Below are 72,089 nucleotides of genomic sequence, written 5' to 3' on the forward strand. Positions count from 1 at the left end.
TGTACTTCCACTTTGACATACTTAATAATAATTTTTTGTCAATGTTAATGAATCACCTATTTGTTTTAATCTTTTTAATCACTATTACATGCTCAAGTTATTTTGGTTCTGATTAAAAACAAATAAAACTTCTAGTAGGCATCTAATTGTTGAACTAGTCTGTTTTGCTGTTCGCTGTTTATGCTCTCAATATATTATTTTACTTCCTCTCAGAGTGTTTTGTAAAGGTAAAATAATTTCTTTTAATCATTTAACATGTTTAATCTTGTTCAGATTTGTCTTGCGCTCAAAAAGAGTAATTGTCCCAAAATTGCAAGAGTCCCAAACCTGCATTCATTAGTAGGCAAAATTACTCAGCCACTTTAATGTGAATTTTTTCCTTGGTATGGACTGCTGGCTGGGCCAGAGGGCATCTTATCTTCTGGTTTCCTGGTGGTCCAAATGCTTTGATTTTCCTTCACGCTTAAGTCATTTGTATATTTATATGCTCACTGGATTGGGCTAAGTGCATTTTGGAGACCTGTTCATGCTTCTGGGAACGATTTGATTGTCGGCTATGAAAGACAAAATACCAAGACACATGGGCCATAATTTTCCTGTTCGTTAAACATTTATGCTCCTTTGTAGTTTTAACGGAACACTATTATCTAATTGAAACAACCATGTTGCTGACTTTTTAATTATACTTTTGGCAATAAATCCTGAGCAGTCTAAACTTTTTTTTTTAACTAAATAAATCAAAACTTGCAGTGAGTCACCCATGTGGTGGGGGTTTTTGGGGGGTTTTTTTGTTTGTTTGTTTGTTTTTTAATTTGATGTCTAGGGAAACCAGTATGCTAAGGGTAGTAAATTTGGGCTAACCTTAGAATCTTTAAAACAAATGGTTTCAAGCACTAGGGCTAGCTTTGATTTATACTTCTTTGTATAATGAGCACAGACAAGAATTTATGATCTGGAATGTAAAGTTGGTTAACTTACCCAGCTTCTGTGGGATCTGTCCTTAACAGCCTTTTAAATGGTCATAGTAGTTCAGTTTGTGCCTGTGAATTGATATGTATGTACATTAGTTGTAAGACAAACTGTATGCATATCTGTTCTAAATCTGTTTTATAGTAGCCTTATAGCGGAACTGAGACTTGTGTGAGTGTAAACTAAATTTAGAAAGGGCTTTAGAGCTGCTTGAATGCTTGTAAATGATCACACTCTGCCCTCCTTAGCTATGTCAAAACTGAAGTGGAAGCTTCAGCTCTTTTTCCAGCTCTTGGATGTGGCTGGAGCGTGCTCCTATACATTTTGTCATACCAAATGAAATGCGGGTGTTCCTAAAGTTCCATGCTTCCTACTTTGCACGGGAGGAAAGACTAAGGAGGCAGGTGTTCTTCCCATAGCACACTGAGTCACAGCATACTTCAGCCAGGTCTCTGATCTGGACAATTAAAGGATCAGAAACCTGGGATGCAATGTGGTGTGTGGTGCATGTCTGCATGCAACATAAAAATTAGTCCCTTTGGCTAGCATCTTGTTTTAGGGTTTATATTTCTCTCAGGGTTTCCCAGTTGCAGACAGTTGCCCTGTGCACTTTCTTATCATCCAACACAAAAGGAGCTTATGATAAATATCCTATGGCCTTGAGACATGCTGGGCTGGGAGCCAGGATAACATGAGTCTGTCTTGCCTTTTCCAGTCATTTGGTGCTAAAATTTCTGTGTGCTTTGTAACAGCTGTATGGACCAAAGCCTCCTATCTCCTCTCCTGAAGGGACAGTTTGCAGAGGATGCTGCGCAGATGTGCTTGGCGCTCCTGTCTCACAGGCGTAAGAACAGGCAGGCTCAGGCCTGAGCTGCAGCCTGGGAACGGGGATTCCTCCCATTCTCCTGCTGCCTCACACACATTGCTTACTGTGTTCCCACCTGGCACCTAGCCTTTGCAGGGAGGCGGAAGTCCTAAGGCATTATCAGGGGGCAGAGAAGTCTGCGAGGATATGCATGGAACACCTCGATTCTTACAATTTATTTGGGTTTTTTTTAAAGTTTGTCGAAAGAACAAATATAATGTCCAAAAAAAGCAATTAAAAAATCCTCAGGATATACTTGGGCTGGGTGCCCACCTCAGTGTTTTTAACAGTCTGCTTTGTGTTTCAGGGGTGAATTTCCTGGGCAAAGCAGAAGTTGGGGGACCAGTAGGACAAGACTTCCTTCCCCACTAGCACCAACCAGATCAGGACATAATGCTTGAGCATATGATGCATAAGATGCAGCTGTACTTGATGCAGCATGACTGCATTGGTCTGCTTTATGTTCAATGGCAAATTTAGCAAAGAGGTTGAGGACTGCATGAAATTTGCAAATTCAACAGAAAGCTCTTGAGCATTGAAATTGGCTGAGAGAGACAGTCAGACGGGACATCTTGTTTCTGAATAAAAAGCAAGCTCTGATCACAAAGCTGCAGCCTTTCACCGTTGTTCGTGAATGTATTAATGGGCATTTCTGATTATGTGTAAGCTAATTCACAAATTGCATCAAGTTGGGTGAGAATTTGCCTGTAGTAGGATTTTATAGCCCTGAGTGCTGGCTATTGGAAGTTCATTATCTCTAATCTGAAGAAGAGCTTGAAAGGCCAGACCTTTCTATTCAGCTAATTTGTTGACATTAAGTACAATGTACCTCTCCAACTTATGTTGCTGTAGTGCAGTAACTGAAATAAACAAAGCAAGCAGTTTTGGACATCTCTATTTATATGCTACACTTGTATAGGGTTTTAAAAAATTCCATAATCTTAATCTTAAAAAAAGTTCAAAAATATTAGTTTACCAAATGCAGAAATCACCATAACTGGTATAAATCAGGAAAACTTACATATCTCTTTTCTTACAAGAAAAACACACAAATCATTTAAGATGGTACAAGCGAGAAAATGTCTACTAAACAGTTTGGAAAAAAAAATATTTTGCAAAATAAAGGCCATCTGAAGTTTAGTCTTGACATAAACACTCAAGTGTCAGGGCAATCCAGCTCCTAAGCCAGGCCATTCCTCAGAAAATACCTTTCATCCTCACACACCAATAAATTAAGATACATAACTACCTACTCCTCTTTAACATAAAAAAACTTAAACATTTTGCATTCATTAGAAGATCAACTGATAGCTTGAAAGGAAATGTGTACTTTTTTTAAGCACAAAGTATCCTCAATTGTTAAGCTGTATCTCCATGGTAAAATAATGTTGTGCTTTCAGCTTGTACAGGCATGTCCCTCCTAGCTGTGTTCTGGTTAGCACACATCCTGACTACCACGTAGAGGGGCGGTGGGCTAGCCTGAGTGAGGAATGGGCACAGTCAGGGTTGGGCTTGTTCTCTGCTCCTTGGCAGGCTATTTTAGAAGATGTGCCTGGGGCTACAGCGGATATTTGCTGATACTGCTGGCCAGGTTGAATGGGAGTCTTCCACTTGCAATCTTGGCCCATCTTCCTTCCTTAAGTGAGTGGTTCTCTGTGAATATGGTCACTGATGGATTTGCAGCTTTTGATAAGATTCATAGATGTGTTGCTAATTGCAGGCTCCAACTGAGGCTTTTCTCACAGGTGGGGTGTTCAGAGGAGCAGCTCTTCCCAGTGGGAACACTCTTATATTTCTCATAGGTGTCACCCTTTGACTTCGCCATGGTCCAGGTGCCACCAGAGTCACTCTCCTCCAAGTGGCTGCCTGCTGTCATCAGTTACACAGCTGGAACAGCTGGGGGTGCCCCAGGGTGGAAGGGTACCTGACAGGACCAGGGGAGCTTACCTGTGCAGAGCCTCGCTCAGGAGGTTGGGTCTTCTTGGTATATATTAGAATATAAAGTATTTATCTCCTCTGGTTATGGGGGACATTTCTACTCCTCTGTCACATTTGGCTGAAATTGTCCTGGAGTTTCAGCAGTCATGGAAAAGGAAAGGGAATGTGTGTGCACACGCAAGTCTCATTTCTGAAGAGAAACCCTCCCTCCCATCCAAATGACCTTAACTAATAGAGAAGTTTTCTTAAAGGGAGCGCAGTTGTTTTGGCTGACTGCTTTGGATATAATCTTTGAAATGAGTGACTATGTTAAATCATGATAATTAGGTCTGACCATTAACCTCCCACAGAGCTGATTACAGGGATGGGGGTGATGAGGAAGTTTTTTATTTTTCTTAGTGCTATTGTTTCAGTCTGTTTGCAGAGTAAACACAATGAGTGTGTCAGTTGATTATGCCGCAGACCATCTCTCAAGCCAGAGGAGACGGATATTTAGTTTTTACATGTGAAAACTTGGGTTTTAGAGAAAATGGGCTCTGAGGAGATGTTGGGGAGGCTCTAGGTCTATGCACCTGTGTCTTTCCAGCCATCCTGACTGTTTACTTACTGAGTGGCTGTTCCTAGAGCATTTATCCCCTTTACTTTAGCTTCTCCACAACACAATCGCATACAACACCTCTGAGGGACAGCACACTCTTCATTGCTTTAAGATTGTCTTGACTAAGTTAGAGCAGCAGAGATTGACTCCTCCCTTCCAGCATTTCTGCAGACAAGCACAGCCCAACTCTTCAAAGGTGTGTTTTTAAAGGGCATCTCGCAGTCTGGCTGTAGTGCTCATAAACCAGTTATGACTATCGCATGGCTATGAGCGCGTCGAGTAACAAAAGGCAGTTATTGATTGTAAGGGAAGATTGCTACAGGAAGGAGAGCGAGTGGTATTTTGTGCATTGCAATGGGCAGCCGCCCATGCGGTGAAACAGCCCAGGTTTAGCTGAAGGGGAGCTTTGTTAAGGAAAGGAGAATCCTTGCCTGGAATAATTGCCTCTGAGCCAGGGAGAATTGGCTACTCCAGAGTGGGAACAGGCCCTCAGCTACCTCTGGCACAAACAGCGGGGCTGTTGCAAATCTGATTTGAGTTGCTAACAATAAGGTATTGAAAAGGCAAGCAGACCTCGCAGTTCTCTCTGTCTTTCCTTGGGCTCCTAATTTATGCTTCAGCTTTGCTTGCTGAAGCAAACCTGTAACGACACAAATGTGTATGTGCTAACAAGAAGGACAAAGATCTTTGGAAGAGACAGCAAAAGGCCAGGCAGAAAGAAAGGTCCTTGAAAAAGAAAGGAAGCTTCTAAAAATCCAGATATTTTACATGAAAGGAAAATATAACCTGAACTGTAATTGTTGGCTGTATGTTGTGATAGAAAGCTACGAAATACTCTCTTCCCCCACAGAGCTCATAAAACCGTGCTCTGTGTACCAGACAGATTATTTTGTTTTTCATTAAATAAAGTAAGTTGTAAACGGTGCTCTGTACCATAGAGATGATAATCTCCACCATCCCCCTCGTCTTCCTTAAACATGGGAGCAGGCACTATGCAGGCTGTGCTCGGGCAGCGTGGAGCCCTGGGCGAAGCCCCAGCCTGCCGGTCACCGCGGTTTGGGGGCTGCAGGCAAGACACACTCCCCGCGTCCGAGAGCGTTTACCGCGTGGGTTCAGCTGTGCTTTTATCAAATCCTATTTCTGAAATCAAATAAAAGGCTCGGTTGCACAGTGTTTGAATGCTGCTCTGTGCAACAGCAGCAGTTGGTTGGGTTAGGTCTGTGGAGCTGGCACCGCTGCAGGTAGGGGAGAGCAAAAAGAGGAGACTGAATAATGAATAGTTTTTATGTAGAAGATAGCAAGAAATGTTTTATGAAGGTCACTGGGAATAACTGCTAGTTTTAAGTCAGTATATTCAGTTATTCTGCCATCTTTGCAGCTTTCAAATTTGTGAGGTGTAATGTGTTAAAAGTTTCATCGTGATCCTTGTAACTTGAGCCACAATTCTTGACAGTGCTCTTGCAACATGGAATAAGCAGCACACCCCTCGCTCCACTATTTCCTTGCCTAATGTGTTTGCCTACTATCTTGTGTAATCGGAATGCTACTTTTTTTTTTCCTAGCTCTTTTATCCATGAGTTTATTGAACATTTTACAAAAGCAGGTACTATCGTCTTCATATATGTTTCCATTATACTGGAAATTTCAGCCATAGCCATGGTGCAGCAGCCTCTCCTGTGATATACACAGGCACTGGCCAGTTTGTACCACTTTCAGGCTGGAGGAAACTGCTCTGCTGCAAATCCCACTTACTAATGGTCTTGTGTGTATTGCCATGGGTCTGAAACTAGATGTGGTGAGTGATAAAGTGGGATTTGAGGCAAAATATGTTGACTTCTGCTCCATCCACTGGACCCATTGCTCATGTCCTGTTACAGAAGACCTCTCTGAAATTACAGACAAATTGCATTCCAAAAGCAGAGAATAGCTCAATTATAAGGTGTACCCTTATTAAATACTGAACTATACTCAGTTTAGGTGAACACTAGATTAGTATTAAATACTTCTTCTTTTTTTTTTTTCATTCATGTCTTATTATTATAACTGATTTCAGTGAAATGTATTTTTCCCTAATCAAAGGTACATCTAACAAAAATACTGGGGCAAAATGTTCTTATATTGTTACTTGCTTTTTTTCAAAGTAGTTTTAAAATATTTTGATAGCTCTATCTGTATACTAGTAAAAATACATTTGAATTATTATCAACAGATCTGCACACATTTAATTTACCTAATACTGATAAATATTTATGTCACCAAATTTAATAGAGAGATGCTTGCTTGATGTAATCATATCACTTTCATTGAACTATGTGATGTTCTCTAACATGCCTTGTGAATAAAGTAATCCCTTCTGGATCACCATTTTATTCTTCCTGTCTATGCAGTAACAAGCGACTTGTGGCCTTAGTGCCAAATGACACTTCATTCAACACCAGACGAGCCTACACCAGCGAAGATGAAGCCTGGAAGTCGTATTTGGAGAATCCCCTAACAGCAGCTACCAAGGCTATGATGAGCATAAATGGTGATGAGGACAGTGCTGCTGCTCTTGGCCTATTGTATGACTATTATAAAGTAGGTAACTCCATCATTATTCCTCCCCGCTGCACTAGCAGGGGACTGCTCTAAGAGGCATCAAAAGAGCCAGTTTTCAAAGACAGAAGTCGCTGCATCTTGTTTTCTCTCTGTTACTTGCATCAAGCACCCTTTCCGTTTTAGGGGAAGCCTGTCTGAGGCTGTTTTGATGTGTTTAGTTCTGGAGAGAAAAAACAAAATCAGTATTCCCATATTAAATTTGCAACCATGATTTCCTTGTGAGCATAGCTTTCTTCGTCTTCCTTTGCAAGAGCATTGGATGAATAAGCCCCCTTTTTATTTGTGGTTGCATAGTTGCAGTATTCTTTAAAAAGTGGAAAAGAGGAGGCCTTGTCCATCTATAGGTTTGTCTGCTTTTCTGTTTCATTTCACACATGTTTTAGTTTGTTCTTTAACTGGAGTATCTCTCATCTGACAGTTTCCCATGTTATTTTTATTTGTATAATGATTGCAGTAGGCTGTATACAAACATACAGTGAGGTGTAGCCCTGGAATGGTGGAGGACAGAAACAGAGCTGGACACAGAGACAGAGATCTAAGTCAATTGATAGGGGAAGTACTGACACACAGTTTCAGTTTATGTCAGGTTCTAAGCCCAGGGCTTTACCTACCATTTTGATACCAGCTTTCTTTTTCGTGTATTTCATAGTGTTTAAGCAGAACAATGTTTGAGATTTCTGCTGAAATCAGAGGAGAGTCCTACAGGGTGCATCTCTGTCATGCAGAAATTTCACTCTGAAACCCAGGCTACCCCTTTGTACTCTGCAAATGGAGTCAGTGTTGCCTACCAAGCACTGAAATATAAAATTGTTCGTTTCACTTAAACTATCTCAGTACTGCTGAAACCACCTATGCCTGCATTGGACAGATATCTTCTGTGAAAGCCAGCAGAACAATGCCAGCTCCCCTCGTAATTCATGAAGAAGTAGCAGGAATGGAAATTTAAAATTAAAAATCTTTGCTTTTAGTATTTATTAGTATAAATGCTTTTAGAGAACGGGCTGTTCTTTTTAGTCTCTACTACGATCATTAAATGAGTGTTCAGGAGAAGGGGTTGTAGGCAAGTTGCCATGTACTAACCTTATGGTTAAATATTGTTTTAATTTCTTTGCTGATTATATTTCAAGATGTTCCTTCTTTTTGGGTGGTGTTGTCAGTAGAGAAAAACTTTTCCCAGTGAGAATGAAGGTCCTTTTCTCTACTTGACAGATTTACAACAGTGCCAGAGTCTGTGAAGTTAATGCAGATTTGTGAAATTCAGGGTGTGTATGAGCATCTGGAACATTGGCTTCTGTCTTAGTAATACCTTTGTATGTAGCAGTTCATTAATCTGCTGGATTTTTCAGATAAAACCAGAGAACAGTCCTTTTCCTTCTCAAAACTTACGTTCTAAGAGACATGGCTGCCCAGGCAGTTGACTTGGGGTTCAGATGGAATAAGCTGTGTTAATCTCAAAGCCACTTCCAGCATTCAATAATAATTATTTCTGTCTTAAACTGGGAGAAAAGGATAACTCTTCTTGATGCTCTCAAACAGGAACTTAAAACCTAACTTAAACATCTGTGCTGTAATGTGGAAGTATAGAGGAGGACTTCCAGTGCACAAGACTCTCTCGAATTGCCCTTATTTATCATCTGGCTCATTTGTTCTGACATGCTGGGTAATTTTTTTGAAGTACTTTTTCCAGTCAATAGGAATTATTTGAACTTAACTGTTTTGATTTTTTTTCCTTTTCCTTTTTCTTGTAGTGATGTTTACCTAAACATAAACCCTCCTTCAGCGATAAATCTATGATCTTAACAGGGGAATCAACATGTGCAACCCGTGGCTTGGATCCCACTTCTAAAATGTATGAAAGGGTTTTTTAACCAACAGGATGCTTAATAGGGAGAGAGGATGTCCCTAAGAGAAGGAAAGGCTCTGGCTAGCGCGCTCTGACTCTGCTGCTGTCTTGCAGATACAGCTGACGTTAACCTTGGCTACTGTAATGCACTGTAGTATTGTTTTTCTTCTAAATTCAGATATTTTCCTGATATTTCTTTAAAGTATTTAAAGATAAAAAGCACAGCTTTAGCCCATTTTTAGGTCCATTCTTGCTCTTTAATCCTGAGTTAACTGCTGTGATGGAGTAGATACACTTTCTTTTGTAAAAGATAGATTAGAAGTTTTAGCTCCCAAATTGCTGGTTCAGCAAGGAAAAAAAAATACGGTCATGGCAGCAACGTTGCCCTTGGTGATTTCTTATCTATGCTGGTGCCAGGAAACCGGTATGTGGGAAGACAAATGTTTTAAGTCACTTTTGGTGTCAATTTTGAGTCTTATTGAGGGGCCAGATTTGACTGGATTTTTACTTCTGATGGCTGCTGATGCACTCAGCAAAGCAGAAGTTGGTGTTCTCTGATGACATGCTAGCATGCCCTGACCTGTCCCCATGCTAGGAAAGGGAAGGATCCACAAACTTCCCCTGGGTACGAGTCCTACACCCTCCAGACTGCTCTGTAACAGGAGGACTTAGCTGGTGCTTGTGGTTTAATTGAAACCCCTTTTTTCTCTCAGCTAAAAGGGTCTCCATGCAGTCCTCATCAAAGCATCATGCCTTCCTTCTCATCTTTTATTATTCAGTGAAAAGTGTGTGTGTGTGCATGTTTGGGAATATAAGCTTTGATTTTGAGATAGCTTGACCTAACTTGATATTCCAAAGATAAGGACATATAAAAGAGTGCTTTGCTCAGATTTGTGTGCACAAGAACTAGAAAAGAAAACAATCCCTACGTTTTTTCCCTTTGGAAATTATCTTTCTGTTCACAATCAGTCTCCCAAAGAAAAACAGCTCCTGGCACCTGTGAACTAGACAACACTGATACGGTTACATTTTTCTAGTTGTTGCAGTAGAGCAGTCTGAAGCTGCAAATACCTGACAGTTGCATTTACCTGACCCCATGCCTGGTGTTGTTCTCAGGTTCCCAGAGATAAAAGGCTGTTGTCTGTTAACAAAGTGAGTGATAATCAAGAAGACCAAGATAAAAGGTACAGTATTATTCAAAATCATACACCCAGCTACTAACAGTGTGATCAGTTTGTGAACTGAAGGAACTATGATAGCCTGAGGGTTTATGGTTTTCTTCCAAAAGATAAAAGAATGAAGACTGTTTTGGGAAGCAAACTTTACTCCTTTTTACTTTTAATTTATTAAAAAAATTGAACAGTATTATTAAACATGCAATTTGCAAAGTAGCAGAATGTTTCATGAATTGTTTGTGTTTCGTTTTGGTTTTTTTCTGCTGCTGAGATTAGTAAAATCAGATTATATTCACGGTTGGCTATTGGCTGCTTTTCTTTCAATTTTCTTCTTCTAGAACAAAAAGTGAGTAGTTTGGCCTCAGTAACCTGATTTATACAGTTTTATTTAACATAACTTAGGGTCTGCCCAGAAGCAAATAAAGTAACTCTTAAAATAATTCGCTCACAATGTTTTTCTCACTCCTCTCAGATTTCAGCCCTCCTCTGTAGGCTAAAAGTGACTTGAAGAGTCAGAGAAAGCTGACTTCTGCCTTTATTAAGGCTTGTGGACAAGAAAGAGTGTATATTTAGGTAGAAAGAACTAAGTTTTTACACACAGGAAGGTACCTTCATGGAAAATTCTAGTGGAGAAGCTACACAAGGTTTATTTCAATGCAGCTAATTCGGGACAGCCTTAGATCATGTCCACTGGCTGTGTAAGGTGAAAGTTTCAATAGTTACTAGTATAAATTCACTGTTTCAAAACAGAATATGAAACTTTTTTGAGTGTAATTTTTTTTTCTGTGAATGCCAGAGAAATTCCTAAGTTGAATGTGATTGACAAAACTGGCCTTCAGTGGAAAGCAAAGAGAGAGGAACTGTAATGTCAGAACATATCTCCTGCTTGAAAACAAAGCAGTGTGTTACACCTACTAAAAGTTTTACGAGTTAACAATTTTATGTCAGTGCAACTATCAGCAATCAGATTGCTTTCAAGCAACCGTGGGTAGACGTGGGAATGCTCCTGGAGGTTACCTTTGCAGCCGCTATAGTTACTGATCTACCCTTGATACAATGGGCTTGCTCTTTCAGAAGAGCATTGGTACCAGAGTTACACAAACAGTAGTGGCCTGTCAATAGCCTGAAAGAGCATGCATCAGCGTATGGATTTTGCTGTTGATATTCTGCCTATTTCATATGCAAATTATGTACTGAGAATAATCCATACCTCACCTTAATCTTTATGCTTGTTTTGTGCCTAAAGGCTGTTGCACTGGTGGATTGATTTTGCATCCAATTTATAAGCCAAGGCAAAAGCAACCCCAGATACCCAGAATTTATTGTAACAAGTCATACCAATTATAGGTCAAATCAAATGTATTATCTTTCCCTAGCTGTTAAAGAGCTCTGGACCTCTCTGCTTGCCTCATGATGTCTTTTGCCTAGTATTTGTTAATGTGCTACTTCTTATGGCAATGGCTTATCAGAGTTGAAAGATCTCCTTCCCTGCCATCTAAGAACATTAAGCTATTTAAGGAGGAGATTTACTCTATCAGGACAGTTCATAACATTTTTGGTTTTGTCTCACAGAAATTGTCTTAATGCCACGGAAGCTCAGAGTAATTTAAGTGGGGGAGAGAACCGTGTGCAAGTCCTGAAGACAGTGCCGGTTAACCTTTCCTTGAACCAAGATCCTCTGGAGTCATCCAAAAGGGAATACAACACAAGCATGTCTGGGAGCTCGACGCCCATCACAGGGACTGGAGTGACTGTAGTTAAAGCAGAGGAGTTCACCCCTGTTTTTATGACCCCACAAGCACACTATGCAAGAGGAGAAAATGAGGAGCACCGAGGGGTTATCTTTGAACCATATGAAGTGTCCAACATTGCTCCCCATACAAATTATCTCAAAGATGACCAGCGCAGTACTCCTGACAGTACATATAGCGACACCTTCAAAGATGGAGGAACAGAAGTAAGTTTTTCACCTCAAATTAGCATCTAAGAACTCAATAAAAAGCTGTAAACAAGATAAGGAGATTTGAGCTTGTAAACAAGATAAGGAGGTTTGAGCTGTCCATAAGAGCCATTAGAAGAACAGTGATAGGTGTTTCAAGAAATTAATCTCTGCTCCTTGCTGTGTTCCTGTCAGTCAGCGCTCTGATTATAGGGGAGCATCATGAGGAGTTTCAGAAGACAGTTTTAAAGTTGTTTATTGGAACCTCTGAGAATAATAGATACTGATCTTTTGTTTTCTGGGATATTGTGTCAAGTAGAGGATAGTTGCCATTCTGAAAGAAGATCTGTTTTCCATTAACAAGATCTGCCTTCAGACCATAACAGTAAGAAATAGCAGCCACTTTGTAACTGGGAAATTGTTAATGCTCTTCTGAAAGTGCAAATGAGCAGTGTCAGCCTCTGCTGCTAGAAAAAACCGAGTAATTTATTCAGAAGCTGTCTGTTGCACTAAGCTCTACTCTCTAACATGGGCAAGTGAGAAAAAGTAGTAGAATTAGGTGACTAGAGGGGAATGGAGAAGTTAACAGGCAGGGAAGGACTCAGGTGCAAGCATATGTAGGGGACTGAGGAGGAGAAGAGAGACAAGGAGCTACCTTGTAAGTATTTTACAGTTATGCTGAGGCAAAGTAATTATACAGTCAGCTTAAATATGGTGAGTACCCTCTGGCTGCTTTTGCCTGCTGCAGAATAACGCAAACAAGCCAGAAATGTAGAAAGGTAAAAATTACTTAAAGCTGACAGTACCTCTGCAAATAGTTAAAGATATTAGGTGGTAAAACTCTCCTCGGATTTTTCTCCTCCAAATCTATGAAATTGTAAATGTAACAAAAGTACAAGCCAAGCTACATTAAGGCTGAGTTACTCTGACTAAATATATAAGAAATTTACTGTGTGTTTGTGTATGTGTATTATAGAAAAGTAAATTGTCTCCACACAAGCATCATAGATCAGGATGTCTGGAGGTGGAATCCATTTTCAGAGGTAGAACACATTTAGGTCAGCTAAATGAATAATTAATGAAGAAATCTAGCTTGCCATTGAAAAATCAGTAAGATCAAACCTTGGATTAGAAACACTGCTCTGCATTATCAAATCACATCATTTCAGCTACTTTTCATTGTTACTGGTAAATGGCTCTTCATGCGAGTCCAGTGGTACCGTACCCGTTACTTTCTCCAGAGTGCTGTAGCTGAGCGATTCCATTACGTTGGTTTGTTCTGGGACGCACTGCTGAGGGCTACCCAAACAGCCAGTTTGCGCTGTGCAAAGTGCTATCATAGAATCATAGAATCATTTAGGTTGGCAAAGACCTTTAAGATCATCCAGTCCAACCATTAACCTAACATTACCGAGTCCACACTAAACCAATTAAGGGCAGACTAGACTAAACCATGTCCCGAAGTGCCACGTCTACCCATTTTTTGAACACTTCCAGGGATGGGGACTCCACCACCTCTCTGGGCAGCCTGCTCCAATGCTTGACTACCCCTTCTGTGAAGAAATTTTTCCTAATATCCAACCTAAACCTCCCCTGATGCAACTTGAGCCCATTTTGTCTCGTCCTATAGCTAACTACTTGGGAGAAGAGACCAACACCCACCTCACCACACCCTCCCTTCAGGTAGTTGTAGAGAGCGATAAGGTCTCCCCTCAGCCTCCTCTTCTCCAGACTAGACAACCCCAGTTCCCTCAGCCGCTCCTCATAAGGCCTGTGCTCCAGACCCTTCACCAGCTTCGTTGCCCTTCTCTGGACACGCTGCAGCACCTCAATGTCTTTCTTGTAGTGAGGGGCCAAAACTGGACACAGTATTCCAGGTGTGGCCTCACCAGCACCGAGTACAGGGGGACAATCACCTCCCTGCTCCTGCTGGCCACACTATTCCTGATACAATTAAATGTGCGAAGTTGTTCAACTTGGAGGTAAAAAGGGAATTTACATCTATACGTTGGCCTTGCATCCCAAACTCCATGTTACGGTAATTTTTGTTACAATAGTAATAATTTGCATCCCAAACTCCATGTTATGGTAATTTTGTTACAATGGTAATAGTTTGTTACATGTTTTTTAAGTTGATTGGTTAATAACAGGGTATGATACTTGTCATCTAGGCTTTCTGTGCAGTCTGTGGAGAAAGAAGCAGTTCAAATCCAATTGCCAAAAGTGGGTGGAATGGTTTGTCAGGTGCACTCACTCCTCTCCATCTTCACTTCCCCTATTAACTGTACAGGGAGACTGAACAACTAACTTTAACTGTAGCTGTTAGGTGAGGTGTGTGCCACTGTTAGTGGCCTTCCAGCCCCAAACACTCACATGCTTGTGGCACGGGAGCAGGAAGAGCTTTCCCCCCTGCTGCAGCTTCACTCAACACTTAGCCTGTCCCTTCGTTTTTTCTCAAGTACCCAAATCCCAGGATATGCTTCACTCCTGCAGAGCTCTGATGGCTTCTCCAGCGATGTGCTGTTGTGTAGGGACAGCTATATGAAGCAGGTGTGGGGACAGCATAAGGTAAAATGTGAAAACATAACAAAAGAGAAACTTTTGCTAAATTAGTGTTTAAAGCAGGAATACAGTTGCTCTTACTAGTTTTCCTGTTCACTTGGTGAGAATAGCTGGGTTTGGCTGCAGTAGGTTTGCTCTGATATCTGCTCAATTTTTAAACACATTATGAACACATGTTTAGAAATTGTTTCAAAACATTTATTGAGTGACTTAGTTCTGTTATACTGAAGGAGTGCTGAGTTTTTATAGATCCCTGTGGTAGTGGACACTTTGGTCAATCACTTGCTATGTTTTTTGGATACAATTTAAACAATTATGTAAATATACCTTTCTCATCTCTTTCATATTCTTATTTAGCTATGATTAATTTATTAGTCCTTTATAGAAAAAAATTTCAAGGATAGGTAAGTAAATTGAATGTTTTTGACAATGTCAACCTCTAGCCTTCATATTAAATGTGACTAGCATGTTAATACGGGACTATCTTTATTGTAATACCCCTCAGGTGTCAGATTTATTGGAGTATTTAGCTTATCTGTTCTACTGCTCATGGATCCTTGACTTTTGATCTTCAGGAAATATTCCTAACCAGTACATAATACCTTTGCACTTAACTAGTATCTGACTGGATATTTATTGTGACACAGTTGTGCATAGGGTAAGATTAAAAATTGTTTTCAAAATTGCCTGACTTGACACTTCTGGAAACAAAACAGCTTTTAATTGCTAACTGGTGATCACAAAAGAAATCCTGGAGATTAAATGTAATGATCCATCAGTGAATCAGAGAGACATCAGCAAAAACATGTTTCAGGCAAAAGGCAAGCCAAGAAGAAGCAGCAAAGTTTACATAGTAGAGTACGAATGGGCTCATTTGCTCAGGAAGACAGAGTACAAATGCGTGCTTAGTCTGTGCAAAAAGATTTCATTTTTTCAGAACTCAACCTCTTGATGTAATTTTTTTTTTTGATAGATGTGTTTTCATTTTTTAAAGAGTGACTGTAGGTCTCCTTCCATCTGGTAAAGTGTGCGTTTCTCTCAAACAGAGTCTATATTGAAGGTAAAATACTTCTTAGCCTGTGTCACCACTCCTATTCAAAATAGACAGTATAACAATCTAAATTTTTGTCAACATTTTGTTGTAGGCCTTAAGGTCAGCTGACCACAGACATATTTTTAAATAAAACAAAACAAAAAAAAAAGTGAAGTCTCTAGGAAAACTATGATTTCATTTGAAAATCTACTTATCTTTGAGATGGGGTACATTTTTACAGGCTTGTTTTCGAATATATTAATGTGTAGGCAAGGAGTTTAATAAGGCAGAAGATGTTTTTCAGCTACATTCCTGTAGCAGTTGGGTTATAAAAAACTCTAAAAGCTTGACATAAATGAATTATCTCTGTCAATTCTAGTGTAAAGACCATGTAGGGTCCATTCCAGTTTTTAGAGATTTTGAGTTTTAAGTGGTTGATGATGAATGATTTTGGATGATTTAAATGGATGATGATGAATGGTTTTAAATGGTTTAACGACCCCTTCTGAGGGGTCCTTCAATAAATGTAATTCTACTTTTGTTGGTATTTGCATTTTGGTTGTATTAAACTATATTTAATTGTTGTTTTTATTTTTCAGAAGTATCGCAGTGTGTCAGTGGGGGCTGAAGAATATATTTACGAACAAACAAGGTATGGCATAAGCTTTGAATTGTGTTGACTGGCATCACCTAGGAATGTATTGAGGAGAGGCTGCCTGTGTCTGCTTCCCACCCTCCCTTTCATCACCGTGGGGCACCTGCAGGGCTCTCTTGATGCTGCCCAGCAGCACTCTCCCCTTCTTCTCCTGCACCTGTTAGCTTTCAAATCTGACCAGTTTATATCTTCATCTATTATCTTCCCCCAGCATTGTTTTAAGTTAGTAGCTCCTCTGAAGCCCCGGAGATTAAAAAGTGTTAAGATTAAAAGTGTTAAGAGAGGTTCCCCAGGTAACAGGGCACAGCTTTGACAGCCAGGTCATGAAAAGTCTTCCCCACCTTTCAGGATGGCAGGATGCACAAGTCAGATGTCCAGGATAGTTGAACTGGCTCCACCAACCTTATGGAATTCCCATGTTTATTTTTCCCTTCTGTTTTTTTCTAGTTACTCCTAGTAGGTTTTCTGGGAAACCCTCTTGTCTTTTTACACTGCTTGTTGTGGGACTTCATGTGTACCTATAAAATAATGTGAATGAATTATCTAACCTAAGAATTCCAAGAAGTTTTTAACAAAGTTTCAAAACCTGACATTTGAAAGGAATAGTGTCCTCCCTGCTAAGCACAGAAAAATGCATGCATAGCATGGGAAAACACTGCAGAGTCACTTAACTAATAAAGACTGTGATCAGTAAAATTTGTAAGCTGATGCTTCATTTCATGCTTGTGAATAGTTCTGTTTCTATCTGAGAGATTACTCTCACTTTAGAAACAGGAACATGCCTACATATTTTTCTTGGAGTAGGCATATGACTGCTTCTGTAGTGGAGGTTCCTTACAGCTTGATCTTTTTTCTGAGGTATATTAAAACAATCATTAACTGCAGTGAGCTCAGAATGGAGTCATTATATAGGCAGTACATATGAAACAGATATTTAGCAAAGACTGCTCACTTACTACACTGGATATTTATAAAATTGAGTCCTGAAGCGTTGGCATTGTTAACAATTCTCAGACATTAAGTCTATCATTCTGCGGCCCAGGTCCACATTAGAACAAAACCTCCAAATGCACATGAAGAAAATACGTCTTTCCTGGGAGTTACCTGGAAGTGATAGGTGCTCAGAAATCAAAGCTTCAGATTGAAAAAAAAAAAAGAAGTGGGGAATATGAAACTAATTGGAAGCCTGATAGAAGATCCCTTAACGACTACGTGGGCTTTAGTTAAGACTCACGGTGAGATTCAGAATAGTATTATAATCATTTCAGTGACTGCAATAAGTTTTAAGGATAATAGGAATCCTCCTGCTATGGGGCACACTTTGATTGCTGGCTGGGAACAAGAAGAAAATTCCCAAGTGATACCACACAGAGACTGCAAAATTGGCCAGGTGCAGTGTGTCTGGGATTTGCATTTTTTGACATCTTTCTGAAACATGCAGAATGCCAGGAAACAGAAGACCAGACCGTGGCAGACTGTAGGCAGCTCTGTTAAGACACTGTGTGTCTGACTTTGGTTCATCCTAAGCCCTTCTCAGCAGACATCCTCGTTAGGCCTTCTGTCTGGTGAGAGGTTTTCAGGTGCATCTCCCAGGACATTCAGCATGCTGTGGTGCACATCGTGCAGCAGCCTCGCAGCACGCAACCTGCAGTCCCTTTGTGTGACACTAAATCAGAGGATGTGCCCCCATGGCTAATGGGCGGTTAATCCACAGGACAAGCATATGCAGTGGAATGGATAATGGGTCCGCAGCAGCAGTGGTTCTGTTCTTCCAGTCCACTCGGATGGGGCCGTTCCGCTTGCCAGCGTTGACAGAGCCTCTATTCCTCTTGCACATGGGACAGAGGGACTGCGGCAGCGCACACCGCAGTGGGCAGCAGCAGAGGGGACTGCAGTCCCCTTCATGCTGCCTTTCCACTGTGCACGAGAGCCTTCCTGTCCGCAGCAACTGCACTGCTGGGAAGCACTGGTACTGCCATCAGTGGGTTGGATAGGTATAGCTTAGTGTTTGCTTTTTACCTTAGTTTTGCTTTGATTTGTAACTTTCAAGCAACTAGAAAAATGACTGGATTTCCATTTATAAGCTAAGAAACACTTAGAAGTTGTCTTTATTTGATTGAATGATTGATACTAAACTAAATAATTGATATTAAACTGTTGAAACTTCTTCCTTTGGATGGAAAGACAGTGGGATCAGGTTATTTTTTTTCTTCTACCTTCTCTTCAAGTGGGGATTTAAATATTATTACTCATGTGTTTTAGTGATTTTTTTTTTTCCATTGGATAGTTAAAAATGTTTTTGTCTTCCCTTTATTTCCATATTGCTATGGTAGTTTTATGATGATCCAGAGTATTTGCTTGACCTAGAAAGTTAAGGATACACTGTTGTTTTGGACCAACATACTCGTCATTTTGGTTCTACTCCAGCACTGCTTAAATACCTTGCTGAATTAGGACCTTTGCGAAAATGCTTCCCCTGTATCTCCAATTTGTGAGAACATCCTGCAAGTGACTCCTTGCATTAAGCTTCCTGTGGTGACCAAATGCAGTTTGAGGAAAAGATTTATTCTGCAAGGTTAAAATTATTTTTCATTTAAGAGAATGTGAGGAGCTGCAGGCATTGTTTTTATTGGATTATCGTTCAAGCCTGTTATTGGAGGAGGCGGCTGGAAGAGGCTTTGTGAGAATTGTGTTCAGCTAACAGTTCAACAGTTAATGGAGCTTTAACTTTTCATGGTTTTGAGAACTGCTTTAAAGGTGAGAAGTTCTCCTGTGAAGGAGGATCTTTTCTAAAATCTGACTTCCAACACAAGAGCAAACTCTCTTTTTCTCTAATTTTTGTCTTTTTCTAAGGGAGGTTACTTGATTGCAGATACAACTAAATGTAGGTACTTCGTTCTGTCTAATTAATTTTGAAAAGAAGGCTCCTAACAACCTTGATTGCATGTTGTCTTTAAAGAAATGAACCTACTGTCCCTTCAGATTGTATTCCTTCTCTGCCCTGTGCTGAAAGTAGCAGTTGGACCTTCCATTCTCTGCATCCATCTTTTGCAACAAGTTTTATTCTGGGTTTTTTTGGGTTTTTTTTTTTTTTTTTTTTAATTTATCTTTCTGTGACACTTCTAAGTTTCAATGTCTGTGGAGGTAGCTGATTTCCTGCAAATCAGACTGAATTCCCTCCTGGTATTTGACACTCTCACTGTGGGGTATGTAGCCTTGTACTTCATGATGGTTCTTTTCAGACAAAGTAAAGAATGTAGTCTTTGCTCCAAGAGACTTACCTACAGTCCAGATGGTTTTATGCTTGATTGCCAGATTTGATGAACTTGAAAAAAGAAAACTGCATTTTAAAATACCTGTGTGATCTTTTCTTGCAATTTTATTATTAGCTTCTTATGCCTTGCTTATATGATGCATGAAATATGTAAACAATGGGGACAAACAGAAAAGGAGAAAGTGATACAGATTTTGTTGTTGTTTCTCTCCCTGTCTTTTCAGCAGCACTTTTCAGTATACGCTAGAAGCTACCAAATCTCTGCGTCAAAAGCAAGGGGAGGGGCCCATGACCTACTTGAACAAAGGACAGTTCTACGCCATCACCCTGAGTGAGACGGGTGACAACAAATGTTTCCGGCATCCCATCAGCAAAGTCAGGGTATAGTCCAGTTTCTTTCCTAGATGGGAATGGAGCTCTACAGATAAATGCAGTTGTGGTGGTTGGGTTTTAATTTTTTTTTTTTCTTGTGGGAGAGGACAGACGAAGCTTATCTTTACGCCCAATGTAAAGGTGGGAGAGTAATGTTGATGGTGGTCTCAAATATTTTGGGGTCCAGTTTTTTCAAAGTGTGATCTTATGAGTTGATTATATACATATCTGCCTCAGTTTATGGTTTGGCAGAATGGTAATTGCACAGGTATTGCACTTGACATTGGTGAACTTATTCCCATGATTAAAGAAAAAAATCAGAGAACTGCTGCACCTGCTGTGTAAGTTCATCAGTCACTTGTGCACTTCAGCAGCTGCTTTCCAATGCATTTCAGATAAAATGTGAAGAATTGAAGCCATCCTTTGTGACATAAATTTTAAATAATTTATGTCGTGTAAGTGTGAACTCTCACTTGATATTCACCCAGAAGTATGACAAAATGGATGATTTGCATCTTAGATTCCGCGGGTAGAACTGGAGCTTGGGTATTCAGCAACATCTGCCTGGTGAACAGGCCTCCTGATTTTCCTGGTAATGTTTTTGAGTAAGCAAATCCTAACCCAGTAACCTTGGAAAGAACAATGAGTTGCTGCCCTGCAAATTTCACCCTGAAGCTGGAAGGGCTGCATATGTATGAGGCTGCAAAAGTGTTTCCATCCAAATAAATGAAGTACTGTAAAAATGTTGTGACTTTACGAAGGAACCAATGAAAGTCAACGTGAGCAGTGAAGCAGACAACAACCTATATGTTTCTGTCATACGTGAAGTTTAGAGAAACTCTTCCTAAAGAGAGGCAATGATTTGTAAACCTGGATAGCAGTTAATTTTTAGCCTGGTTTCCTAAGGACATGAGGCTGATGATGGCATTTCGTTGTTGGCTGAAGCTGATGTAAGACTTCCCTGCTGCTGAAAAGTCTCTCTCCCTGCTAGCCACCTGTTCCTTCCCCCTTTGTGGTGCCAGCTCTAGCACTTGTACAGCTGAAACAGGAGTCAGGAGCTCACTGCTCTGGCTGAAAACCAGTCCTCATAAGTCTTGTTCACTGCACAGTCACATGAGTTTTGAAGCTGTGGCAGCAGAAGGGTGGAAATTGTAAAGGAGAGACAAGACCATTTCTTCTGGAGGATGTACAGTTTACAGAAGAATGTGAAACCACACACAGCTTTCACGATCATGTTCTGTTTGCCAGGCCCCCACCCAAGCAACTATTGAATTTATTGCCAATTCCATCCCAACCTGACAGAGGTGAAAGAGGTTTTGAAGGTAAACCTCTACAAGTTACATCTAAGTGGTTCATAGCGGAAAAAGTTTACTGCTGCCCTTGGTGGAAAAGCTACAGTCTGCACTGCCAGTCCTGGTTAGTGCATCAGCTGGCCAGCCAACACATACCTGATGGCCATCCAGTATGCATATGCATAACTTGGGACTCATCCATGGCATATACTGCCTTGTGCCCACGCAGTAGCTAGACATGGAAGACGCAGTGATGATGTTCAGCTTTTATAGGTGGAATGGAGAAGGTCACAGAGCATGTGAAGGGTTACGGTGGTGACAGTGTGGAGGGACGTAGATCATGAATCAGTGGTGATCCAGCTCCTTGGCGTATAAAACAGCTTGATGGTATTTTTTATGAGCTTGGTGACTCAGGGTTAAAGGAAGAATGGGAACAAAAGAGGATTTTAAAAGTGAATTCTTTGTTCTCTGTGATTTCTTTCCACTTCAGTTTACCTAGTATGAGCATTCTTTCACTGCTTTGTGTTTTTTGTTTTGCTTGCCTACAGCAGGGTTTTTTTAAAAAGCCTTTATTACTCATATGAAGTTTTGCATAAAGTTTCAATCTGCTGCCTTTGAATCACACAGTTTAACAAAGGGAATTCAGAACTTGAACTGAAGAGCTCAGCAAAATGGTCACACTGATTTTGTCATTAAATACATGTATGCAAGAGTCCTGATACCAAGAAGGGTATTTGCACTATTTATGGTAAAACTAAAAATGTCCTGCCTTTAGCTAGCAAGCCTGAGCTCCATAACAACATATCCCTTTACAGTGTAATGTCATCCTCCAGAGTGGCAGGGAATCTGAACTCCAACACTTGGGCTGGAGTTGGATCAGAATTGGAACTGGGGATCCTCTGAATTTGAAATGACCACTTTTTACTTAAGGGAATTTAGACTTCTAAAATCTAAGAATACAATTAAATGTTATTTGGACTATCAAGAAGATCATCCTAGGCCCTGCATTATTTTAAAACTACACTTCTTCTGCCCTGAGTCTTTTAAGTGCATTGCAAAATTGGACTGGAATAAAACCCAGCAATCTTCTACAACCAGAGTACTGTGGGAGGGTGGTGACTGGATCAGCATTACAGGCATATGGGAGATTATAAATTTTGTGTTTCTGACTATTAATTATATTAACTAATGCAACTTGTGCTGTTGATTTTCTTAGAGCGTGGTCATGGTCGTTTTCAGTGAGGATAAAAACAGAGACGAACAGCTGAAATACTGGAAATACTGGCATTCTCGGCAACACACAGCTAAACAGAGGGTCCTCGACATTGGTGAGTGTAAGATCTCCAGATGTTTCAGGGAAGATTGCAGAATGTGGAAGGCGCTGGTACCTCGCACAGGGATGTGGTGGGATACATTGGCAATGGCTGCAAGGCTTGTTACCACAGTTTTTAGCAATGGCTCATCCCTGCTAGGACTGGGCTATGGGGTCTATGAAGCAGGATGGAGACTATGCAGAAGAAATGGTCCTCAGTAGTCACAAAGAAGAGCTGCCCCTTGCATGAGTATTTAATGGTGTTCCACCATCTGCTGCTGGGAAGTCAAGGTCTGCATCTCCTCAGGAGTGCCAGAGTGTTTGTTTCCTTTAGTTTTTCAAAGGCTGATCCACTCTTTGATCCAGTAACAGTAGCAGCCCACATAACAGTTGTGTTAGCTAGTCTGATGTGCAAGTGCAGCCTGAAAGTGAAGGTGGCATCATTATAGTGACTGCAAGGCAGCGCACAGGACTCCTACACCCCCAGTTTTTGAGTTTTGTTGGTGCCAGAGAGAAGTGAAGGAGAAGCGAGCTCTAGTGTGCTATCCTGAGAGACCTGTTTACAGTTCATCCCATCTAAGGTATTTACAAGCCCATTTCAGCCACAACTGCCCTATCCACATGCTTGGGAGATTTTAGCAGAGGAAGAACACGTACCTGCTGCCAAGGAGCCTGAAGTTGAAATCTGTGGGAGTGTCTAGACATCAAGCGCTTCTCCCCTCCCACGTGCAGTTTACACACGCAGCCATCTGCAGCAGATTCCAGTTAAAGGAGTCGGCAAGACCAAAGCAGTCAAAGTCTATCTTGTTTTGACCGCCTGAGGGAACCAAACCATTGAATGGCAGGAATGAGAGGGGGCAGAGGCGGGGGCGGGGGCGGGGGGAAGCCATGTTGCAAGACCTCAGGGGCGATTGAACAGGGTGATCAGGGAATCAGTCCCTAAGTGGTCCTACTCATGCAGTGCCTTTCGACTTTCAAATGCTGCAGCCTCTACTGAGGCTGGCATTATTTAAAGTCAAGTGTATTTGGTCAAAGCAGCTCTTCTTGAATCTCCTCTCTGCCTCTTGTCTTATCATCATAGTTCTGGCTGAACTGTTTCCCCAACTTTTTTTTTTTTTTTTTTCTTTTGTCCTTTGGGGTAGTTAAGGCATTAAACCCTCCACCGCAGACCAAATGACTCCTATCATGACACGTTAAAAGAGCAAGTATGCCACGTCACAGCTATTTCTGAAGGCTGCCTGTTTTTTTGTGCTAGTCCCTACAAGCTTGCAGTGCTAATGCTCATACCTTTGAAGGTATGCGCTGAGGAGCTCGTTCCATTGCAGTGCCAACACCCTGCGACTCCACCACACTCGTGGTGTACCAGCACATTTCAGTCCCCTTATCCAAACGAGTCAGCTTATGATGCATACTCTGTAAAATAGTGCTCTGCAAAACAAGTCCTGTGCATGAGCTGTGTGTTTATCTGTGTTAAAGTGAATGTCTTTTATATTTCCATTGGTTTGAGATGAAATAGGTCTGTGCTGACTTTTGAGTCACTCCGATGCGTATTCTTTATTTGGATTGCAAACGTGAGCAAAGCCTGGTGTAGTAGGACTTACTGTTATAGCACTCCCTGTCAGACGTAAGAACTGTAAGAGCACAGCATTTTCAGAAGAAAGATCTAGATGTTGCTCAATAGTGTTTTCTTGAGAACAACTGAAATACGGCCTTAACTCTTACCAAGTACAGTGTTTCTGAAGTACATTTCATATTCTTTGGGACTTACGTTGTGGATATTGGGCTTATTAGGGCCGAGTGGCTCCCAGCTATATTTCCCATACAAGCATCAAGCTGCATTTAGCAAAATCTTCCAGTTTTATCATCAGATGATCTAACTGAGCAACTTCATCCAGATTTGAAGTTGGTCCTGCTTTGAGCGGGAGTAGGGTAGGAGTTGAACCAGATCACCTCCAGGGGTCTGTTCCAAGCTAAATTATTGTGTGGCTCTATGAAGGTTTCCCTTTACATTAAAAATTCAGATCCTTGAAGGGCTCCTGTAAAGGAATACTGTTAGTGTCTAGGCCCAGTGTAGTTAATGGAGAGAATTAGGTGTCTATGAGGGAGATGAGCAAATGCCAGGATACGCCATGGAGAACCATTTAAACAGGCAGTGAGAGAAGCTTGCTAAGGACAGGGGTGTGTATCAGATTTGTCCTATCTTCAGGGGATGGTCTGGCAATCTGCTGGTAGCCCCACTTCTCTTTTATTTTGTATTTCACTCCAACTATTAACAGCATATAAAGGGTTAATCATGTATTAGGTCCTTTAAAACTGTGAGTAGCCATAAATCTGTGTAACCTGTTCCATAGATGTTTATAATTGTTAATATTATTTTAACTTAATGTTTGTAGCATATGTTTAACATCTGTGAATCCTTTTTAATTGCTTATGAATGCACTTTTAATCTAGAACATGACTTGGTCCTTAGCAGGCAACGAATCAAATGAATTTGGGATGTTCTAGCTCTGGGGTCCAGCTATTCAGCCTTCAGATAGGGGTGACGACTCTGCTTGTGCTGCTTTCCCTGGTGGCACAGGTCCGTCTGCCTGCCTTCTGGCCTGCAGTCATATTCGGGAGATCAGAGGAAACAGAGTGACTTGTTCCCTCACTCCAGACGTGCAGGGGTCACTGCTTTAATTTGTTTTGTGTACTGGCTGGTGCACCTCCTGGGAGGAGGGATGGTTGAATGGATTAGATGCAGTGCTGGGTCTGAAGATGCATTGATATTAATAGGATAAGCATGTCCTTACATGTAAGCAAGTCCTTAGTGCTTGAGGAATAAACCTGAGGACTTGACCTTAATAAGCAAGAAGGAAAGGTGTTTTCCAGAATTTAGGCTATGTGCTGTTATGGATTTTTCTGAAGAAGGAGGGAGGCACTTTCACTGGGTTTTTTGGGGGGGGGCGGCTCCCCTCCCCTCCCCTTTTTTTTTCAGTCAGCAGAGCTGACTTTTCCACAGTGCTGTGCTGTGACATTTGATCACTAGCTTTTCCTTTTAAATTAATGTCAAATAAAGAATACAATACTAGATTGCAGCAAATATTGATTATTTAGAATCAGTACCATAATTTGACAAACACTGGAACAGGTTCAAACATGGACATGAAGAGTGGGTGTGGAAGCTTTAGATTGGGGTTATTTGTGCTCCAGAGCCTTGCCCATATTTTTCTGCCGGATATTTTGTATTATTTATGTGCACAATAGAAAAACTACTACAATGGTATGTAATGCATGCAAATGATTAGTGTTTAATGTTGAAATTTGCCATTGTTTAATGTGCAGTTTAACCAACAAAAGAGGATATAATTCCTGTAGAGCCGTTTTCTTGCATATCAAAGAACCCTGATTTTCTATTTCTGGTAACTCACAGCAGCAGAAGAGGAAAAATTGTAGTTGTACTAACAACTTTCAAATATCCTTGGATGTAAATGATTTCTTAATCTACTGAGGATCCTTCTTTAATTATCTGTACATTGAGGGGAATAGGATGCACTTCTGCTGTTAAACAGTGTGTCACATAGACACCCCATGAGATTTGTGTGTGGCAATTAAGGAAGCGGAGGCATGTGTTGGGGGAAGGGTAAGGTTGGTGGGATACGAGGTTCTGACAGCCCTTTAGCAGAAGAAAACATGTGTCTTTACAAGACATCTTGTTCATGTCTTTCCAAAGCGCACCTACACAGCACGCCCATATGCAACAGTCAGTTGCATGAGGCACTTTCTGGTGAATCATAAATTTAAGGGGTGGGTGGGTGTGTGCACATGCATATTAAACTACTTATGTGTCCTCTAATTCCTCTCATTTGCATTTCTACACTGAATTTAGATAGTGAAGCCAATGACTTCAGTTAGAAAGGAGATCTGAGTTCATGATGGGAATGAAAAGCCTGCCTGCCCTCTCAAACACCATGTTCACTTGCTGCATCACCAAATATCTTGTGCTGTTCCTATGGTCAGAACAGTGAATTTTTACTGTATCCAAAATCATTCATGTATCCCAGGCACACAGTTTCACTTGCCCAGTGAAATGCCAGCATCCCTGCGTTTCAGATGAGAAAAAAGTATACTGATAGCATGTCTGAAATGTTAAATAACTCTCCTTGCAGAAATGGTTTTGTTATAAATGATTTTATAACAGTTATTACCTAGAAATTATTTTTTAGAGACCAACAGTTTATTTTCAGAAGGGCAAAGGACATGAATATTGAAACCATTTGGGGGTCTCATTTATAGAATACAAAAACATCCTCTTTCTATAACTGGTTACAAAGCTAAGAAACTGCATGCTTCTGAAGTGCAAATTTGGGCAAATGTTAGATCAAGATTGCTGCATGACGTAATGTCAGCCCTCTGGCACCAAGTCCAATTACAGCCATTACAGCCCTGGAGGGATTCTAAGGAAATGTACATGTCCCAGAGAGAGCTGATGTATTTGCGTGAAGAATCTGGAAGTTCTGTTAATCAAGCAGATACTACCTGTTTACAAACCTGGTCTTTCTCTTAATCTGTCATCAAAAAGAAGAAAGTGTGTTAAACTGGCTGGCAAAGGGAGAGAAAAAGGGGGCTTGTTCCTCTTTTCAATTATAAAGAACACCTGGAAGTTGTCTGTCTTACGTGGTTTTCCACCCTCACTGTTTTGGGTTTTTTTTGGGGCGTAGGGTGTTGGAGCATCTTTGAAATCTGGACTTCCTTCCTCTTGCTTTGCATTCCTTCTGAAATACTAGCTTATCGATAATATTAACAGCCCTTTGGAAAGAAGTGAGAAGAAGGTGCAGATTTTGTAGTCAGACAATTTAAAAATACTTTATGTTTGTTTGCTATTTTAGCATCATACATACTTTGGAGAAAGGATCTTCATGGTTTTGGTTCTTTGTTTTGTGGGGTTTTTTGATTTTGTTTTGTTTTGTTTTTTTAAATACAGACCCAGCATCCAGTGCAGTAATTCCTGGGAAAGTTGAAATGGCTGGGCAAGAAATGTACACTACTGATTATTTCCTCCAGTGATAGCTCTTAGCCTTTTAGAAAGCTTCTTTAGGATTTCCATAATGTCATTTATTTATGTCAAGGTTTGAACAGTCCCTTTGAATGCTTCAGTAGCTTTTAGTTAATTTTCCAGTTTTGGCCATTCCTTGGCCAAGCTAATGAATGCACCCACTCATTCCCACTACAGTCACACTGATTCCTTTTTGAGAGCAAGCAGTATTTTGCAAGAATATTAGCTAGTGATGTACTATGTATAAGACTCAAGCTGCAGTATATTACCTCTTTGCAATTAAGCTTATTAATAATGCAACAAAAACAACACAAGAGGTAGTTTTGATGCATTAGACAACCCAGCTGAAAAAGCAAAGATGTACTGCAAATTGTAAAAGAGAAAGTTCAAACCTTTTTCATGAATCTTTTGTTTGTTTGTTATTTCTTACAGCTGATTACAAGGAGAGTTTTAATACCATTGGGAATATTGAAGAAATCGCATTCAATGCTGTGTCCTTTACTTGGGATGTCAATGAGGAGGCAAAGGTGAGGAAAAGCCATGCAGATGGTATCCCTTTATAAGTACCATCCATCCTTAGTCACTGTTGCACTTCTCTCCTTTTTAGCAAATAATAAGCAGCATAGGGGTAGGTGGAGGTGAGCAAGTCTCTGCAAAGCCAGGTAGACCATGGTCTTCCACTGACCCTAGGGATTCTGGCTATCTGTAAAAGGCAAGACGGTATGTAACAGCTGTCAGGATGATATTGCCTTCACACCTGTATCACTGACAAATAGAGATGTAGTTCTGAGGGAAACCTGCAGGGCTCTCACAGTGTAGTTTCTTATCTGTGGCCTCTCAGTTATTTTCCATTTAAAATATGCCCAGCCTGAGAAACAGTAAAAGTATTTTTCCTACTTGCAAAGTCATTGTGGGACACAAGGTGAATGTTTTCTTTCTCTAAATTATCAACTTCCTTTCTACACTCTTAACATCTCCAATAATCAATATTCTGAAAGCTAGACTATGTCTTCCCATGTGTTTGTGCTGTTATTTTTTATAGTGTTGCACAGACTGTCCTTGCAATTGGGAATGAACGTATTTTTGAGGACTGCTGCATTCTTTCTTTCTTTCTTTCTTTTTTTTTTAAATGGTCAAGTACCCTCAGACATGGGGTTTTGCATTTGGGGATGTGACTGCTACAGTAGATCTATAAGCCAGGACAGCAGAACACCTTAACAAGTTTCTTATAGATAAGGTTATCCAAAGGGTGGCAGAGTGTTTCAGCTGCACGGACTAGTGTAGGAGAAATGAAAAGCTGCCGGTAATTATAAGAAGTTGGCTCCCAGAAAGCAAACAACAAGGGAAATAGGCTGTGTACAATGAGTGGGGGTAATGTGGGACTCTCGGGGATGTAGAAATAATAAACAGCAAACATTGTTGAGCTTAGCAAACTCCTGATACTGTTTTCATGTTGAATACAAACTGCCCAATGTTCACGTAATGCTAAGGATCTTTCACATACAGAGACATTTTCATGCACAATTCCCCACTGCATTTCTAACAGAGCGTTAGAGAGATTGCATCGAGTGAGTGAATCCTGTGAGACATTAACACTCACTGTCCTGACTTGCTGACTGAAGGTGCTGAGGTTTGTAATAACAGGGATTTTCATCTCTGATGCACATTTTAAAAGAATAGAGCAACTAAAGAAAAGACAATAGTTCTGAAAACCACCTAGGTCTTTTAAAACCTGGCCTTGGTAAACAGAGTTGTACTTGGCCCAGTTGCTAATGGTGCTATGTTTACTCATGTAATGATTACATTCTCACCGCCCCAACATATTCCCCTATTATGGAATTTCATTTCAAAATACAGCGGTATGTTGTCCTCTGCAGTCACAACAGATGACCGTTGTGTGCGTGCGATCATTATGCAAGCAAATACAGCAAATACAGATTTGGAATCTCCACCATGATGGACTTTCCCAAGGACCTTTACAGAAGCACTACCAGGGCTAGTGCATGGCAGTCTTATCTCTTCCTCCCCCTGGCAACTACCGTCCCTATTGCCAGGGCTACCAGTTCTTTAGCACACTTGCTTTTGCAGCTGCAAGCCAGAATTAGCAAGACACCATGTTGATCTAGGAGCAAGAAAGTCATATCCACTAGTGTCGGGTGTTATCCCCAGCCGTTTTGTTCTAATCTCACACCAGTCACATTGCTCCTGCCTTGGGTGCCAGAACATTAAGAACACAACTCTCGTAATGATCACTGGGAATATAACATAGTAAGATTTTAAAATAATGACTCTTTTATTGTTGCTGGATTAAAAAAGTGTCAGGAGTGAAATTTAAGAAAGCCACTTGTATTTCTGCAGGAAGTAGTCATTAAAATACAAATTGACTCGTGCATATTTATTTTTGGGAGTAGTTATCAAATATGTGATCTTTTAGGAGCTTGAACTGCAAATGTATTGATAAAAGTAAGAGGATTCATCACATGATTTGGTATTGGGCTATCAAGCATAAATCAGGTTGTACCTGAAAGCTTATCATCGTGCACTGAAGTGTTTCCCTCTCCTGCACACATGTACACGTATCCACATGCTTGATCTTGTTGGAGAATCTAATGCAATAACCAGTTGCGCTGGGTCTGGGGATTCCCATAGGATGCCCCTGCAGTGTTTGAAAGCTGTGGACTCCGAGGCACGTCACCGAAGGCTGCTTTTTCTCCAGCAATTACCTCATCCAAAAGAGATGAAGAATTTCAAGGCCTAATTACAGACTCTCCTTAAGCTTTTTGAATGATGATCTTTAAACTGGCTCCATTGTTTCTGCTCAGTGTTGTTTTCCCTTTTCACCACAATTTCAAGATTAAAACTAACCTCACAGGCACAAAGACCTTTCTCTTCTGAGTCAGACAAAAGCGGCACAGAGCAGTTCTTTCCAGGGCCTCTGAGATGTGATGTGATGAAGCGCTCTACTGGCCCGGGAAGAAATAAAGAAAACAGACCGGTTGTTGGAAGTGCACAGGGGAGCAATCTTGAAAAATCAAACAGAAGCAGCAGAAATCACCTAACCAAATGTCCCTGTCTCTCCTTGGAGACTGAACCTGCATCTAGGAAGACGTATCTGGAGCATCAGATTTCTCACTTTCCTACTCCACCTGGAGGGCAGCTGATTTAAAGCCAGATTTCTCGTCCCACATGCAAGCAGAGCAGTACCCTCCTCCTGGAAAGCCCTTCAGGATGAGGGTATAACAGTGCGGGTGTGACAGTCAGAATCTGCCTGTTAACAGTGAGTCTGCTAAGGGTTTGTAAGGCAGCTTCTCAGTTGGATCTTATGTGGAAGAAATAGGCATTCAGAGAGTACAGGCCGAGGCCTTTCTTTGTCACCTCAGTAGTGTGAAGGGAACTGCGGTGTTGGCTCCAGCTCCTTGTGCTCAGTCCCTCGTCTTCTGATGGCTGCTTGACAGAACAAGTCAATGAAAGAGGGAACCTTGTACTGCACGTGTTGAGCTGTTGAATAATCTCACCACTGCTTTCCGTGGACTAAGGGAAAAGCACCAATGTCAGAAACCACTCCACTAGCGTTTCTTCTGCTGTATCTAGTTGACAACAGCAGTCCCCTTGCCTTCTGGCAGAGCAGAGTTGGGCCTGGCACATCCTTTCCTTTTTCTAGAACAACATTCTTTTCTGCTGGGGCCGTTGTCTAGAGGTCACCATGGGGCTTGTGGTTCAGAGCAGGATATAGGGAAATGAGGGGAAGGGTCTACAGCCACATCAAACTCTTCCTGTGCTTCCTTGAGACAAAAATACTGTGCAGTAAAGAAGCAGAGGTAGGAAGTGAAGAACGGTTTTTGTACAATCCATCTTTGTTTCGCTCCTGTATTTACTTCTATATACATAAATATGAAACATTTATGGGCAAGGTGATTTGTTGGCTCCCTTTGGTTGAACCTGAATGCTATGTTTGGTATTTTTAAAGGAGTACTTTCGAAAAAGGTGAGGAAACAAACAACAATTAACAAGAACTGGCTGACTTTTTAACCATCTTTTATAAGTCTTTTTATAATATGCTAGAAGGTAGGTAGTTGCCTTGCTGTTGCCCTACAGAAGATTTTGCTGCAGCATCTGGCTGATTGACAAAGTTCTAGTGGAGGCTTTTGAACAGAGAGCTCAGCTTCCTTTCTGATAGGCATACATCTGCCTGCTTGCAGTCTTATTGCTTAGTTTGCAAGAAATATAAGAACCAGAATTCGCCTGGTCAAAGGAGAGTATCTGTCATAAACTCTTTGAGATACGCCTTCTCTCTCATTAATACTTTGCTAATTTAAAATGGTTAGGATGGTGTTACTTCTGAAACAACACATTAGTTGTGTATTTTTATGGAAAATACTTTTTAATTAAATTCAAAGGTGTGGCTTCAGTGAACAGTTACTAAAGAAAAAAGTCATCTTAAAGCAGTCAAAAAATACTTTTCAGTGATATCAAGAAATTACTGATTTCTGCAAAGCACTGCAACTTGGCCATGCGGTAAACAGACATGTTGGCAGATGATTCTATATGTTATTCAGGCAGGTGCTGGCACAGGTTTTTTGGTGTATACAGTAGTTGTGTGCTGTGCAGTTGTTGTGTATACTTGCGTGCAATCATTGTCCTGCTATATTTAACTGAAATGTAGATCTTTAATCCAAAGCATGCTGAAGCCTCTGGGAACCTTTCCAGTTATTTAATGAGTTTTGGCATAGACCATACAGTAATAAGCTGTGTTTTCAATGAGTGAGTGATTTGCAGGATTAGGTTCTTAGACATAGTGGGCCAAAGTGAGCTATGATTCCAGTGGGCACAACTGTAAAATCAAGCTGACAGAGCAGCACAGTCTATCGGTGATTTTTATTGTGACAATCCATATTTCTTTAACATTGCTAGCAATACTTACTCACTAGTATAAAAATTATTTTGTTCTTAATTATTAATTACCTTCCTAACTTAGATCAAAATTTGTTTCACTAGGGAGGAAATTAATATTTTCTCTACTCTCAAAATTTAAAGGTTGGAGGAAGATACTTTAGTTGGGGGAATTAGTACCAGAAATTATGTAGGATTAGACTTGGCAACTGGTTTAATAAACCATGTCTGTGTGTGTATGCTTGCATATATATATTTTTAATATATATACATCATGCATGCACACACACATGTGTATATTAAAGAAGAGTTAAACTGTGGTAGCAAATAATGTCGAAATTTCAGTGTATACAAATGGTTCAGTAAGTACGCGTCTGGGATTCAAGGCAAATGGCATTTTTATGTAGTTGCTGGGGTGTGGTGTGGGTTGAGGAAGCTTCAAAAGAGTAGTGTAAACATTTGCTGGAGACATTTGTATTGAAATAAAACAAAGGTCTTACCTTTGTATGGGATTTATAAGGTAACGGCTGGCAGGAGAAACTATAAAACCACACTTTCTGTGTATATGAGGAATGATGGGATTGATGTTAGTCATTTAAGAGACAAGGTATTTAACTCTTTGTTGTTACAGTCCAGAGGGATGAACCCCTTTAAAACAGGATTCTGTAAAGACCCATCACCCCAGCATAGATTCTATGTATTGCCCCTATGTATTCAGTAGAGAAATTGCTTTACGTTTCTGATTTTGTGTTATAACACACTCTTCCCTCCCTTCTGCTCTTGGCTCTTTCTGAGGTGATTAGAGCCAGAAATGTAAATAGTAATAAAAGGCTTATATTAGAGGTTTCATAACTGCAGACCTTTAAAGTGTATAAGCTGAGAGACCGCAGCAGGAGTCATGTTGGCTGGTTTAAATGATAAAAGGGGAAATGCGTTTCTGAGCCTTGCTTTCTCTTAAGGCAGGTTACTGTGTTTGTGTCTTGTACATCACTAATTATGCTGCAGTGTTTAACAAACAGCCAGTAATTCACATAATAACAGCTACACTGTGGAGGAGCACCTTCCCTGAAAGAGAGAGTGCTTTTTCTAGACATACTCTATAACAAACAGAAGAGTTGTCATTATCTTAGGCCACTTTTGAAACTTTCTCAGGCACCAAATGTTTCTCCAAATTAGTTTTTCATTGCCAGTGGCATGCCTGAGCTGGAGACTAGATGGGTGGAACTCTATCATTAATTGCTCTAATCTAAGATATGCTGACATTAAAAAAAAAAAAAAAGACATCACTATAACGACAACCCAAACTTGTTCATGATAGCAAAACATTGCTAAAATCCAGTTTGCACAGGAAAAAAAAGGTTTGTAAATGAATTCAGGTACAGCCGTAGTCACATCCATTAAAATAGTTCTAAGTCAAGTGTAGACAGGGCCCCAGGGGAAAAAAAACCCAGTGATTTCTACTGCTGCTACTGTCATTTCTGCTTAACTCTACACTTTCTAACCATGTAAGTGCTATGCAAGAGACCAGAGCAAGGAGGATCTTAAACCTGGGTGTCTTCCAAGAGAGGTAGAATGGGACTTCATGTTCTGTGGCTGCCCTTGGGGTTGTTTTGCTCCTTGTCTCATTGAGAGTGGGAGTAGCTGCATTACAGACAGAAGCCACAGAGGAGGGAAAGATGAGAGCTGTAAAGGGCAAAGCAGGCTGTGCTTGGACAGGTGGGTAAAATCATTGCTGCTTGGAGCAGGTGGCATTCCTCAGCCACTGCCTCAGGGAGGCGAAGGTTTCTGGTCAGAGCAGGGGCAGACAGAAGGGGACTGTCCAGACGGTTCCCCAGGTCCTGTTCACCACAGCAGCCTGCTGCACCACGGTGTTAAAACTAGTGCAAATGTTCAGTCATGCAAAGAAAAAAAGCCTTAAAATCAACTCAAGTAACACAACTTACACCCTCTTCCCCTTCCCTCTGCATACCTCCCATGTTTCCAAATCCAAAGTCAGTGTTGTGCTTTACAGGAAAGCTAATAGAAGATTGTGTAGAGACAGAAAATTTTCCCAAAAATAAGTGATCTGTGTTAATTTGAATCTATCTGTCTATCTACGAGGTGCAAATGCTATGACAGAAAGTATAGTACACTTCATGCGCATGAACGTACAGTCATTGCTCCTCAGAGGCATCCTGATGTATTACAGTGTCAGGACAAGGGTATTGAATCTTACAGCATCAATCTATTATTCATGCTGAATAATCTGTTATTGCTGTATGGGGACTCTTGAAACATTCAAGTCTGTCTTCCCCAGCCGGTCCTACTGTGCTCTGTGTTTCTGGAGGCAGCTGAAGAGATGACACATAGTGTATGTATTTGATTAAGGTGGGACAAGGTCTTTTTTTACTTCTCAGCTGAGTGTGCAGCAAAGGTGGTAGATGCACAAACTGCTGGGTAGATGCAAAGCCTGCACGTCCCCTCTCACATTTTAATGTACAGTTTGGAAAATCCCTGTGCAGAAGTATGGGCTAAAATATAGCAAGGCCAGTCTCTGTTTTATGCCAGACCTCATTCTGCTGCTCTGTGTTCACACATACTTTAAAGCATTGCCCTGACACTGTAGGAGTCTGAAGGCAAATGAAAATTCAGGCCGTCATATTTCAAAGGCATATGCACCAGTATCCACACTTACATTTGGAGCTGGAGGAGACCAAGTTGTAATTTGAAACAGAAATAACGCTATCAGCTTCAAAATCAGAGTTTCACCTAGGGCCCTTCCCCGCCTCCCTCCTCTCTCTGCAGTTAAAGTTCAACTATTTCATTTGTAAATGCAGCTCTGTGATACAATCAGAAGCAGAAACGCAGAGGTGCCATTAGCTCAGTCAGGCAAACAAGCTGCTCTGGCTCCATCATAAAAAGCCTGACTATAATGTTAACTTCTGCCATTAGGGTAAAGTATCCCCCACCAGTCCTACCAGAGGACCCTTTCTCTATTCTCAGCTGCCTTTCTGTTAGGGATGTTAGTATTCTGGTCACTCAAACTATTTTTTTTTCCCCTGCTTATGGATCAGGGAGGGGTTCCTTCATGCTCTCCCTTCCCGAATCCTTCCAGACCCCAGAGGCCTGTTGGCCTCTACTCTGCCTGGCGAGGTGTGCATCAGGTCTGTTTGAGACACCCTGCAGATCTCTTCCTTCCCGAGTGTGGTCATTCTGCTGGAGCAGGTTTCACATCCTCCTGGTTCAGCAAATACTCTGTCCTTTTCCTTAGTTCACGGTTTCGGGGTTTTGTTGTTGTTTTTTAAACTGAGGAAAAGTGAAAAGTAGAATCAGGTCAATAAATAATTGGCCCAAAATAATATGTAATGCACATATTCATCACTGGGAATAGCAATTGGGTTTTTAATCCAGTTTCATCTCTCAAGTTGCAAGCACACTGTCCTGACTGAAAGATAACCAGTGATATTTCAGTTCATGATTACAGCTTGCTTTGCATCAAAATAGTCTTTGGGAGACCCATCTGCCAGGTGCTGTACAAACATGTGGCAGATGAGGCAAACCTTGTTCCTTAGTACTGATGGAGGTTGGAGGGCAGGAGGTGACTAGTGGCTATCAACAGGTGTAAGTGGATGTGGAAGGAAAGCACGAGATGGGTTTCTGAAGCAAAGGCAGGCATGGCTCGCCAGGAACCAAGGGCAGTGTCAAGTTGCGTGGATGCTACGTGGCGACGGGGACTTTTGAGAAGAGATAGGGTGTAGTTCTATAGATGTTTGAGAAACTCCCTCCCAGTTTGAAAGACAGGATGAGATGCATTTTTGAAATTGAAGACAGACAGTGAAGGACCCTTAAAGTGAAGATCAGGAGTATCTGTTGATGGGATGAAGGATGGGGTACTGCTGATGAGAGTGTGAAGAAAATTTGTAAAATAAAAAAAAAGGGTAGGACTTATCTTTCGCCACACTGTGAGCTGTCAGAAGAGCAAGCCGGACCAAAAGACGGCTGGAAAAGAACAATGCAAGATGATCTTGCTATGTCTATATTAACAAATAGTGCAAACATACAGAGCAGGTTTGCAGAGTGAAACAACTCAGGGCTAAAGACCTGACATCCACATGAGACACATTTTGGAAGGTTTTATCTCATATTATCTTTAGGTAGTTCCCACAGATGGAGCAACCATTAGAAGCTAGAGCATGTCAGGTATGCTCCTAGGACACATCTTCTGGTCTGGCTCTTCCAAAAAGTATCCAGCTCATGCACTCTGAGCTCTCTGGTGTGAACCAAAGCACAGTAAGTTGGGACAATCAAATGATTCACTTCGAACATGAGCTCCTGATCCAAACTGAAGCACCGATACATGCCTTAAAAGATTGTCCTTCTTCCCAGCATGGAAGCATCTTTCCTGGACTTAGGACAGAAGTGGAGAATAAATGCATGAATTGCCAGAGTGTGGATCATAGCTGAATTAATTTTTTGGGGGGGGGGGATCTGCTTTTATTTTCCCATTTGTTGCCATGTGTTTCCAGAAGTTTAGTAGTTGTTTGCACCACATTTTAAAAATAATCTCTCTGGCACACAGATTTTCATCACAGTGAATTGCTTGAGCACAGACTTCTCCTCACAAAAAGGAGTAAAAGGGCTTCCTTTGATGATCCAGATTGATACATACAGCTACAACAACCGCAGCAATAAACCCATCCACCGAGCCTACTGCCAGATCAAGGTTTTTTGTGACAAGGTAAGTGGAAAGCATAATTACCATGGATGGAGGAGGAACCTTGTTAGACAGTTTATTATTGCTGTATTTTAGACCTAATTAAATATTTTTTTTTCTTTTCCTGAAGAGTTGTGTTTCATGGTAGAATTTGGACCAGCTATATCACAAATCTAACAGATTATCGTGTAATTATTTTACTGCTTTGCAGCCTTCTTGGCCCTGATTCCTCAGCTTGTGAGCAATAGTTGGACTGTTTAAGGATAGCATGTTATAGGTCATGATACAGAAATATCAAAAAAGTTATGGAAAGCACAAACATAAAGATCTCTACTTGGAAGGTCAGTGCTGACTCACACAAGTGCCAGTCTGATGGTGTTATCCCTTCTGGCTCTAACAGCCAGGATAAGTAATGTGTAAACTTTGTGGAGAGCTCTCTGATAGAGAAATGCACTTTTCAGAAAGGCCTGCTAAGCTCTCTTTTATGGTACAGTGGAAAACACCACATCCCAGTGATGCAGCTGATGTTTTTTTTCCCCCAAAATAACAAACCGTTATTTTGGAAGCTTCAATGAGACTTTTATGTTGCTAGCATTTTCTTACTGAAAGCAAACTGCAAAAATATATTAGCCGTTCCCATTTTGTAGTTCAGTAACCATTATTTTTTTTCCCTTTTTTTGCTCACTCCTCCTTTTGCAAAATTTGGTTGTTTTACAGTGGGTTTCCTCACTCCTTTGTGAGAATTGGTAAGATTTTTCAGCACCAAAACATATATCATGGCTTAATGAGTCTGATAGTGTCATGGTCAGCTGTGTATATCACTGAGTAGAAACAGTTGCTCAGAAATGTTATCTCAGTGATGATTCTTAGATGTGAGCGTGACCACGTTTCAGTTGTGTTTAACATCTGTCAGCTGATGACTTTAACCCTGCTGGGAAAGATCTTCCAGGTGGAGCTGATGGCTGGATTCTAGTCAGGTTCAGGGATTCAGGAGCCTACATCTATTTAAGTGACTCAGAAATTTATCCAAATTAGTCTTGCTGTCTTACAGGCAGGAATAGAAAGGCAAAAGGCCATGCTCCAGGCAATACGTAACATTAACTTTTTAATGGAAGGGTAAGAGTTCAACTGTTCCAGGTCTCTGTGCTGCTGCTCCTTCCCCCTTTTCAGCTCATTCCCTTGTTGCTGTCTTGACAATGGGATCTTGAGAGCTGATCAGTCAGTTGTGTTAGTGGAGCAAAAAGTTTGATAGTAATGAATGTAAATGTATGCACTGAGGTCTTCTTGCAGTCAAAATGTTACACTTTTAATTGTAACTTTGAATGTCAAATATTTAGAGATTTGAAGCTACAGCTGGATGTTAAAAGCTCAGTAAATATCAAAGTAACAAGTTGTTTTCATCTGCCTGTTTTTGAAAAGCAATTAGAAAAATCTGAATTATTTGAAGAAGGGAAGGAAATTCAGAGCACAAACTCATCAAGGGTGACCTGAAGACACAACTGGTGGAGATTTTGAATAATACATGTTCATTGCATCTATTGGCTTAATTGGTACTTCAAATATGCAGACTAGAAAGCAGGAAATGGATGTTGAGTCTTTTAATCAAAACTGTCTCAAAGTAGAAGAAAAGATCACAGGGGTAGTTAAAATGTTACCCACATCAAAACTATATTGAAGTGGGAACTGGAGGGCTCAAGGGTATTGATAATGGGATATATATCTGTATAATATAAATGTATACATGCATACACACACACAGAGCTTTTTAACTTAATGCTGGGCTGAAAATGAGTTGAATGAATGAAAATGAATGAAAATTATCAAGGTCAATTCACATGACAGTTCGTGCTAATTGTTACTTGGATGGAGACTGAGGCCTGCTTCTCTCCTCACGCTGCTGTATCCATTTGTCATGGTGCTTTTGTAAGTAAATAAATGGTTGGAGAATTTCCACTTGCTGGTAGCACTGGGAGAATTCGTTGTGCTCAGAGGAAGGTAGCTGGTGGGGCTGGGTACCCTCATCTTTCCAAGATCTACCCTTGATTGGTTTAGTGTGGACTTGGTAGTGTAGGTTAATGGTTGGACTGGATGATCTTAAAGGTCTTTTCCAACCTAAACGATTCTATGATTCTATGCCAAAATAAACCCTGGCGCTGGTTGAGGCGGTGCGAAGTGGAGGGTCCTTGGCTCAGTTTCTCTGTGACTCGCCCTCTAGTGACAAGGGCAGGGTTTGCTGCCTGTTTGGGAAAGGCTGTGAAGCTGAGACCATTGTTGCCCACCCCTTTGTCATGATCAGTTAAAGAAGTATTACAGGGTCATTTAAAAAAAAGCAGCAAACATATAATAATTTTGATGCATTTTAAAAATGTGAATTGCACCGTTATGCCCCAGTCTGACAATCTTAAAGAGAAGCTGATGAGAAAAGTGCCTGGTGTATTACAATCATCTGGATCAGAGGAGCTGCACAGTAAATTCCTCCCGCCTAAGTGATGAAATGTATCTCAGTTTGAAACGTGGAAGAAAAAAATGGTTCTGTGCCTGATGGTGTTCTTACACATGTTTTTTCTGCAGTGATGGTGCCTCTTTAGGACCAGTAGACATGTTTGTACATTATGTTAGATAAATCACAGGTAGAGGTGTCCAGTTTTTAAGAAAAACGTTTGCTGATAAATTAATGTCCTCCAGCTGAAACACAGCATAGCTGTTGTGGAAAGAGTGTCCCTGAAGAAATAAAACTGCATTTAGCCAAGTGGTACATATTATATATATTTTAGTATTTACTCAGGCATTTGCTTAAATTCAGTATTCATTTACATATAAATTAGAGAGCAACACCAACTCATATCCAATGTGTGCTTTGTGACATGAATGTATGGAGATAAAGGCTGCAAAGGTTGTAATCATGTGCTTGCTCCCTATTCATTTTCCAGTCTTTTGTCCCTGTTTATTTTCCAGTAGGCAGTCTTCAAAGCAACCGTTACAGTGCACATCTTGTTTTCTCAGTGCTAATTCTCTCTGCCTTTGCAGTTTTTTTATCATGTGCAGATCATTGATGCTGCATTATGATAAGAGAATATAATTTTTATTCCTTAAGTAGGTTGTCAGGGAAACTTGCTACCAGGCCTATTTATATTTCTATACTGCAAGATGCTTTAGCCACTGTGTATGAAGGAACTGGGGATTCAGAGATATTTTGATTTTCTATATGTGATTAGCCTTGCTGAAAAGAAGCGCAAGCATTTGACTTGGAAAATACCATAACATTGTTCCAAAATCAAATAAGTTAATCCCGTTTTCTTTACTCTGAAAAACTGCATGCTGTTTGGAATATATGCGGTTCCTGCCCTCTTGTCTTTAGTATGGATCGTCATAGAAATAATGGATTATCATAGGGTATTGAGCAACTCTAATTGCCTATTAATCTTCAGCTTTAGAGAGAAGGCTGCTGAAGTCTATGGGCCTGTCCTACCAGATTTGGAATGCTTTGGCCTTGAACTAGAAACAGGTGTACACATGAGCTTCATAATGGTGAGGGGAGTGGTCCATATGATGGTAAGAGCTTTGCTAGGCTGGAGCCAGAATGCAAGACGTAAGCTTAAATGAGCTGAAGACTTGGAAAAAAGTATTTTGAATCAGCTGAAATTCATAGGCTGCGTTTTGCTAATGGTTAGTAGCAGAAGTACTCGTTGCGTTTATGCAAGAGTCCAGACATCGATGAAAAAATTAAAAACTCATTCAATTATTTGACTGGTCAGAGTCTAATTTATAGTACCTTGTGAGAGGGTTATTTCTTCTCCTGTCCTGAAGAGATATACAAACTCTGATTTATTAGATATGTGTCCGATGGCTCAGCTGTGAAAACTGTCCAGCAGAAATGCTCTGATACACAAAAATCTTATTGTGGTCCATCGTCTCAGTACCTACAACAGTGACATACATCACGTAGGCTTGGCTGGCCCCTGCACTGTGCCATGTGGGGTGCTCCTAGCTCAGAAGGGCTGGTAGGTAGTTTTGTGAGTATTGCAGTTGCCACATTTGTAAAGCGGCTGTGGCACAAATAAGCACTGGCGGGTGGGAATGGCTGGCCTCCTCAGAGATTGCCCACACCCCAGAGGACTTGCAGGTGTCTTGCTGTGAATGAATGAAGACAAAGCTATGAAGCTTTACCAAGTTCATAGTTACAGAGAATATCAAAGAAAAACCAGCAAAACATATATTCTTTATTGTGTATAAAAGGCTGAGTCCTCCCTAGTTTCTGCTTTCCTGAGAGGAAACTCATGCTTGCTGCCATGTACGAAATGACTTTCCAGGTTCCTCCCGCTACCTGCGAGCAGTGGAGCAGCAGCACTGAGCGGTAGGTAGGGCTGTGGCTGCCTGGCAGAACCGCGTTGTGCAGCACAGGGCTCTCGGGGATGTGCCTTCTGCAGGGCAGTGGCTGTGAGGCATGTTTTTGTTCCCTTCTGCCAAAGAACAGGTGGCCTTTAAAGATACAAATGTACCCCAAGAAACCATTTTGATAAGGGCACGACTCTGAATCCCCTGGCTTCTGTGGCTGAGGTCAGTGACAACTGGATTGGGACTTGGGTCTGGAGGCAGTGTTTCTGTTAGACACCTTCATGTTTTTTAAAGAGCTGTTTCTTCCTCCACCTCTTTCAACCTCTGGAAATCTATTGATAGATCACAGCCAGGAGTACATCTTCCCTTGCATTCTTTTCAAGCTTGGTTCATTGGCTCATGTGTGAATTTTGCCATCTTGAGTGGATATTTTTGGCTTTCCTTACCTCCCTCCCCCCTTTCTATTGAAGAAACTTCTAATTTTAATTTGGAAAAAAATCTTCAATTTTGCATGCTGACTGTCTGGGAGCATATGGATCTTTAATACCCTTCACAACATGACTATTCATATTTATAAAGTAAATTAGGAGAACTTCAAAGGAGGTGTTGCTGCTTTTTATGTCAATAACAAGTTTTATTTTCTAAACTTTTTGAGAGTGTATTTACATAACAGAAGCCTGCAACTTCCCAGGAGTTCCTGGGGCCTAATAAGACAGTGCTACATTGCTTTCCAGTTTCTGGAGGGTTTCTCCCTGTTTCAAATGCCTGTATTTTTCTGTAAGAGCCCTTGTACTGTTGGCAAGCTGTCAGTGTAGCCTTCTTGCACTGGCAAATCTCAAAGGCCTCTACAAAGCTGGCCACAGTGGAGCAATGCCACCCCCAGACAAGGTGGAGAGTTTAGGGAAAAGCTTAGCACAGACGTGATCTAAGACGACAGCAATCCTGCAGGTGTTTTACGTCAGTACATACACAAAAGTATTTGGCCTGACCACTCTGTCCATCGCAGAGGTGCTGGGCTTGGGATGCCCTTTGCACAAGTTGTGGTGGCAACAGCAGTGCTGCAGACTGCATGCTGCCTGGGCCATCCATCCCCTCTCCTCCAAGCCAGCATGTGGATATGTTCTTCTTGCTGTCTCCAGCCCTGGGGGCTGCTGGATGTGCCAGCCTGAGTTTCGGGCACAGGTGATTGATCCGAAGCTGGCACGTTCCCAACAAGCTGGACAGATTTATCTGTAATGGGATAACCGTCTCTGTTTCAGCATTTCTGATGTATCTGTCACTGTAGTTCCAGGCATCGCAGGGTACAATGCTCACAGTGGTTCCTCTTTGGATAATATCTGTGGGTTGTCTTTTTTGCATCAGGGAGCAGAAAGGAAAATCCGAGACGAAGAGAGGAAGCAGAACAGGAAGAAAGGCAAAGGCCAGGCATCCCAAGCCTCGTGTAATAACTGTGAGTAAGACAGGCCTTTCTGGTTTGGGGCTAAGTCACACTTAACATGCCTCCTCTCATAACCACGTTGCTTTGTGATCCTCCTAGCAGCTGAAGGAAAGTTAAGTGCACTCCCTCTGCAAAAAAAGAGTGATATCACCTTCTTCAAAACAATGTCTGACCTGGATTCCCAGCCAGTTCTCTTCATACCGGATGTTCACTTTGGAAACCTGCAAAGAACTGGACAGGTAGGAAATGATAATGAGACAAGCTGGTGCCCACCCATTGGCTGGCCACGTGTGTGCCAAGACAGGTTTTAGGAAAATAAATCACTGTTCCTGGGGGCTGCTTGTTTCGGCTTTTGTTTTGGTAAATGCAGCTCTTGGTGAGTCACTTAAAAAAGACCTTACAAGAGACAAGTGCTTTTCCAAGCTCTGGGTACAAAAAAGGAGTTTATACTTCAGTAACAACGGACCAGTTTGTGTTTGTTATGGTTTTGCCATTCTTTTGTTAGGAAGAAAGAATGGAACAAATAGTCAAGAATTTTGAAATAGAAGGTTGATTTGTCACTGAAAGAAAGTCTGGTTTTGAATGTGCTATTTGGCTTGATGAAATGAAGTGCCACCTTGTGGTAGCAGAGATCCCCCTCCCCGTGACAACTGAAAACAAAGACGTGTAAGGAGGTCAAGAGTAGGCTCACTGAACAACGCTGCCCATTTTCTGTCAGCATCACCTAGAGATCTAGGAATTCCTTGGAAGAAAATATTTTCACTCTACAAAGAAAAAAATCTATCATGCTAATGTTAAAATTCAGTATTGGCTTAGTGCAGAAGTCATGGAGTCATTATCACCAGTAAGTGTGAGGAAGTCTTTGCTGACCTGACTCTTTTAAGACCTACCTAGTGCTTGGTGGGAAATTGCAAACCTGAATTGGAGGGTCAGCTCTGACAATTTTTTGAATATGAACCTGTTATTTATTAACATCCCAGGAAGTAGAATGAGACCTTTATGCATGTGTTTATAAAGGACAAATAGTAGATGAGGAAATTTTATATGCATCTTGCTGCAAAATATTAAAATAATGAAGATTAAATGACACTGAGTGTTGGAATTGTCATTTATTTTAAAGCAGTGAGAATTGTGGTAGAGCAAAGCACAAAGAGCACAGACATTGCAATCACAGCTGTCACTGACTTACTCTCCAAAATTGGAAAGACTCCCCCACATGTATCAGTGTTGGGTACCTTCTGTCCTCATGGCTTTCAAACCAGACTGTGTATTTGTCTCAAAACAGGAGAGGGTGGAAGCATTCCTTAGTATATGTAATCCTGTAAATAATTTTCTAAACTAATTGGAAGATACCCCAGTTTGCTAGCTTTTAGGCAGTGTTCAGCCCTGTCTTACTGCTGTATAGGTTGCAGTATTGGCATTCTTGCTATCCCAAACTTTTAAATTGTTTTGTGTATTACTTAATATAAGAATGATTTATTATGACAATAATTTATTATTTATGAATGTTTTATTATGAAAGTGTAGCCACTTTCATGTCCTGGTCATAGAATGAGTTACAGACCTCAACTTTGCACACACACACACACACACACACACACACACACACCTTTGAGCTATTTTCATTGTACAGTTTCAGAAGTGAAACCTCCCCTTGAGAGCTGAGTGTGCTCTGAGTCTTGCCAGCACAAGTGCTGGAAACCTGCCCAAGATGCCTTTCTCTGCCTCAGCAGAACGCAGGGCTCCGGTGCCCTGCCTTCGCCCCACGCTTGCACAGTAACTCAGCAGCTGGAGTGCTGGTGCACTTGTTGTTGCGGACCTGCGGTGCAGGCACGTTGTGAGGAGTTTGGCTGACTTCTGTAAAGCCTTTGACAACAGACTGGGATTTTATACCTCCCCTGCTACTGTTAGCAGCATTTGCTGCTATTGTAAATTTGGTCCCAGTGACTGTGAGCTATACTGATTTACACAAAAAAACGGTCTGGATTTGCGCTTCTGCCCACAGCCTGTGCAAAAAAGTTCAGCTGTACCATTAGTAATTGTATTTCCATTATGCCTGTAGATTAATGTTGGTCTTTATAGTTTAATTAGATTTTCAGATGGTATTAAATACATACAAAAGCTTGTGAGTGTTGTGGCTTAAATCGTATTAGGGGTAATTTAGGTGAGTAGTGATCTGATTTAGAGGATTGTAAAATAATTGGGCAAATGATATAAACCAGGGGAGAGGGCAATGTCTGTCAAAATGCTTTGATGTATTTCCACTAGATGATATTCAACAGCAGTTTTTCTAAGCCTTGCTTTTTCCAGATCACAATTAGAACTAGAGATGTCTGTGTTTTGTAGAAGGAAGAGGATTTTTAACAGATGAAAAACTGCAAACTACTTGTTGTCTTTTCTCCCTTTTGAAGTTATTCTGTTAAGCAGGTGTCTGAGTTTTGGGAATAATTGGTTTTTTTCTACCCTTCTAGGTTTACTATAATACAGATGATGAGAGAGAAGGGTAAGACATTTATTGTTTCACAAGCTTTGCAGTTAGCAGTTAAAACTCATAGAAAGGAGGCACAAACCATGAAATCAGATAAAACTGATCCCCTTTCTCCCCCTTCCCTCATGTTCTCCTATCACTAACACTAGGCGAATAATATGTAGAAATGGTAGAGGAGGTTTATTTTATCATAACTTTCTTTTCCTTTATGTGAACTGGCTGCTTTTTGTATCTATTTATCACATTTCCAAGTAAAACAGTTTAAAGAGCCATAAGGTTCAATACAGGGACAGGACAATATATTTGATAATAAAGTGTCTTTTGTATATGTATATGAGGGGTTTTTTTATATATATGAGGGTTATATATATATATATATATATATATGAAGGTTCTCAAATAATTCACCCCATTTCTGGAAGCTGTTTAGCAGCACACACGTGTGTATGTGACAAATCCAGGAACTGCAGAGAGAATGCCCATGTGCCAAAAGAGAAAGGCAGAAAGAGAACAGGAGATCCTGGGAAGGGGGAAGGCTAGAAATGGGAGCACCCCCTATCTGGCTTTGGAAGGACTGGAAGAATTGCAGAAAGTCCCTAAAATACTTGGAGATGTCATGAAATAAGTGCTTTAGTATGTGTGGCTGAAGTTCAGCCAGTATCAACTGTCATGTGTGCAAGCCCCGTACTTTTATAAGTTGCTTGAATCCCTCAAATCTGAGAGTTTGGAGTAAGACAACTGCACTCACGTAAGCCTGCAGAAAGTGGCCTGTGGTAGTGAGTGGCCGGGCACCTGCAGGTAACATTGACTTGAAAACACGAGGCCCTTTTTGTTTCTTTTTTGAAGCTAATGTTCCTCATAAGACTCACAGTAGAATTCGAGAAACAAAGGGGTTTATTGCACCAAGCACAATGGCTTCAATTCTCTCCTCCAAGAGTAAAAGGAGACACCGAGTCCTGCCAGAGCTACACCAAGAGGAGGGGGCGGCCATAGTGCCCTGAGCCCTCAGCTTCCCCGGCGGGGCACATCGCAGCTTTGGCCTGGATCTGGCTCAGCATGTTATTCCTTTTGAACTTGCTGGCTCACACGGTCTCGGATTTTAGAAATATTGCTGGTGTTTCCTGAGGCTGTCTCCTTGACCCCAAAGAGGAGGTGAATCTATGTGTAAATGTGAGTTCAGCTCCTTACTTAGCTGTTTCTTCCTCCCCACTCCCTTTCCCTCAATATTTAAACAGTTAAGGGCCTTTGGGGTTTTCAAAATAGTATGCAACATTGGAGTGTATTTTCCTGTCACCTGTCCCAGCCAGTCAGTCTGGGCAATTTGAGAGGCATGGAGAGTTCAGATAAGCATCAGAAGCTAAATCCTTGCACTTTCTGGTCTGGTGCTACTTGAATAGCTAGTGGGGTTTTTGCCAGAGCACAAAGTGAGTCATGACTGCTGCTGTTGTCTCCTCTCCTGCTGGGAGCACAGTTTTACTGTGACATGGTCCCTGTTGTGTGTTTTCTAGTAGCAGTGTCCTGGTCAAAAGGATGTTCCGGCCTGTGGAGGAGGAGTTTGGTCCATCCCCTTTGAAACAAATGAAAGAAGAAGGCCTGAAAAGAGGTAACAGTCAATTCTTAGCAGTTAAAAATAACGCTGTGGGACTCATGCCCTCAAGCTGGGAAGGGTAGGTGTGGCTCGGACCAAGTCAGTTGTTTGATGCTAGTGTGAATGTGGGGTGGATGGGAGAAGAGATCATTACACCTGCCAGTATACAAGGAGGCATTTTAACAAATGCTAGTAATGATTTAAAAGCAGAAAAGGAAAAAAAAAGAAACAACAAACCACTGTGCTATCTCAAGAAGGGATCAGGACACAAGTGTATGTAAAATATAAAAAAAAGCTAGAAAGTTTCTTGATCCTTGGCCAAGCTACATAGTTCATAAATGTTCCAGTAGCAAATCTGTGGTTGTCTATTTTTAACTTTTGCTCATCTTTTCTGTTCTGGCTGGGATCACAAGCAAATATGCAAGATGCGCTGGGTCAAATACAGAGACCTTACACGCGCAAGCTCCTGCTGACTGCAGAGTGAGATTAGCCTGAATAAAATCTCAGAAATTTCCTACCCAATTAGAAATATAAGACATGGAGAGTCATCTTCCAGTGGACTTAACTGAATTAAGAGCTTGTTTCCCATAACTGTTTTTACTGCCCTGAGTGAATATTATTACAGTCACGTTTCATGTGCTATACCAGTCCAACTCCTGTTTTCCAGTCTGCTACAGTGAAGCTTAAGTTGAGTAATGTTGAAGCAATGGTTTAGGTAGAGCTGTTAAACTTTACACTGAAGGTAAGGATGAGCAGATGTTGGTTTTGTCCACAAAATCTGCTTTGTGTACAGTCACTTCCAGTGCAGTGCTATAGGTGATAACTTCCTACAGTGCCACAGTTAGACACCCTGCAGAATATTTGCCATTTCTTCAGTCTCATGAGTTCTGTCATGTAAGTTTATTGGAGGCTCCAGGGGTTTGACCAACTTATATAACTCAAACTTGCACATGTTTTGAGGTTCACCCATCAGTTTGTGAGACTGCAAAGCAACAAGGTACAGAAGTGAGCTCAATTGTTTGTAGCTGCACCATTTATAAGACTCATTTGAGCTTTATAGAAACAACTTCCCCTGAGCCTGCATTTGCAAAGTTTTTCTGTTGGTTAGGGTGGTGTGCTTCAACCAGGGGAAGCATACAAGATTACAATATGGAGACTGATATTGTCCTGGAAAAAATGTGAATGTATTCTTTTAATTAAATTTTCAATTAACCATTTGAGGTCAGCACTGACCACAGTCTTGCATCTGGTTGACTCAAGGCCTTGACCAAATTCACATTATCAGGGCTTCGTCAAGCAGAAGGGGACAGCCAGAAGGGCTACATAAAGAACTGTCATTTCCTGCAGTTTCACCTGGGTTTCCTAGCTGGAAGCCTGGAGAGTTGCCTGCAAGGAGGTGTTGGTTTGCTTTGATTATTCCTGTCCTTTGCTGTGGTAAATTGTTCTAATGTTGTCCAGGGCTCGCAACCATTTCAAGGGGAAGATTTGAAAGAAAAAAAAAGTTTTTCAACTGGTGGCAAAACTATGTTAAATAATTAAATCCAGGAGAGGCACGGAACCAGAGAAGCTGGAGGATGCTCTCTTCACAACCCCTTCCTGTTCAATGTTTCTCGCAACTTGGACTGTGCTGGCTGGAGGCCAGGCCTCTTCCAGCATGGCCTTTGCTCTGGTGAACTTCCTGCCATCAGGAATCCTGCATCTGGGATTGTGCTGATGGAGTGTAGCTCAGCTGAATCTGCCCATTTGATAATACTGTCTTTGCCACAGGACTCACCAGGTATTAAAATGTTCTGCTGTTTTTCCCAGGCTTAGCCATAGTAGAAGCTTTTTTTCTCCCAGATTTATTTGGTACAGCAGAATCTATTAACTCCTAGAGAGCAGGTATAGATGGGGCACTGGTGTAATGTTTGAGAGAGAGCAGGTCTGATATGTGAAAATATGCATTAAAACCGGTGTAATACCAAGGTGGCTCATTATCAGAGCAGTGCAGGTAAGTAGCACCCAGTGATGGGTCCAAGCCCAGCTGAAGAACTAAAGTGACAGTGTGTGGCCCCACCTCTGCCTGATGGACCTAATTGTAATACTGCCTGGTGGAAGCAAAAGTATTAAGAGTCAGCCTTCAAAAGAACAGGTCTGAAGGGGTTTGCAAACCATCAGTAAAACAAGGTTCATATTCGCACACAAGTAGCTGCATCTTTGTGAATTATTCTTTCATCTCCTTGGCCTCTAAGGGAGGTACAAGCGCCCAACACAGAAATGTAAAGTATGTTAATCTGTACCAAGTGTGCAGCGCAGCTAGTTACTTGGCTAGACTTGTGGCCTTTTCCTGTTTTGAGTTCTCAGTAGAAGTTTTCAAATCACTTTCCCTTTCAGATTTCATAGGGAGTTTCCCATTAATTATAAATCCAGCAGCTGTTTTACAGATCAGGGAGATTTCCAGTCCTGTAGTTCTCAGCTTGAAGAAAGTCATATTTTTGTCTAGCTTTTGTCTCTCAGGAAAGTCGTGTTAAACTACTCTGAAACACTTTGGATTCATAACAGTCAGGGTTGTGTGAACCATTCCTGTGGAGGATGGCATTCGCTCTGTTACCTAGGGAATTGGTGCCTGGGCAATTAGTGAAAACTTGGAATGTGGGAAAGGAAAGCCAGGTCACAGCTACCAGCCCTACTTTCCTTGACTGAAATGTGCCACATCTCCATCCAGAGACTACTTTACAAAGACTGTAGTCATTGCTCATAGGGTGTCAGTTGGAGCATCAGTAATGCCTGGGCTCAGACCTTCGTAGCGGCCCAAGTCTTACTGTCCCATTGTGTCCTTAGTTTCATTTTTGCCACATGTCTGTTGCTTGTCTTCTGCCTTGGCAGGTTTGCCAATGGAGAGCCAAGCTGTTAACACTTTTAAAAGAGGTATCTATCATTGTTCTTCTGCACTCACACTTAAATCCTCAGTTCAGTGGCCTGGCTTCCAAAAATCTCCCAGGTGCAAGAACCTCCCTTGCCTTCAGCGAAGGCTGGTTGCCACTCCGTAATTTTGTGAGTCAGGGCTATTTCTTAAGTAACTAAAGATAAATTTATCACCCTCATCTTTTGCAATTCTTTTTAACATCTAAAGAGCATTAGGGACTACAGTGGGCTTCAATGCTGGTAAGAAGGTTAAGAACTGAGGCCAGGTAGTGTAGAGGTCAGACAAATTTGAATGTATCTTTTAACTTTGAGTCAAAAATAGCTCATTGCCTGCTAGAAGATTCCCTCCCCCCGCAATATTGCAGTCTGTACTATTAAAGTGAGCCCATTTGATGCCATGAACATGGTGACAGTAGGATCAGAGGGCGTAAGTACAAGTTGTGTCACTTTGTCGCAGTCATGGCTTGGCATTCAGTGGCAATGCTGCTGAGCCCAGTGGAGCCTTTGCAGCCTCTTTCCCTCCGCCCTGGCTGTGCCTCCTGCTGCGGGCCAGCAGGCCTTCTTCCCGCGGTTATGCCAGCACAAAGGCTGGTGGGGCTGCGTTGTACGCTGAAGCAGGGACCTGATCTGTCTGAAGAACAACTCAGAAAAAAGGGTTGGTTTTTCACTCACATCTGCTGTTTGACAGAGTTCATCATCCAGGAAAATTCATCGAGACAGGCCAGAGTAACAGAGCATAATAGACAGGGGCTTCTTAAGGCATCACTTTCACTAGAAGTCATTTATGGAAAGGTGCCCTAGTGAATCAAAGCTGGGATTTTCACACCTGTCGGGGGGAAAAAAAAGCAACAACCCCCCCATATGTTTACTATCCTGGCTCTCTGTGTGTATAATAGTGATTCAAATTCCCCATTATCCTTGTAATGAATCCTTCATTCAGCATAATGTTGCCTAACATGCCAAGCACAACAGAGAGATTTAAAGCTCAGCACTTGGATTGTATAATGTCCCCAACTTTAACCTCAGACTGAGTGATTTTTTGCTCCTTTCAGATACGTTTGTAATTATGAAGGTTGGCAGAGGTCCAGATGTTTGAAAAGCCAGGATTTGCAGGACAGCCCTCTAGTCACAAGAAAAGAATTACTGAATTAATAAAGTGTTAGTACAGGTAAAATTAGCACTTTGAGTGAGTGCTTGTTCATGAAGGTAAACATATCAGACCCGATAAAATTTAGCTACTGATGTGGATTTTTTTTGTTCTCTTATATTCTGACAGTTATTTAGGTTGTGATCCAAAGTTATCTCAGCTTCTAATTCCTTTAAAAGGACGCTCTCAGGCAGGTCCCAAAGAATTACAAAAATGTGGGCGAACAGCGTGTGGCTCTGCGTGCCTATGGTAGCAGTTTTGTGGCTCATACTTCTGAATCAAAGATACAAAAAACCACTATTGTCCTGCACATCTGGTTTGTAGACCAAGACAGGAGACTGGTCTGCTCATGTTTTAAATCTTTTTTTCAATCATTTCAAAACCTGGGCAAAGAAGCTACAATTCTCTGCAAATGGGCCTGAGTCAATCCTGCTACAGTCTTGACCTGAGAATTAGCTTCCAAACAATTGCTTCTGTATGAAAAATACCATCATCTCTGTTGGTTCATCTGCAAGTCATCTATGAGTTACCTCGCAAAGATATCTTTTGGACCACAAGGATTAGCAGTTTCAAGAGATATCTTTTTCTGTCTACCAAAAAAAAAAAAAAAAAAAAAGATGATTATAAATGTAGTTTGTCACACAGACATAAAATACCTAACAGTGCATGTGTATTTGTACCTAACGTGCAGCACTGCTATTTGAAAAGGCAGTTTATTTAGGGAACAAAATAAATTGCGGGACATCTTATGACCTGCTACTTTATCAGAGTCATGTGAGATTATGCCTAAAACACTTCTGTAGTGTTTATGTTTATTTGCTTTGTAGCTGTCTGCTTTGCTTTTGCCATGGAACAGCAAGTTTCCTCCTTTTACCTGTACAAGTCAGAGAGGGGAGAACAAGAGCTGGAGAGGGCAGGGCATTGCGCCTGTGAACCCTAAGACCCAGCAGGACTTCTGAAGGAGGAAGAGGAGATTTTCAGGAGTACAAATGGCATTTGGGTACCTGAGCAGGGGCGGGCACGCAGGTAAATGCCTGCCTGCCAGCTGTGCTTTTGAATGTCTCCCCTGTAAAATCTCAAATGACTTTGGACTCGTTCTTTCCAGTATCTATTTTCAGACTGGCCACGGCCATTTGCAGTCATCTGCGCGGTAATGTCAAAAGAGAACTATTTCTTTTCCTTTTTGTTGATTTTGCTCTTGGAGGCTCAGCTAAAGGCAAACCGGACTTGCCTTTTCTGAATGTCCTTTCCCAGCCTTTTGGATGAAGCCTGGAGAGGTGCAAGCCGAGACATGGATTTAGGAAGACCTAGCTTGTGTGTTTTGTCCTATGACCTGGGGACAGGGCCCCAGTGCTTTTTACCTTCTCTTATTTCAGTAAATGGAGGTTTAAATTCTTGAAGATATCGATTCCTCACATTAAATTTGCTGATTTTTCTGTGTGTGCTTTCAAAGCAACTATGATGTGTCTTCCATGTTTAGATCACTGATGATATGAGAGTACATTTTTTTTTAAGTGCAAACCATCTTCGGCACTTCATTTTATCTGTCATGGTTTAATAGTTGTTTTTCTACTCAGTGTGGGGTGTTTCATCTGTTCAATTGACTGAACCTGCTCCAAGTTTGACTTTTTTTCTGTTTCAGTGCTTTTGTATGTGAGGAAGGAGACAGATGAGGTGTTTGATGCTTTGATGCTGAAATCACCCACAGTAAAGGGGCTAATGGAAGCGGTAAGTATCTGATGTCCTCACATTGTTTGTCTTTCTTGGCAAGAAAATCTTGAGGTTTTCAATGTATTGAGATAAAACACAATATAAAGATTAAGCTATTCTCAAATACATATAAAGCATTTCATAAAGGCCTTCTGGAGCATGCCTCTGAAATACTGGCATGTTCCGAATTCAGTGCTGTCAGCAGGTTGCTGGGATTAAATAGTGTCGCAGAGCTGATTTATTGGAGACCTGAGCCTTGAGGAATGGCAGTAATTAAGAAGTGTCAGGGAAGCAGAGAGGTGCAGGCTCCATTTTCTGAAATGCTTCTTTCTGAACTGATGATTCAGAGCCTGTTCAATCTTCTGTAATGCCCATTGGTGTGTTCACAACCATCTTTTAAAGAAGAGCCCCAAGGATGCACTGTTTCCATGTGAATTTCTTATGGCTTTTATGCAATTGCTGTTGTAGCATGTAAGAGGCAGTTGCTGAGCCAATGCAGACTAGTCATTCATACCTCCTGTCTCAAATTCCTTCTCTAGCCCTCACTCCCAGAGTGACCTACCTACCAGCCTGCCTCTTTGCTGCTTCTTTGACTTGAGTTTTTGCTTGTTACCTATTAGCTGTGATCATGAGTGGCTATTTCCACATTTAATCCTGTTTATATGAGCTGATGCCTAGTATATGTGTGAAATTTGGTGAGGGAAGAGGTAAGAAGCAACCACGTGTCTCACTGCTTTGGTGGGGGGACCAATGCGAGATTGACATGTGGGATGCTGAGTTGATTTCCAGCCTTGGTTACATGTAGGAGAGAAGATGGGAATGGATGAACGTGTCCCTAGAGAGCTCAGCTGAGTGCTAGAAGTGTGTATATTCATACTCTCAAAGAACTGTCACAGTGTCTTGTTGCATGTACCGGACACTTCAAATGCAATAAAGATTGAGTTATTTGTTCAATATTTGGCCAGTAGCAGAAGGCAAAAAAAGATTTGTGGGTTAGTGTAGTTGTTTAAAGCATCTGTTCAGATCAGTGTATCTCTGAGGAGAGTCAGATGCATTCTAAGGATGTCTTAACTGTGCTTTTGCCGATACTGTTTGTTAGCTGTGACTGCAGCTCAGTTGTTAGGCAGAACACACATGTATAATAAAAGCTAGGCTTCGCTTGAAGAGGCTGCAGTCTGATTCATGATAAGCTGTAACATGATTTCATCTTGTCTTTGTATGGAAGTTAAAAATATGTTATAATCCTTCTATAACCCTTCAAGCTAACATGAATATTTTATCTCTAGTAGTCTGTGCCTCTCCATGCCTGTTCTCCAGCCACGGTGTAATACAAAAACAAAGCTGGTGCAGAAGCAGGAAAGCTTTCTGCGTATCTCTGTCAGCACAGCTGTTGACTCAGTGGCATGTTTTCAGCACCAGAGAAATCTGATCTGTTGTAAAATGTCCCAGTTCACTGGAAGGAACATATTCAGAAAATTTTAATTCTCCTTGGTAGGATATTGTGGATAAATCAATGCCAAAAAGCTGTCAAACTGCATATTCTTAAATACTCTTTCTACAGTTGTTTCAGCAAATCATGTGATTTTGTAGTTGTGCACATCCTAAATGCTCAGTTCTAAACTCAGTACTAAGAAACTGAGGCTCTGAATATTATAGAGCCCAGATCTAAAAGACAGCACCAATGATCCTGAATCATACCCTCTTTCTCTGTTTATGGATTTTACTTTTTTTTGTTAATCACTATTCCTGGTCTGTGGCTTTCTTTTAATTTTCCATGATTAATGATACTGTTTTCTCAGATACTATGTTTATTTTATTCTCTCATATACCCTCATTCCAAATGAACAATTGGATTCCTTCTCAGATTTCTTTCTTCTGGCAAATATCTAGATGTATCAAGTTTCAGAGATACAGTACATCTCAGAAAGTGATGCAGATGTTTGTTTTTTGAGATGTTTGCATCCTACACTAGTCAGTCTTGATCAACAGAAAATAGTGAAACAATTGCCCATCACAAAACATCATACATACGTGGTGACTGACCAGCTCTAAATCCTGCTTTCAGCCTGATCCAAAGTCAGGTTAACTCTGTGGATCTCAGTAGGTACCCCAGTCTTACGTTGTGCAGAATCACATATTTATTCAAATTACAGAAGGCAATCTAAATTGGGAAATTCAAGCATCTCCCAAAGTCTTCCCAAAATTAAAGCTAACAGCTGAGCTCAATAGAACTTGCTTAGACCAAAGTTTTTTTATTAGATACTTGTCTATCTATGTGTCTTTCCAACCAATGTAGGGCAACAGACTGGACCATTCCATAGAAGTAAGTTGGCAAAGATGTTTTCCTACGTGCCTTGACCAGCCCAGTTGTTGCCCTTTCTGTCTTCCTGACTCCAGCAGAGAAAACATTTCTGATGGCTTGTGCAATCAGATGCGTGCTACAGACAAACTTGCCATGCCAGGGGACTGTGGCCCAAAGGGACACCCCAACTGTTATTTCAGTGCCACTCTGAAGGCTGCCCCACTGTTTCAGGCATCCTAAGGGAAGGAAAGAATTCTCTACTCAGAAGATTGAAAAATGGACAATGGAGATGATAAGGGAAAATATTGCTCCAAATAAAGATATATTTTTAAAATTTATTGTAGCCTACTTGGGGTCAGGTGAGAAATCCTGTTGTTTTATATGGAAGTTGGCAGTAGTGGTGTTCCCCCCGAGTTGGCAACAAACGTGTTTCAGAAGAGGGTGTTAAGTGAGATGCCCTAGCAGATGCTAGCTCTCTGCTTTCTCAGATTCTGCAGCAGGACTTAGCACATTTGCACTAGAGACTTGTTTTCCAAGCCTGTGAGGGGGAGGCTTTCCCATACCCCCACGTTGAGCCTTTCTTCCACAGCTCACAGTTTGGTATAATTCATTGAATCCTTAGAGGTTCCTGAGAAATGTGCTTATTCAGTCAGCTGGAAGTCTTTTGCGAAGCTCACTAATCCCTGCATGTTATATAAATCCTACACCTGTCATAGGCAGTGTGACAGGCAAGGCTTTCTCAGCCCTACCTCTCATAGCTTATGTAGGAAGTGGTGTCCCAGAGTCCCAAACCACTTTGAGCAACATTTGGAATGCATGAGTGTTAGGTATCCCAAATATCCTAGGGAAGTTTTATGCTGGAATGTGCAGAATGCTGTATATTAGCTGCTATTAAACCTCCTTGGCACAAGAAATGTTTCTCCCTGCTTGTTTATTTCCGTGGAGTCAGTGAAAAGTGTCTTCAAGTACTGATCTTTACAATATCACTAGGCTTCAGAGTTAACAACCCAGAGAGGAAGACATATTATTTCCTCATGTTTGCACAGTTGTGATGTTTTCTGTAGTTTCATGTTGCAGTTTTTCTCTGATACCTGTTATGAAGGTATCCAACAATCTGATGAAATGGAGCCATTTTTATTATTGCTTTACATGAAAGCTTAAATTTCGGGGTACAACAAAACCACAGATAAAAAAGTTCAGCACCAGATTGCTTATCTGACATCATTCTATTCATGGTAAGCAAAGCTAGAGGGTAAGAAAGAATAAAAGGAGAACATGAAAGTTTCTCTGGGAACTTCTCTAAGACAGTCAAGATTTGCCCTCACAGTTGTGGCACCTGCGTACCCCAGAGGAGTCACCAGCCTCAGGTCAGGAAGCTGCCCTCCATGGGCAGCACAGGATGAGGCATCAAAGGAAGGGAGACTTGGAAAGATGGTGGTAGACAGGGATAGAGTGTGAGTGAGGGCCAAGGTGTTCGTACTTACACAAGTGCTTCTGGCCAGAGGTAGGTGATTCCTTCTGCTGGGGATCCTGCCTGTGGATCCTCCCTTAGATTTATGTGCACAGCCTGGGTCAGGTGTTCATAAAGGCTTGGTGGGGCAGCCTGTCCTGTCTGTGATGGAGAGTAGCTGGAGAGTAGCTGGAATAGGTCAGGACATCCCACACAGGGATATGGCAAACCCTGGGTTTGAATCACCTTTGTTCTGCCCTGTTTGGAGCAAAGATTGAACTTGCTCCAGATAAGCTGAGTATGTTATGGAACTTTTGTAGGATGCATTTCCACCCTGTGCATGTGGTTACATAGCTTTTCCATAGGCTACACAGAGCCTTTTGCGTAAGCTACATAGAGCTCAGTGGAAAAGATTGGTTTTATAGTCTGATAGTGAGGATGCTTGTGTGAGGTGTAAGACAAGTGGGGTGAAGCCCCTCTTCTCATACAGGTACAAAGTGGACCGCTCTCCACAGCAGGTAGAGTGTGACCATACAGCATATGAGCTTGCAAAGCCTTGAGACTGAATTAGGCCTCTCCCAAGGCAGGTGGGAACATGGAAACAGGACTACCATCAGTATCTCCAGCACCATGTCTAAAAGGGCAGTGAAACATGCTGGTGCAAGTAAAACTGAAGTAGCAAATACAACCCACAATTTAATTTGTATTTTGTTCTCTGCTAGGTGTAAAACTTAGGGAGTGGATGGGTCTAGTGTACTCTATCAGTTACTCCTGATTTACATCCTCCCCTTTCTGTTAGCCACAGATGTATGCTGTGGTCAGAGGAAACTGTTTGCAGTGTAAAAGAAGCTTTATTGGTTCTTGAAAATCTTAGAGTTACGCTATACTTTTAAAGTACAAAATTCTATCTTAGGTAAGATGACAATTATACAAGTATGGGTGATGTAGGCAAGTATAGGCTAATTAATTGTCAGAGAATCCTGGCTCTCTGGATGGGAGTTGTGCTTGGGGTTCAACCTGTGGCTGTTTGAATCTATCCTTGGTGCTGAGTTTATCCATTGCTTGCTTTCAGTTTTCTATTTCATAATAACTGCTTTAATTTACTTCTTTAAAATATCACTTTTTCTCAACAGGAGTCTGAACACAAACACAAAGAAAGGATTTTACAGTGACTGATATTTGGCAGTCTTTAAATGGATTTTTAATTGTGCATTTCAGTTCTCTAATGCAGAAGATAAATAGTCAGCTATTTAGCTACAACTTCATTTCACGTGGGAAGAGCAGGAAACTTACTTTGGTTGGCAGTAGAGTACTACAGAACATTAATCACTGACAAAAGTAATTTTTCTGTAATTATTTTGCCTTTTGGAACAATCCTCTTCTAAAGTATGAGCTGTGAGACCTGTTCCCTCAAAGAAGAGTCATAATTTGGAAAGAAAACCTGGCTCAGACTGAGGGCTCAGGAACACCATCTCCATGAGCGCACCACAGGCTCACCGCGGAATGGATGTCCAAGAAAGTTACTAATACACTGCTGCAAAGCAATGCCAAAGCATCCCAGCGAAGTGCTTGTTAGTGTTGGTAATTTGTCAGCTAGGTGGTTCTTCCTTCAAAAGTTTTCCTATATTTTCTGCTTTATTATTTGACTGGCTGGCAAGAGGTTTATTTTAGAAATCCTTTACCTTGTTAACACACTTCTCTGTGGCATCTCGTCTTGTTATCTGTACACTCAGATGATGTTTTGTGAGCCAAATAGTGTTCTCATTTTGCCACCCTAGTAACTAGACTGAGTCACCTCCCCAACAATACAGAAGCTTCCTGATCCTGTGTGTAGGATGTTTGTAGCCCTCCCACAATAAAAAGTTCCTTGAAGATACTTTTCAGACAAAAGAAGTGCCATGGAGGGTCCTGTTAGTTTAACAAACCTTGAAATGCCATTGAGAAATAGAAATGTGCACATTTTTTTTTTGTTGATCCATCAATGCATTGGCTCCTGTTGTGTTGCTACTCACCTGCCTTCTGCCCAGTGGAAGAAGTTTTTGCTTCCATGAGCCCAGAAAATCAGGAGAAGAAATGGCAGGAAGGCAGCTGATCAGATTGAAATTCCCTGGGAAAATCTGAAGCTGGGAAGAGTGTTGACTCCTTGAGCAGAGCAGTAGGAGATGGTGAGGGAGTTTTGATGACTCACACCCTATGAGAACTGTAGTCTTCAAGTTTCTGGATGGAAATGATTGTGGGTTTTTGATCAAGATGTTTAGGATTATTCCTCCCCGAATCATCCTTAAATGAAGCTATGGTATGGTTGCGAGCGACTTTTCTGTATAGCTATCCTGTCAAGAGTTTGCAGAGATAGTGTTTTAATGCCTTATGCAAAGTGAGAGGTGATAATTTCATATTTCTTATTAGTCTTTAATAATATTTCTTTCATTTTTATGATTTCAGATCTCTGAGAAATATGGGCTGCCAGTTGAAAAGATTGCAAAACTTTATAAGAAGAGCAAAAAGGGGTGAGTAAACTAACTAACTAGGTGCTGTTGCAGGATCCTTTAGAAGTACTCAGAGATCCCAACAATGCTTGGAGCCTCATGATGCTGGGCAGTATAAACACTTTTAGGAGACAGGCCCATACGCTTGAAATCTTAATGTTTGTGGAGAGAGCAAGGGGTGGCAGAGGAGGAAACAGGAATCTCCAGTCCGTGTCTGACCAGTATTCATAGGCTTACAGTGAAGAAACAGAGTTGGTATTTGGAAAATGTATTTGGATAAAGTCTGTTTTGTAGACCATATGCTTAATAACATTGTGGAGTGCTAGCATGGAAGAGGTGCAACCTTTGCTGTGAATGCGATGTGGAGTTTCCCTGCAGTGTTAGGAAGAAGTAGGCCACTGTCCGAATCTGAAAGGCAGGCAGGCAATGTTTGCTGCAGGGGTTTCAGCTGAGTAAATTTAGACGTGAGCATCACAGCTGTGATTTTTAGAATAGCTAGGCTACTACTCCTTGACATAAATCTAAATCTCTCCACTTTACCTTTTTTTTACTTCTAAATAACCACAATATTGTAGTGACATAATTTTAAATCAGTCATTTATTTCCAGCTGTAACTCTAGCTTAGGACATTGTTTTGTCTGGGGATTTCTTTACCTTTTGAGAAGACAGGTGAAACTTCTCATGTTTTGCTTTTTTCTAACACTGTTTCCAAGTGATACATTTGTTGGAAGAAACACTTTACAGTAAAGAGTCAGGAAAACACTCATATACACTTCTAATAGTTGTTGTTGATATTCTCACATCCAAGCTGAGTTCTAGGCCTGTGAGCTGTGTGCAAAGCACAAATTACACTGCTTCCCTGTGTTAGCGACTCACACCACAGAGGTGCAGCAGCTCATGTGGTGTGGCTGAGGAGTAGCACAGAGGTCTACCTGGGGGAGCCAACACCAGGCATGGGAAACACCAGCTAGTTGGGTCTGCCAAGGATCTGGAGTGCAGCTCACCTTGTAGGCAGCTTAAATGGGTTAACATCCCAGCACTGTTGTGTCTCTTACCTTAACTACTTTGGCAAGGAGCAGCCTCTAATCCAAAGACTATAAGGGACTATGGGGGAGATCTTGATGATGATTGCCACTATTGTCCCTGTACTGGCATGTGCTGGAGACTGTTTTTGCATTCTAGTGAAGCGAGCACATGCGGTGGAGTGCATGTCTTTCCCTTTCAGTGTCCTGGTTCATAAAAATACTGATTTTGGCTTTGTCACCAGTATCTTGGTAAACATGGATGACAACATTATTGAGCACTACTCCAATGAGGACACGTTCATCCTGCACATGGAGAGCATGGTCGAAGGCTTCAAGATCACACTGACAGAGATCTAGCCTCAGGCAGAGCCTTTTTGTAAGGAACCACAGCATTTCATCCTTCTTGGAAAGCAGAAGATTCCCCAGGAACTTGACAGACATTGATCAGAGAAACTGTTACAAGACTGCTTTGAAAATACTGTCCATTCTGCACATGTGCACCCACTGCATATAGACTTGGGTTTGTCAAGCACAAGGCCACTCATGTTAACCTGGTCCCTTATTTATTGTTCCCCACTCTCTAGTGTACAAGCAGTTACCAGCCCCCACATTTGTAATCAGATGACCCACTGCAAATGTGAAATGCAGCATTTTAGTCCATACTTTAGTGTGGATAAGCTCATTCTAAAACATGTTAAGGAACCATGCTGGTCTAGTTTCAGAAATCTGGTGTAAATCACTTTACCAGTAGTTCTCTCCATCATTGCTGAAAAACTGGTGCAGTGCTAAAGATGGGGAAAGCAGCTGACAGTTCACTTGCTCAGACTGATCCATATCTCTCTATAGTGTATAGTCTTGCCAAATACCTCTGGTAGTTCTCAGCATGTAGCAATGAGGACTTGTAAGTAAGGCATTCAGCTACAAATGTCACTTGTAAGTAAATGGTAAAGAAACCATTTTAACCTTGTATATAATGTTTATAATATGCAATAATATATTTTAACTACTGTATGTGGGCGTGTTTACTGCCACTATGTTTTTGTATGTATTGGGTTTAGGGTTTAACAGGATCTTTCCTAGAGGATTAGATTGCTGCAATCTGTTAATGGAGCATGAGAAGCTGATAACTGCATCTGCACTCATACGCTCCACCTTTGCCCACCCAATTTTGTACTGAAATATTGGAGCAAACTGTGCCACAGGGTCTGCAGTGCTCTGGCACAGTGGGACCCACCTTAGAAGCCCAAGTCCCAGCTGTAGATACCTGAGTGTCCCATCCAGCTGTCACCAAATCCAAGAGGCACCATGTGTCTGCTGCCTGGTGTGCCTAGAGGAACAGAAGGGACTTCTGCCTGTTCTGCTGATGAAGCGGAGGCTCTCGAAGTGGGCTTTTCTCAAGCCTGTGGAGGGAAAGGTGCTTTCTGCAGTAGCCTTCTCATTAAAGCATTCCTCTAGACTGTAAGAAACAGGACTTCAAATTCTTCTTCTTAAGGGTACTTGTTCTTGTATCTCCATTGAATGATTCTGTTTTGATTCCTCAGACAGTTGGGTGAAGTATAAACCTGGGCTTCACGTAAATATTTTATCGAAACTGGAACAATTTTACCAGGGCTGGATCTGAACCCAAGTTGAACTACAAGGTTATCCCATCAAATTCCACCCTTGTCTCATGAATTCTGTGAAGAAAGTTGCAGCCTAAACTCATACCAGGAAAGGCCTGAATGTCCCTAGCACATCCAAAGCCAGCACCTCTCTCTCTCCTTTCCAGCTCCTGGCTATTGTAGAGACCTCCTCACTCAGCATACAATCCTGTGAGTTTCAGCTGCAAGCATTTTATTCTCTATGCACTGTATGTGGATCCCATGTGACAGACAGGAATGCGGGTCCTTTCCTACATGCAGCCTGTAGAGTTTCTTCTTTTTTTTTTTTTTTCCTTCTGAAATATTTTTTTCATTTAGTCACAGAATCTTTTTTTATTAGGTGGTTAATGGTGTAAAGAAGCACTGCCTAGTGTTTAACAGGGCTCATTCTGTAGTGTGGAGCTGTTTACATTCAAGCAAAGTAGCTGGGTTAGCTGACCAGTCTGATTTGGTCATGTTTTTGAATGAATTGTCCTGCAAGCTCTTACACACTTTCTTTACTTCATTAGCAATAGCATCCCATTAAAACCTGTACTTCAAATAGAAATGTTAGGTACCTGTCAAAGTTTCTGTGGGACCAGAACCTATAAAAGGTTCAGGCCATTAGTGTCAGGACTAGCATACCCAGAATCCACATATGTCTGCAAAGCGTCTGTTCTGTCTTCCTCCCTCCTTCCCTCTTCCTTTGTCATATGCTCTTTCTCCTTCTGATGCAAAGTTTTGTAGTAATTCCATTAACTTTTTACAAATATGTACTTGAGCAAGGATGCTCTTGCTACCCTGCTCAAGAGCAGACGTCCTGGGAATCCAGGGGATTTATGGTCGTTCACTTTGTTTCTGCTTGGCTCAGGCTCAGTTAAAAAGTCTATGCTGACTTAGCTCAGATACTTTTTTCCTAAAGAAAAATAGACAACAGTTCTGGCAGGTGGCATTAGGAACTGGGACCAGCACGCAGGTCTGGTGAGCAGTGGTGTTAGTTCTTGTATTTCTCTGTTGTTTGATGGTGTTTGGGATCCTAAGGATATTAGCTGGGATCTCCCAGTTGGTCATGATGCCTGGGCAGAAGCTGCCGGTGAAGCATAGGAGTAAAGGTACACAGGAGTTGAGCCCTGGTTCTGCCCCCAACAAACCTGCTATCCAAGCTCTCTAACTTATAGGGAATGCCTGTGGTGCCTGCCTGGGGCTGTCCGGGTTGGGATGTGCTGCATTAAGAGTGAGAACTTAGGGTTCGCAGAGAAGGACAGGGCTGTGCTGGCAGCAACAGCACTCAGGTTAATGGGACATTCTTGTCTTACACCTGGGTGGAGGTGAGCTGTGATCTATTGGATGCTGCAGCATCCTGTGCTGAGGAGGAGCGTAGGATCGGTGAGAAGTGCAATGCTCCAGGAAATAGTGGGGCTTAAGGAGCTATCTTCCTGTTGCCATTTTAGGAGCTTTTGGTCAGGCACTATCCAGGGAAGGAAAGTTGCTTCCCAGATTAACTGAAAGCTTTTCTAAATACATCTTAGTGTGTGAATTCCTGATACAAGAGAGCTGATACTCCTGCCTTTAGTTCGTACAGTCTCAATGAAGGTAGCAGGGTTGAGGAAGATGAGTAGGATTTACCTTGATGGTGAGATTATTTTAAAACAACAGCTAGAGCTAGTTAAGGATGATCTCCCTTGTCTACCAGGGTCTGGGGGCTTTGTTTCTCTGCTCCAGATGCAGATGCATCACAAGCACCTAAGACATTACAAAGGCTGCATCACCCTGCACCCCCTTCAGTTGTAGTTACAGCATCAGCTGCTGGAGGAGCACTGAACCTTGGATGGTGCTGGTTGTGACAAGCTACAAGCTCTTGGGGTTCATCTTGTTGGTCAAAAACAGGCTATCAAAGTGATGGGGAAGGGCCAGTACGAGTAATGCAAATTTCTGAAGCAGTGGCCTGCCTCATGCCCTGCTTGATTCAAAGGTCTTGAGGAGTACAAAGTGCTCGCATGTATATTGTTTAAAATATACATGTTGCTTTTGTTTAATGAAAAATATTGATTAACGCTGGATCTTCCAAATATTATGAGTTAAATGGAAGTAAGGTTTGGCTACTGTTCAGTAGGGGACAGGAATATCTGCCTTGCCTCCTTTTGTCTCTTTGTGGCACTGCTGTGGTTGTTTATTTAAAGGAACAAAACTCTCATTTCCTTTCCTTCTTCAAGACAGCAGTCTTGAATCTTAACTAGTGCAGCCTGAAGTGTCACTTGCTGCTCAACTCATTTTCCCTATGAAGAATTAGAGCAGTGCAGTGTCAGTAGATGTTGTTTTTCAAAATACTCAGATAGAGATGTGCCAAAGAATAGTCTCCTAAGCTCTAATTTTTGTTCCAGCTACAGATTTTGGCACTATGTCCGTCCATTTGATGTTTTATTATGAAACCCCCAAATCTCAAATTTTAGTTTCTTTCTACACAGTCAGGTGCTGATATCCCCAAAATAAAGTGCAACCTCGCAGCGAAGCTTTGTTGATGTACAGTGATACCCCCATCAAGACATTTTGGAGGATTTTTAGCACCGAATGTAAACCACAAAGAAAAGAACTTTTTTTTCCCTGTGCGTTCTCTCTTGTGAAGCTTCTGGTCAATGGAATTCAGAGATCAAGTGTCTTTCTTGTATATTTTCCTCTTTCAGTCTATGGATTGTTTAAATGTTGTAAATTAATTCAAACAAAAGTAAAATTAGTAAAAACTAAACTCTCCGGCTGTCAGAGATGCTGTATATTGATTAATATGGAACTGGAAAGGAGTATCTTAGGACTTTTAAAATGTAAAGCTTATGAAATGTTTATATGCTCTTCCATTTCCTATGAATTGAGACAAGATACAAACAAGAATGTTTGTGCCAAAGTTTGTGACAAGCCCTTTTTCTGGCAAACAAGGAAACTTTATGTATAAATAGTGTGCTTTTATATTAAGAAAATAGCTCATGTAACTTAATAGTGTTGCAACTGGGAGAGGGGTTTGATAAACTGTAAATACAGTTATTTTATTTTTTGTACATTTTTAAGAAGGAAAAAAAATAAATATTCCTATGTATGAGATAATATTTCTGTTGCTGTGGTGTGTATTACTACATACTGGGGCTTGAGATCCTACTTCTGAGCCCAGAAAACTTTTCAAAAAGAAGAAAATGGAAGTTCATTCTACTGAGAAAACAAGAACAGACACTGAAAAAAATAATCACCAAAACATGGGTTCAGTGACTGGCCTGGTAGACAGGGAGGAGAGCAGTGGATATTGTCTACTGGGACTTCAGTGAGGCCTTTGACACTGTTTCCCATAAAGTCCTCACAGAGAAGCTGCTGATGTACAGGCTGGATGAGCAGGCCATGAAGTGACCTGAAAACTGGCTGAACGGCTGGGCCCAGAGGGTGGTGATCAGTGGCATGAAGTCTAGCTGGAGGCCAGTGACTAGCAGTGTACCCCAGGGGTCAATACCAGGTCCAGTCCCGTTCAACATCTTCAATAATGACCTGGATGATGGAGCAGTGTGTACCCGCAGCGAGTTTGTGGATGACACCAAACTGGGAGGAATGGCGGATACACCAGAGGGTTGTGCTGCCATCCAGAGGGACCTCAACAGGCTGGAGAAATGGGCCGACAGGAACCTCATGATGTTCAACAAGGGGAAGTGCAAAGTCCTGTATCTGGGAAGGAACAACCCCATGCACCGGTACATGCTGGGGCCACCCAGCCGGAAAGCAGCTCTGCAGAAAAGGACCTGGGAGTGCTGGTGGACACCAGGTTGAGCCAATGTGCACTTGCAGCAAAGAAGGCTGATGGTATCCTGGGCTGCATTAGACAAAGCATTGCCAGCAGGCTGAGAGAGGTGAACTTTATTCAGTGCTGGTGAGGCCACACCTGGAGTTCTGTGCTCAGTTCTGGGGTCCACAGTACAAGAGAGACATGGACATACTGCAGACAGTCCAACAAAGGGTAAATAACTGAATGAAGGGACGGGAACACCTCTCCTGTGAGGACAGGCTGAGAGAGCTGGGACTGTTCAGCCTGGAGAAGAGAAGGCTCCAGAGAGATATCATCAGTGTGTACAAATACCTGAAGGGAGGTTGCAAAGAGGACAGAGCCAGGCTCTTTCCAGTGGTGCCCAGTGACAGAACAAGAGGCAATGGGCACACACTGAAACGCAGGAGGTTCTGTCTGAACATCAGGAGACACTTTTTTACTGTGAGCGTGACTGAGCACTGGCACAGGTTGCCCAGGGAGGCTGTGGAGTCTCGATCCTTGGAAATACTTAAAAGCTGCCTGGACACGGTCCTGGGCAACAGGCTCTAGGTGGCCCCACTTGAGCAAGGGCTTTGGACCAGATGACCTCCAGAGGTCCCTTCCAACCTCAACCATTCTGTGATTCTGTGACATGTTGGAGTGTCCTAACCTGGCTGGAAGCACTGGCACTAATATCTTGGTGAGTCCAGGGCGCCTGGGATGAGATCCTTACCCATATCTGGTCCTGCTGTGCCCTGCATGCCCAAAGCACTGAAGCATACCTGGCCATGCGTCTTGCAGTAAAACATTTTCATCAACTATTTTATTGTCGACCAGCTAACTTCGTCTTTTCAAACAAGAATGCAGGAGGTGAGAACATCTAAGTAAGTGGGAAATTGCTTGGGAAAGCATTTGCCTTGGCAAAAGGAGGCTGCCCAAGCAGTGGTGGGGCAGCCCTGTCTTACCATGGGGTGGAGAAGTTCAGTGCTCCTGCCAAGGGCAAGTCCTGAGGGGGACAAGCTGCCATGCGAGAGCCAGTCCCTGAGATCTCCTCTCTTGTGTCAGACAGAGACCACACCTGGGCAATGAGGAAAGAAGTTAATTCACCTGAAATGTCTTGGCCAGCAGAGTGTTGGCTCCAAGAGCCCAGCTTCCTCCAGGCCTTCCCCATCCCCATCCAAACAAAACTCATCCAGTTGTGTCCAGCTCTAACAGCCTTTTCACAGCCGCCAAAGATTTTAAAAAAAGGCTTTCCCTGTGTGCTTGGCATTTTCTAATAATTTTGAAATTTATTTGTCAGCTGTTTGTGATACAGCAGGAGAGCTAGACACTAAGCGCTCTGTAGCTTGGCGAGTATGACCGACTAACCAAGAACAGAAGAGGTCTTCCCAGATGCACCAGAAACCAGAGACCCGTTCCCCTCCCACCACACACTCTTTGCCTTGATAACAGCCTCCAACGCAGCCTGTGTTCTCTCACCAGCCCATCTGCAGTTGGCACCTGAGCTACAGCAGAAACCAAAAGCCATGTGTGTATGATGCTGTGTGTATATATATATATAAATATATATATATCTATCTGATGGCAGCTGTGGGACTGGCTGCAGTTCGCTGGTGCTGGTAGCCACCATGGACAAGCTCACAGCTCCAGGTGCCATCCCCGCCACAGCAACTCTGCAGTCCAGCAGGTTTGGGGGAGTTTCTTGGGGGCTTTGCCTGGACAAGCAGTGTGGGGTGAGCCAGGGCCAGCTCCCGTGGGGCTCTTTAATCACCTTTCCTGGGCATTGCCTGCGATAGAGATTTATAGGAAGTCATTTTACCGTGTGGCTCTTAAAATGCAAATGCTTTAACGGCTGAGTGGTTGGAAGTACTCTGTCTGCGAGGCTGTGGAGAAGTAAGGAGAAGTGTGTTGGCTGATGGGACAGCTGCACCCACAGCGCGCTCAAAGGCCAGGCTGTTTCTGGCATGGCTGAACGAGGGTTTAGCAAAGTGGCTGACACGGTCTTTAAGAAAAACTGACCCTCTCCTAGGAGAGGGGAGCAAAACACCCTTCCTCTAGCTCTTGACTGAATCTTTAGGGGACTGAATGGGGCAGCAAAGCAGTGTTTTTCGGCACCTGTCCAAGCTCTCAACTCAATTCGTGCTGCCAAAACCAGTGATTGAATCCAGAGGATGCTCTTTCCCAGATGGGGCCAGACCCGGGGCTCACATGCTGGTGAGCTGCAGAGTCTCAGGTCCCTTCCTCCCCAAAGCAGTGGGAGGGGCAGTCCCGGGCTGCCGGGGTGCAACATGTGCTCGAGTGCCTGGTGGTGGCCATCACCTGAAGCCAGGCTCTGCTCTGGGAGCCCATCCACATCCCTGTCCTGGGACAGAAGCCTTGGACTTTGCACAGCAAGATGCACGGGCCAGCAAAGGTGGTAAGTGGAGGATTTTAGCATCCGGATGCAAATAAACACCTCCTTACGCTTCTGCCTTTTTTTGCACCTTAATGCTAAATCATATTATGGCCCTAATGGGAGAGTGAGGGGAACGTATATCACAGGGACTCTGGCACACTGGAAGCTTGTGTAATAAAGCCTGTTTGAAGGTGCACTGAGCACGCAGGGTACCTGGGCGATGTAATTGATGCTTCATCCAGGCTCCAGCCTGTTTCAAGCCCATATTAATGTGCAGTTCCACAAATAGTCTGTGTTTTTGTTTTAATCTCAAGAGGAAATAGGCGTTGGTTTCAGTTACCTTCCAGAGAGATTTAAACTACTTTTAGCACCCTGGTGCTAATCCCAACTCCAAATTTAACCCAGGGAAAAGTTTGAGGAGCTTAAGGAGCACAGGAGTGTGAGCTAGCCCCCTCCAGAGCCCGGCTGAGGCTGGCAGGAGCCCCTGCTGCAATGGGCTCTGCTGCTGCCCCACGAGCCACGTCTCAGAGCAACTCACCACGGCTACCACCCTACCAACCCCATGTCCTGCCCTTCTGATGGGGTGCTTGTCATTCAGGGATAAAAAAAATGCCCTAAGCCTGGAGAAGGGTTTATCTGTGGCAGGGGAAGCTTCCATCAGCCAGCTAAGCTGGCCTTTCCAGCTCTGGAGGACCAGGGCGCTCAGCCTTGTGCTGTCCTTCCTTTGCTTTTATAAACCACTCCGTGTTATCTTGCCCCGTGCCTGGCTGCCAGCTTTAGCTGCTGGATGGAAAACTGCATTAGCAGCGGAGAGCCCAGCCGGCTGCAACGTGCCAGCACAGCACCCATGGACGGCTTAAGTCCTCGCTAAGTCCTCCAAATTGGCTTGCCCGGCTGCTGCCCCTTTGCCCATGGTGGTGAGCAGGCCGGGGGCTGTGAGGACAGCAGGCAAAGGCTTGGGGTTTGCTCACCAGACCATGGGGCTGCATGAGCCTTTAAGGCTCTGGTGTGAAGGGAGTAACAGCACATGGCACATCACAGCTAGCTGCAGCAGAATATTTATTAGTAGGAAAGAACATTTAGGGGATTTCAGTAGGAGAATCTGTTTGAACCATCGGTATCCACCATACATTGGTTTTCATCAAGATTGTTCAAGGTTACATATTTATATAAGAAAACAAAATAATTCATATTTAGGTGCAATCAGTAATTCCAGTATGAAAAAGCACCATGTCACAAAACAGTTTACAATACAAAAGTCTTCAAAATCTAACATTTAAAAACAATATTTGTTCAACAGTAATAACAATACAGTAAAAAAATTCTTATTTCCCTTCAAACAATACTGCTTATATATTTTGGCACTGAAAAAGAAACTATCACAAACGCGCCTTTTTAACCACACAATGCTGTTTTGTGAGTGTCTATATAACAAGGAAAAACATGCTTTTGAAGTCAGTCATTTTACCAGGTGCAGTCTAAACTGCTTTCTCCATTAAAAAGGAAAAAACTAAAAGAAAAAAAAACTCCTAAGCTGCAGCATGTCTTGTCTTTTGGCCCAGGACACGATCTGGAGAAGCATCTCTCAGACTCAATCCGTTGGTAAGTCAGCCCTGCCCAAAAGGCTGGATCCAAGCCTCTTCCCTCTCCAAACCCGAGTAGAAATATAGACTTAAGCACCCCACATGGTCCTGTCCTTTAGGGACTGACCCCAAGTTCTTACTGTATTAAGCACCCCAATAAGATTCTGCCCCCAAAGTTGCCGCTCAGGCTCTTCTTTTCCTTAATTGCTTAATTCCTCAAAATTTCAGTTAATTGATTTTAAAGTGACTTGCACAAATGGTCTTAAAATGTGAACCCATCATTTTTGTCCTGGTATAGCCAGCAGTCCCAGGGAAATCCAAGCGTGCACATGGGTGAGCTAAGGGATAAGGAAGCCTGAACCTGGGGCCAGCAGGGTGCTGCAAGAGGGACCTCCCAGCTGGGTCTCCTCCTGGGGCTGGGACTGGCACACAGCATGGGAGCAGGAAGCTTGAGTCTGAGAGAGGGAATGACGGAAAACTAGACTTTTCAGTAAGAATTAAGTTTCCACTCAGAACTGACCCCTGTTAAAACAAGAACGTAGGTACTATGCTCCGGGTGAAACACCGGTGCCTGTGTGCAGCTATGACGGCCCTTGAAAAAGGCTGATTCTAGTGAACATGCAGTCCTTGGTGCTATCTCTAAAAGCTGAACAATAACAAAAAAAAAAAAAATTTAAATAGTTTTTACATCTTACATCAAAGATGCCACTACGAAAACACAATAGTATCACACATTAATTAGTACAGTCTTAAAAATGCAAGACTCCCATACATTCTGCATATCATATGTACAGAAGAGAACAGCTTCTCGAGAGGAGAGGACAGTCATAGAGAGATAATCTGGGTTTTTTCTGAGTACATTGCATAATACAAATACATCATAAGAAAACTTTACTCCAACACTAAGAGTCCAAGAAAGGTCCTAACTGGAAGTTAATAGCAGGGGGAGCAGTGCGCGTGCTGGGGGGCACAAAACACATATACAACCCTCCACCAAATTCTTCGTCTCCTCTGGTGGCCTGATCATCTACTTCCATTTTACTGGGTAGGTTTCACGCGTTGCTCTGCGGGTACACGCTCCCAAAGCATGCAACAGCACGGGGACAAATCCCAAGAGCTGCCCTCAGTCTTCCTCACCTCTAGATGTCCTTTCCGTGGGCTTTGCCTGGCTGAGAACTGGCTGGAGACTCAGAATATCACCAGATGAGCTTACAACAGAATCAGGGGGAAAAATTAACACATCACAATAGCTATAGGCAACTACACGCAGGACACTAGCTATTCTAGACAGCCATGAGAAAACTATGCGGACCAAATTAATTTAATTCATAGTTGTCCCTCCTTTCTCAGTTGTAAAAGTCTTCCTTAGGATATGTAGGTTTGCTTACAAAGCATTCATCTAGAGAGGTATCTAATTTTGCCAAGACACAGGATATGCTGAACTCCATGCTGCTGCAGTTTGTCTGCCCGTGGTAGCTTTTTAAAGTCAGATTTGGTATCTCTACTCTACGCTGCAATGTAGAAACAGCCTGAGGGGACAGAGATGAGAAAGCTCTCCCTTGTGGAATGGTCACGGACCTAAAAAGGACCTGGGTGCTTGGATCCATTCAGCTTTTGGCCATGGCTTATCTCAATTTATTAGTCTCTACAGCTCAAAGATATCTGCCCAAATTTACACAAACAAATGTATAACTATTTACTTTTGCATCCATCACGTCATTCGCTCAGCAATATTTAAAAGTCAAAAGGTATCAAGTACTTCTGTCAGAAGAGGCCAATATTGGTCACCTTGGGCTCAAGAGCAAAATAGAATTGAATATACAAATATTAACTACAAGACTGCTCGGATGTAATTGAAGTGAGCAAGTGGAAGAGATAAGCATATTGAAATGCGGCTCAATCTGTCTCCTTGCAGCAAATGTGCAGACAAAAATAAACCCTAACATAATTAAGCACTTCATTTTCGCTAGGCACAGTGAGCCCACCTCGCTAGTAATTGCTCAGGCAGCTCTGCTCTTGGGATCATTGGGACTTTTGCTAGCATATGAGCTAAACGACCGGCAGGGCTGAATCTAAGAGGATCCAAAATAAATAAACCATGAACACACCTAAAACACAAATAAGGAAATTAAACAGAAAATACCAAAGAAACATGATCTTGTAAAGCATTCATATGACTAACATGGAGCACAATGTTTTTAGTAAGCTTCCTTAGATCCTTATCAGATTGAAACTCTGGTTTTGTTTTGTCTTTTTCTCCCAGATACTAATAAAAACTATTTGGTTGCCCTGGAAATGGGAATAAGCTAATGAGAGGAAATAAAAAGGTGGTGGTGGCAAGGAACTCTGAGTTCTCCCCCAAGCAACCACATAGGGCCCGTTAATCTTCCCTCTGAGAGCAGCCAATTAACAGCCCAGATGAAGCTTAGAATTTAAGAGGATTTTCTCAGGTGGGTTTACTAATCACCATCATCCCGTTCGGTGGGGCAATGTGAGGGCAACCCTGAGCACTGCTGAAACCCCTGTTCCCAGGGAGGAGAAAAGCAGAGGTCACACCCTCGACACGTGTTTTTGACAGATGGCAGGAAGAGTTTCTGCCTGACATTGCTGCACCAAAATTATCACTTGGGCCACATCATCTGGGCGCTCCAGGTGGCATTGGGGCACTGCATGCTGAATGGTGATGCATAGGAGGATACTGCTCCTGCCTGGAAGAAATCAGCTCTCTGTGGAATAAACCATGGGAGTGGAGAGCGAGCACCGGGCAGGTTCAGTCTGCAGCACATCAACAAACACACACACGA

General features: G+C 42.0%; 1 protein-coding gene across 1 annotated transcript; it reads left to right on the plus strand.

Moving 5' to 3' along the window:
• The first annotated feature begins 6,680 nt into the window (after positions 1-6,680).
• GRHL2 (grainyhead like transcription factor 2) lies at positions 6,681-60,273 on the plus strand. Its single transcript, XM_075705363.1, is given in 15 exon segments — positions 6,681-6,947; positions 9,928-9,995; positions 11,559-11,943; positions 16,120-16,172; positions 19,674-19,830; positions 22,330-22,441; positions 27,893-27,987; positions 36,909-37,067; positions 42,741-42,828; positions 42,916-43,055; positions 45,288-45,319; positions 46,813-46,907; positions 52,586-52,671; positions 58,848-58,912; positions 60,159-60,273. Coding segments are annotated over 15 exon segments (1,917 nt in total).
• Positions 60,274-72,089: the final 11,816 nt, after the last annotated feature.

Source organism: Pelecanus crispus, chromosome 2 (genome assembly GCF_030463565.1).
Source record: "Pelecanus crispus isolate bPelCri1 chromosome 2, bPelCri1.pri, whole genome shotgun sequence".
Classification (NCBI taxonomy): domain Eukaryota; kingdom Metazoa; phylum Chordata; class Aves; order Pelecaniformes; family Pelecanidae; genus Pelecanus; species Pelecanus crispus.